The following is a 72,089-nucleotide window of genomic DNA, read 5'->3' as shown; positions in this document are numbered from 1 at the left end:
AGATATGCCCCATTTACTGTTCTCATCAATAGGTATGAACATAAGCACCACAAGTATTCCCAATACCCTGAAAAAGAAAAAGAAAAATTACAAAATCAAGATGAAAATCAAACTAAATTATCTTTTAAACACATTAAACAAAACTTACATGAAGTATTTATGAAGAGGGAGCAATAAGAAGGAAGCAACGTTGAGAAAAACGATAAGATGAACAGATCCTAGCCATATTATCATTGCAAAGAACGTATGAATTGGTGAAACCATTTTTGCTGTGAACTCCGCCGGCGCCGCCGACGGCGGCGGTGGTTTCAGGATTCCGTTCCTCTCCTCCATATCGGACATGGGGAAAATGGCGGGTGAACAGTCCCGAAAGCTTTGGGAGTTGTAAACGTGGTTAAAATATGAACTATGAAGCAAGCGAAAACAATATGAAGCAACTAAAACAAAAGTGTGATTTTGAAACATTTGCATGTTTAGTCCTTCTAGTTTATGAGTGTAGATCCTAATGGTACCTAAAGTTTCAACTCTTTAATATCTTATTCTATTCTTGTTTTTTATTTTAATTTTAATTTTGAGATAAGATAGATATTGTGAACTTCAAGGAAACTAGGGAACCCATGTTCATGCTGCAAACTAGATATTTCAGATTTGGGTTAACTTAACAAATCTTATATAATATTTATTTTGCAAAAACTTATAGATGATGATAGGGTAGCCACTGCCCACTATTAATAAGTGTAGTTTTAGTTTTTATTCCTATATCAAACTACTTTTAGAATCAAATTTTAAAATGAACTTCAACATTAAGTAAAATATTCAACTAACATTATAATGTAAGTTTATCAATATGTATATATATTTTTTACTTTTTACAAAAATAATCACTTGTTTTGCAACGATTCCATTAGAAATTGTTCCATAAAGAAAACTTGACAACGAAGAAATAAATTCGATGAAGAATTTATATATTTTGTAATAGTATGATAATTTCGTAATGATATGATTATATGAACATATTTGCTATGGCTTTTAACAATTTAACAATAATATAAACCATTTTATAATAATGTCATTAAAAAAAAAAAAAAAAAAAAAAAAAACAGCTTTTCTTGTGATGGGGGTCGGGGGATATGTTGCAATAACTTCACACAGACTCGTTATAAAGTAATACATTAGTTATTTTATTGAAATCCTGACTATTTTGGGGATCATGTCTTAAAAACTCGTTACTTAATTATAAATCTATAATATAGCAATAAAGAAAACTGATGATACATTTGGGAGTGTTTGAGATTTTGCTTATTACTTTTTTATTTAAACTAATGTTTTTTTCTTTTTTTCAAAAGTGTCTATTCAGTTATGCACTACGAACACATAGTTTTTTTGAAAAAATTATACTTACGGTAACAAAATGAATAAGTTAATAAGTTGTTAGTTATTTGTTTGAAAATTATATATATATATATATATATATATATATATATATATATATATATATATATATATATATATATATATATATAATATAACCAAAAACATATCCTTATATATTATTGACTTATTCATTTATTTTTAAATATAACAACCTATTTGTTATCATTTAGAATAATATTTTGTAACAACCTATTTGTTATCATTTAGAATAATATTTTGACATATAGGTATGTTGGTAACTTTTTATAAATATATAAATATGACGGAGAAGGGTCATCTTGTAAAATCGAAGCTAAACAAAATGTTTAATATGACTCTCGTAAGGATTTATTGCAAAACTAAAAACAATAATCCAGACTGTTGTTGGTGACTTTAGTGTCGCATGTCATTACATGTACCTGGAGTTACTACGAGTGTCAAACGAGGATTCAAACTATAATCTAATAAAAGTTATGTGGAACAAAGTTTGCATTGCATTTATATATAAGGTGACTTTGATACATAACACGATGAAAGGAGTCAAAGGGAAATATCCTAAAAGCTCTATAAGATCTTGGAGTTGGAATGTATTGGAAAAAAAATATTTTTGGTACAAAGTCGAATAAACATGCTAAGTTCAGAACAAAACAGTTTTATGATTGCACAAACTACAAAATTTGTTGTTCTTATCCAATTTTCAGATAAATGAGTATATATGCTCGTATTTTGCTAATTTGGAACACTCTTATGAACATTAACGCAATACATACTTATCCAAAACCATTGTGGTCTATTTTTGTGACTAAAACCTAGTGGAACCTGAGAGATTATCTCAAATTTTCATTTTAAATTGAAATTTTCAAATAATAATATGGTTCAATACATATTGATGAAAATATCAACACGAAAAAATACCAATATTTGGCTTCTTACCTCTATTCCTAACAACTACCACATATTATATATTCCTCAAACTTTAACATTGGCTCAAATGAATTTTCTAAATACTACTATTTTGTGTGTATATATGGTTAGACTTGAATCCTTGATATATGAAAAGTAATAGAAAACAAATAAAAGACATGTACCAAAACAACCACAATCATATTACAAATAATTAAATATAGCATAGGATTAATTAAAATAAGATCAATACGGTACAACCACAATCATGTTACAAATAATTAATCATATCATATAGAACTAACTAAAATAAGATCAATATGTTAAATTGGTTTAGATCAATTATAAGTTGTTTTAAATAAGTTAGAATTCCTTATAATTTAAGTCAATAAGGTCTTTTCATTTTATTTAAACAAGATATAGCTCCTTCCAACCACAATCCCAAACACTCTTTAAAAAGCTACATTATCAATTTTACTTTTTAGGACACCTGTCAATTTATTAAAAAAAAAAAAAAAAAAAAAAAAAAAAAAAAAAAAAAAAACTTAGAAATTTGAATCTAATCCAAGCAAATGTATTTTAACATAACTCTTTTCAAAAATCTTATCTTATAATTTTAGAGAGATTCAGAAATTATATAATTTTAGGTCGGAAGACCCAAGACCCGGTTGCAACCATATAAGTAAGCACATCCACCTCCACCAATTGTTGGCCGACAATGGCCACCATCGCCATGTAGAGCCATAATTAGGGCTCACTGGAGGCGGCGGGGTGGTAGAATGTGGTGAGACAACCACTGGAAAATCAGGTTTTTATGACCAAACTACCCTTTCTCCGACCACATTCAAACCCTACAATCATAACAATTGAATTAAAGAATTACCTGTCGAAATCGAGCTTCCAAGACCTTGAAACTCCCAAAATCAATCGAACGAAATTATTTTCTCTTGTGTGTTAAATTTGTTATCCCAAATCAAGAGTAATGGCAGTGAACAACTGGTGAAGTGCATTTATTCCTGGCTCCTTCCCGCCGCTAATAGACGCGTGGCGAGTGGTGATCTTGCACAGAAACTTTGCAAAGATATTTACATATTGAACCCTCCACTTACATGAAAAGCACGTTCGACCCCTCTTGCGACCAGATCCATAGCATTTAAGTCCACACAAGTAAATGCAAATAGGGCCCTTTTTTTTTTTAATCAAATACATTCAAGCCCATTTGGAATTTTGGACATTGTAAGTCTAAATAACAAATAATAAATAACAAAATTGCATCACTTTCTCCAATAAACTAAATTATTATTTACAAATTACAAACCAAACACATGCTACTTAAAGTTACTTACTTAAGGTAACAATAACACAAATAAATAATAATATTGAATGTCTTTACTCTTTAGAATAATCAAATAATTTCTGACTAATAAATTTTTTTTCTTTTTTGATGATGATGCATTAGGTCATATTATTTGTAGCTCAAGATTAGGATATCCAGCTCGTTCTTTATGCCTATCGAATAGACTTTGAAGTGCTTCCAAAAACTGACCATGTACTACCGAAACCTACAAAATTTATAAAAACCAAAATTAGAAAAATATTTTAATCAATAAAATTAGAGAGGGTTGATGATATATATATATATATATATATATATATATATATATATATATATATATATATATATATATATATATATATATATATATATATATATATATATTTAATAACTTGAATTTTAATACCTCTTCCATGGTAGGTGTAGTATTTTTCTTGAAATGGATTGGTTTTCCAATCACCATAAGCATTGGTCTCCGAAAGGGTACAAAAGACCTCCAAACAATAAAAAAGTGTGAGTGATGATGATGATGATGATGATGATGATGATGATGATGATGATGATGATGATGATGGATTGGGTTGATAATTACCAGAATGCCCCCCAGAAGATCATAGGCGTGAACTTAATGGCTCGAGAGAGTTTTAAGAAGAACTTCCCTTGTGGCTTCGCCCACTTGTAAACATACGACTGAATGAATTAAGACATGTTTTAGTTTTGGGAATGAAAAGTTGACAATATGGCTGAATCAATTAAGACATGTAAATAAATACCTGGCCAAAGGCAAAAACAGGAACCACAGGAGCATCGTTTTCCATTGCAAGGCGTATGAATCCTTTCCTTGTTTTTAGAAACGCAACCTATTTTTTATTATTTATTAATAAATAACTTAGACTTAATTAATCTATTCAATCATCTTTGTTTTTGTTCATCTTATGAACATTTAAATAACAAAAGGGAATATGCAAAGTGCAAACCTCATAATCATGTTTCATAAAAAACGTCTCTTGTACTCCACCTGGGATCACTATGCAACTACACCCATTTTTCAAAAGAGAGATGAAGTTTTTCTTTGTTACTGATGACACTTTCAGCCATGTCCATAAATGTCTTATCAAAGGGGTACGAAACACCTGATTCGTTTTTATCATAACTTCATAATAATATGAATATTTAAAGCATACAAAATTCAAACTTTAAAAGCATCAAGGGTAAAAAAGTCTTACAGCACTACTTGCAAGGATCTTGACTTTTTTAATAGGCATGAAAGAAGTAAGATTTGCTAGTATTCCAGCTCCCATAGGCCAAACTGAATGTGGCTCAAACCCAAAAACTGTATTAACAAATAACAAAGGACAATTATCTTAGTTTTAGATCGATTCTTGTTGATTAAAACCCGAGATTGCCAAAAAGAAAGCATTTTTACCATAAGCCCTATCAGGATCGAAAGCTTTGATATCCTCGACGTATATAGTGGCGGGAAAATAACCACCAACATGCTTGAATATGAACCTGAAATTGATGGGAAATTTGAATTGCATCGACTTTGAGTAGATGATAGTAATGGGGTTTTGGTTTTTTATGTCAATGGAATACGAATTGGGAGAAAGGGAAATAATCAACCTGGCTAAGGCTAAGCCCCATTTACAGTTGTCGTTAATGGGGATGAATGTAAGCACCAGAAGCATTGCAATTACCCTGAAAATTAAAAATTACAGAAGAAAAGATGGAAATTGAATGAGATTGTGGTTAAAACCTAAACCCATGATTGATGGAGACACGATTACAGGGAAAGAAAAAAGGAGAGGTGATTAACATGAGGAAATTGGAAAGAGGAAGCAATACGAAGGAAGCCACGACGAGAAAAGCGAGAAAATGAAGAGTGCCAAGCCACATCATGATTGCAATGAATTCGAGAAATGGTGGCCCTCTTTTTCCTGTGTACTCGGCGGGCGTTGGTTCCGCCGAAGACGACAGCGGTGGTCGCCGGAGTCCATTCGTCTCCTCCGTCATCGATATGAGAAAAATAACGGAACGATCCCAGAGGCTTTGGGGGTTCTTTGAACAGTGGTTTTCTTGACATAGGAACTTTTCAAAGATTCACGGGATGGAAATCCTCAAACTCAGAAGTTTCTGTAACTGAATGTTTCTTGAAATAGAAAACTAAAATTTGGTTTTTTTTTTCAAAGTGGGTGCCGTTTTAACAGTTTTTGGAATTAAATACTCACCTAAATTTTGAAACAAATTACACGAATGGTCCCTATGGTTTGGTGTTTGTTACGTGGCTAGTCCCTAACTCCATTTTCTAACCTTGCCGATCCTTAATTGTTTGATTTATTACACACCTGGTCTCTAATCTAACATGTTGTTTGATTTTAGAGTTAAAACCCCCACATGCCTTGCATGTTGGGGGTATTTTCATCCTTTTACTTATTCATCCCCTTCAAAAACCCTAGATCAGTCATAAGAAGCATCACATTTTCTTCATCTACATTCGTTTTCTCAGTTCATCTCCTCTTTCTTTAATCTCTTTCATACAAGTAAAAAATCAGCAATGGTGAAATGTAATTACGGGCAACCTAGTGTTATACTAACTTCGTAGACTAAAGACTACCCCGGAAGAAAGTTTTATGGATGCATAAAGAAGGTAAGGTCGTTTTGATTCTTTCTAACTCAAGCTTTTGTGTGATGGTGATCGTAAGTTGGTTGGATTTGAACTTTACAGGGACCTAAATGTAAGTTTATTAGATGGGTTAATGATGAAGGATGTAGACGATGTACTAAGATATTTCCAGGGTTGTTGAAGGCTAAGAACAAAGTTGAAGTTGAGAATCGGCTGCTAAAGATGATCATGTTTTTAAGTTGGGTGTTCATTGGAATAATTATTTACAAGTTGTAGTGTTTCAGAATATTCAACTAGTATGCTATGTAGGATGTTTATGTCTTTCTGGAATTTATTTTGACTTTGAAGTATTTCTAATGATCCATGTAGTTGGTTGTTGTCTGTGAATTTGAAGTGTTTTTGGAATGTATTTTGATTAAGTGTTTGTGAATTTAATAATATTTTGGTAATATATTGCTAATATTTGGTCAAAAAATTATGGTGAATTTGGTAACAAAATGTAACACCGTAAATTTTCAAACAAAATTTTCATTTTTAAAACACATAAAAACTCATAATATATTTCTCAAAAACATAATTGTTCAAGTGTCAACACAACTCCACACAAAAATTATCACTATCCCAAAATCCACATGATCTCGAAATCGGTGTGTACAATCGAGTCGGTGCCTTCCCGATATCCTGGAAAGTACCTGAAACACATATCACATAACACGGTAAGCAGGAAGCTTAGTGAGTTCCCCAAAATACCACACATAGCTCATTAGCCTCTCATGGCTATACTCAGATAAGACCCTCCGATCAATGTGTCTCAGTGGAACCCTCCGGTCCCACAACTCGGATGGACCCTCCGGTCCTAACTCAGTAAGCTTAGAATAATACACAACATAAAATCACGAAGACATAATGCAGGTTATCCCAGTGAAATGTGACCTAGACCAGTGCTGAGGTGGTATCATCTTAATCCACTCATAACAATCATTGTTCAGTTTCTTTAGCTCTTCCATGCCTTTGTTAAACTGTTGTACATGTGTTTTCGTTGCACATGTCCATAAGAGGTCTTAGAAAGGTTTATCTAACACCCCAATTTTTTCAAAACCTTTTTCATGCTATGGTTTTAAAAACATTCGGGTATTAACCCACATTTAACAAAAACCGATCCCACAAAACCTATATAAATTAAAACATGGTGTGTTACCATTAAGCATCAATAAATCCATAGCAAGAAAATAAGAATTACATCAATACAAAATAATAAGGAACTCATCAAGTTCCACTCCATTGTAACGACGTAAATTTTCAAACAATTTTTCTCATTTTTAAAACACAAAATATCTCATTTCATAATTCCCAAAATCACATATGTCTCAAATGTCAACAAAAGAAAACACAATCCCAGAATCATAAAAACAATCTCTCGCCAGTGTGTACAATCATGCTCGTGCCTTGCCGCGATCCTCAGAACTACATGAAACATATAACACATAACACGGTAAGCATAAAGCTTAGTGAGTTCCCCAAAATACCACATACAACAAATTTTCCACTCGAGGCTAAAACTCTGTAGGACCCTCCAGTCGATGTGTCTCAGTGGGACCCTCCAGTCCCACAACTCAGGTGGACCCTCTGGTCCCTCAACTCAGCAACTCAATATAATACATAGTAAGCATATCACAGAACAAATAACAGGATATCTCAATACATAGCACATACACATAAGACCCTCTGGTCACACATAAATTACCACTCAAGGTAAGTATAGTGAGAAGACTCACCTCATAAGCAAGCAATGAAAACCTCGCACTCAGAAATCTCGAACTCTACCCACCAGTCTAGCCTCCGCCCATCATATAATAATTATCCCTAATTAATTTGGTCCTCAAGAAGCTAGACTCACCCTTCTACACTCACAAAAGGGTAAAAGACCATTTTATCCCTCCATAGGCTCAATAGTTCACAACTTGACCAAACCCTAAAAATCAATGAAAGTCAAAGGCAGGGAGTATGTTGTGCATACTCGATCTCTACGCTACACGTACTTGGCTGCCATGCCGACATCGGGGATGCGCAACCCGTACGCCGCGTGTACTAGATTTACGCCCAACGTACTCTCTAGTTTCCTCATTCTCACTCATTTGGTCTTAAACAGTTAAGACCTTGGCTCATCTCATAGATCCACACTCTCTAATAGCTCCTAACGCATAAAGTCAATGACTTTAACCCTTTGCATGGCTGAAAAGGTCACCAACCTCAAAATATACACTCTTATGCCTCAAGGAAGCTCATAACTCATGCATGGAGTGATTTCAACATCCAATACTGGATTTTATGACATTACACTACTCATATGCTCAAAAGGGGTTGGTCCTAGTCTCTGGAGTTCAAGATCTCATCAAGTCTCCACCTTTCTGGGACAAAACCCTAAAATGCTCAATTAAGATGCTCATAACAAAATAGAGGCAAAGTATAAAGCTTTATACCTCAACAAGAAGCTCCTTACTCATATTTGCTCGGATCTAGAAGCTTGGAATCCAACTCCTTCTTCTTCAAGGCCTCCTATTCTCTTAAAAACCACACAAAAACTCTCAACGCTTAAACACACACACACACAAAAGCTCTAGAACGAGGTTAGGGCTCTCTTAGGGTTTTCTCTCTAGGAATGGTGGCTAGGAATGAGGCCATCATATCCATTATATAGGGGACTCACCCTAAATTAGGGTTTGCACTCTGGGCCTAGTACGCCCAGCGTACTAGGTGGTCTCCGCGCCACATGCACGATAACGAGTACGCTAAGCGTACACCTCAGGCACACCTCACGTACTCGTTTTTCACTCTTTTTTTATAATAAGGGCCAAAATAGACAATAGCTCAAAAAATCAAGGTTCACAAGATATACCTGGACTCGGGATGTTACATCCATTCTCTATAACTTGACTTTTAACTTCCATCTATCATCCTCTCTCCTTAAAGGTAATCTGAGATACATGACATTAAAAAGAGATACGTAAGACAATAATGTCTCGTGAGCTACGTGGGTTTGTGACCCAAAACATTTAACACATTTTCATCTTTGCGTACATAGTTTTAGACCACAAAACATTTTCAAGAGTTTTCAAGGAAAAATCATTTCATACATGTCATGTCATAATAATCATTTCTTATCTTATCATTTCATTAGCTTCTTTTCCATTTCCATTTTTCCATTAAGGGTAATTTCGGTATTAAACAGTTACCATTTTTATACTTAGGGCGTAGCAATATCCCCAAGTCTATACCAAGGTGGGAAGAACAAAACCAGTCCACCAAGGAATCATTTCCGTTAGGACATCTATCTTTCGAAGGGGAGGCGCCACCCCGATAGATTCCTTTATATCCCGTTACGGGAACATCATGGCTCGAGAAATATATTCTTTTTATTACTTTCCATTTCTTCCATTCTAATCATTACTTTACATTTGTTTCCATTTTTTTCATTACTTTCCATTTCTTTTCGTTCTATTCATTACGTTCCGTTTCTTTCCATTCTTTCCGTTTTTTTCATTACTTTCCATGATTTACATATTTCATACATTAGTATCAAAATACTCGTTTAAAAAGCAAAGCATCTATATTTCAAAACATTTAAAATACGTTAACAAAACCTTTGTTCTTCTAACACTTTCTTTCCTTTAAAAACATTCTTGCCTTCAAGGCGTTCTTTCAAAATAATTATTTCCAAAAACATTGAACACTTTGTTTTCAAAATTATTCATATATCAAAGATTGCATTTCGTTATCATAAAATCATTTTGCCATGTACCCCAAAGTGGGAAAAATGTCAACACATACTCACCTTAATCACACGTAGATTAGCTAATGCTCTTCTAGTTCCTTTCCCTAGATCAATCCTCTTCAAACACTACCTACACCATATATGGACATAAGTCACTAAAATGACCAAAATACCGCTCATAGCTTCCATTACTAAATTTTATTGTTTCAAATTATTCCTCATGCAAAAATATGAATGTTGGCAAAAACCATGCGTAAATCCGAGTCCGTATACAAAAGTTATGAAGAAAACAAGAAAACCTCTATCATGGATTTACGCGGGTCGTGTAAATTAAAGCATGCATTTACACGGTTCGTGTTCTCATGTCTACACACACAAACTTGATTTTTCTCAAAATAACATTGTACTTTTCATAGTTGTTGAAGACCCTTTTCCAAATCACTTTGTACCATTTGTTTAGTTCCTCACACATGATTAGGAGGTGTTTTATCATTCAAAAACACATCACTTTATCCATAAGTGCTCATTGAACTCCTTTTTAAAAACTCACAGGTTCTCAAATTCGATAGGAAGGGTTAAGTAGCCAATTGTTTGGTTGAACATTCAAAACTCATAAGGATTTTTTTCCTTAATTTATTGAACACTCATATTAAAGTTGTCATGCATATAAAACCACCATTAATCTCAATGAAAATGCCCAATCTAACCATGGAATCCTAAATTCCATTCCATGTTCCAAAATTGCCCTTGGGTTATAACAATAACTGGAGTTATATATTTTCTAACATTCCTTCATGTTTATATTTCAATTCCATATCTAAAGTGTCAATTCATATCCATGAATGTCATTCACCTCTTAGATGTCAATTAACATGTAGTTATCCCTAGATTTCCTAAAATGCCCTTGTGGCTAATTATTCCATAAATTCAACTATAGATCACTCGAGCCTTCATCTTCTTGCATTCAAATCAAATTCTTAGTATCAACTCATGTTTATGAGTATCATATACTCATCAAACGCTCACATTCCAATAATTTCATTGTTTTCATCTCAATTTCTCACATAACATCTAAAACCCATGTTTATACTTGATCCTACCATCATTGATTAATTTGAGCATTCTAATCGGATTTGTTACTATCAAATATCATATAGGACATAGAATCTAATCCCATTTCATTATCAATTGCCATATTCTCAATTTAGGTTTTCAAGGGTTCATGAGGGTTTTAACCCAAATCCTTAAATTCATCAATGGAATGATTAGATTGAGGTTAGGATCATCAAAACAACTCAAGGGAGGTTCGAAAACCAAACCCTAATCAAGGAATCATACTAATTTCAACATTGAGGGTTAGACCTACTTCACAATTTGAATTCTAAGCTAAAGGATGAGAAGATTTTTACCTTTCAAGCCTTGATTCATTCTCTTATTTGTTTGGTTGTTTCATTCTTCACTTGGATCGAACCCTAGATAGAAAGGAGAAGAAAATCTCCATTTGAAGCTCTCTAGCATGCTTAATATGTAACTGGAAGAGAAAGAAGGGAGTGTTCATCTTATTTCCCACTTGTTCACATTTGGCCCCTCAAGTTTACTTGTTTTGGCCAATACCCACCAAACTTCATTATTTATGATTTTAACTTAAATTTTGGCATACTAAGCTCTTCCCCCATCCATTATATAACCTTTTTAGTCCTTTCCAATAACTAAGTCAACTCACATTGCTAATTTGACACTTTTGCCCCTTTAACTTCTAAAATGTTATTATTTTCCTTTCTAAACTTCTAAACTTCATATCAACTAATAATATGATTATCACTTGATTATTTAACTATATAAATCATTTTTCATTTCTTTACTTTATTAATTTACGAACCTGGTCTTAAATTTTAGGATGTTATAATTATCTACCCCTTAAAAGGATTTCATCCCTAGAATCTCATCATGAACCTTCTCATTAGAATTTCATACCATCACTTTTCAATTTCTTTGATGGTCGTATCTCCTTGGTTGTTTGATCACAATTTCAATCCGTTTTAATAATTAATAATACATCATTAAGGTTTATTAACCCTCTTGGACACTTTTATCATTTTGTCCCTTTTTAAACTTTTGACAACATCATGCAATAAGGTTATCAAACCTTACATCAACATTTGTCTATTTCCTTATTTAGGTATTCCATATTGCCAAGGTATACCCTTTCATACCCAAGAACACCACTATTATTTCTTTATTTTCTATACTTATCATTCTCAATACATTACACTTAATTATGCCCTTAAGCATAAAACCATCCTTTAAACTTTCATGCAATTATGATTTATCATTTTAGCTCCTACTAATACCTCTACCTTTCTTCCTAAAGTCCTTATTTTAAAGTCATAAGATTGATACTTTACACTCAACCAGGAATGCAAGTCAATTTATACAGTCCATCAAAATAATTCAATCATGTATATCATTCATTGTGTACTACCTTTATACCAACATGTACTATACTATCCAAGTCTATATATATTTCCCATACAATGTCCCTATCCTTCTTCATTCACTTTAACTTACATTTAAAAAAAATATCTCATCATAAGTTAGCACATTTATTAGGTCCACAAGTCTAATCATACCATGCAAGAAGTTGTAAATCACTTGGCGTTGCTTCAACTCAACTCTCAAAAATTTTCTTGGTTCCAAATTGTCTCGTTGCTTGTAACTTGGTTCTTCCCAACTATCTACCCCTTAAAAGAAATGAGAGCACTTATTTTAAGGTTAAAACACAAGATGATCCTCATCATGTTGCAAGATATTTTGTATATTTCTTCATGGAAACTAGTTGCCTCACATATACTCCTTATGGACCTCGGATCCCACTTCTACCTTTCCCATTGATTGCATATAACTTTCATCATGATTTCATCATTCGTGTATCCTTCAACATTGCTGCTCAAGTACTCAACTCTTCCATTCGATACTTTGTCTGTTTAACTTCTCAAGTATCATCATGCTTTACTTTTTTCTATTTCATGTCCCTTTTTATGAATATACAATGCCAACTTTTATATCAACTGATTTTCGCATCCTTTGGTTATAGTTCGAGTGACCCATAGTGCTCCAAGGCAAAGTATTGTCTTGTATATTTACTCATAATAAAAGCTTCCATTATCATAAGTCTATCTACTCCTTGTCTGGTTGTCGATCCCAATTAATATCAATACTCAAACCTAGTACTAAACCGTACTTGAGTGTGCTTGGTCCACATCATTAGGTTGCAAAACGTGGTAGCTTTAAATCTTTTATCCTTGGTTTGTTTGTGTCACTTATAATTTCAAGCATCACACATTGTTCTTACTCAGCTTCCAAAGAGTTATGATCTCTTGAACATCGCATCATCACACTTTTGTATCCTTCTTACCATCTACCCCTTAAAAGAAATGAGTGAATTTCTTTTAAGGTCCAAATTACCCTATGATTCTTATGCGGCAGTAGTTCTTCTTTCTGACTCATTCATGGAAATTTCAAAAATGTCCTTTGCTCATTATTTTCTTCTTTATAGCCCCTTTCAACAAAATTCAAGTGTTTATTCTTGTCCGCACATTGTTAGTATTATAAAATTCTTGATGTTCTATTTTCCTTCTTCTATATTCCATCATGTGAAATCGCCTTCCTACTTTATCAATCATATAACACCTTCCAGATACTTCTCCTTCATCGTCAAGTTATCACACCTTAGAGCCTTATTTCTTCTGACGCCCTCATCCCATTCTCTACATAATCTTGACTTTCTATTACTAATCTTAGAACTTTTAAGTAAAGCTTACAAAGTTCCTCCTATTATGTTGTTCATCATGGTAGTCTAGTACCATAGGGTAAGGTACTATCATCGTCTTAACATTGTTACTTCTTAGTTTCCATTATTTTTATAATTCTAGATAGTCTTCATATTGTTTGTCTTCCTTCAGGCTCGAGAAATACCTTCAGGTATTTCAAACTATCCTTTTTTGTTTCCTTGTGTCAACTTCACTTACCAATCTATTGCATTAGTTTAATGCACCATTGATCACCTTTACTAGTGTCTAATTTCACAAGGACACCACCTCCACGACCACCATCACACTCGGCATCTAATATTGTTGTCATTTAGTCGCCAACTCCTTAGGATCCCAAAAGATCATATTGAGTCAATATTATCATGCTCATTCCCAAAGCTCTCTCGGTCGCGCTTTCGTGTAACATCCCACTTTCATCATCATATCACCCTTTCGCTAACTTAGCCATTGGCTCGCCTTCCCGTGTCAACAATCACATCAAATAATTATCTTTCATCAAGGATGGAATTTATGATTCCATTCCATTCCTTTCTCAACCAACTTGCTTGTAACTTGAATTTATCACTCTTATGTTGTAACATAAGCGCGTCCCTACTTACCATCTCCAACTAATTTTCTTAATCATAAATTTGGAGTTCCAGTTTTTTTCTCCCATTTTAGACTTTTGCTAAAAGTCAACTATGTCCCTTTTGAGTTAAATGTTTGTTAACAATTTAAAAAGCTCAATTCAATTCAGTCCTTGGCGTTTCTTACTCATTAAAATGATACTAAAAGGGCATAAAGTTAATTTTAGCCATATATCCAATGTATCCCAAACAATTTCTCATTTTCAAAGTAGTTGTTTGACTTTGATATAAACATCAAAGCTGTCAAAATTTTCCATTATACATCAACATGCATTAAATTCCTTCATGACTCTTATTTAATACAAGGCACACGTTCATTAAGACCCTAACTCACCCGAATCATTACCATATTTCACAAAACCCTTACATGTTTCCACCAAGTTCATGTATGTATCATGTGTGTATAATAGTACGGGCCCTATATTATTATACCCACATCATACATAACCAACCTTGACTTCCACTAAAAGGCTCTGATCCACTTTTTAGATTTTCCATACACTAATTTTACTTCCATTATTCACTATAACAACGCTCATTGTAACATTCTTTGACTTCATCTACTCATATTAAAAATGTCACAAGCATCTAACTATGGCAATTCTCATCATCATTCATTCTATGACTTTACTCTCTACACCCAACGTACTTGGTGAGTACGCCCCGCGTACTCGACCAAACTCCAATTCTTATGATCTTCAATTAGCCATAACTCATTCGTCTTAAGTCCATTTTCAATGAACTTTATATCAACGGAAATGTGACGAGAATCCCTACACTTCTATGCACTCACCTTCGCCTAAGAACTTCCCGAACAAAAACTCAAAATTCATAAAGGACCGAGTTATCAAATTACAATTAAACCCTTGGGCTCCGAAACACAAACACTCAGATCACTTAATTTATAACTCCCCCATCCAAAAAGGCCAACACCCTCCTACCTCAAGGCCCTAAACCTTATGATAATTGGGCCACGACCCCGAATAATGAAACGATTCGAAACTAAGTGTTACATGGGCTTTTGATTAGTTTAATCAAAAGCATGGCTTGTCTTAAAGGTATGAGAGACAAACTAGATTTAGGGACATAAGTGCTTAACTAGTTAAGGACTTGTGTGTAATAAATGTGCTTTTAAGAAAGGCTTTCATCCCTTTTTTTTCTCTAGCTAGAAAAAACGTAACATGCATTGTAGTATGCATTCTCTCTCAATTCTAGTCATTTCTTAAAGATATTACTTGCTTTCATACTCCCTTGAAGTTCATAATTTGGTTGTAATTTCTCCATCTTCTTCTTTGGTGCTGGTTTCTTTCCAAACTTTGCAAGAAGATCTTTGGTGGGTTATAAACTTGTTGTATGTTATTCAAATTATCAAGTCTTCCATTTCTAAATCTCTTGTTTTTCAAACTAATTTTTGAATAATAAACCAATAGTGAATGTTTTGTTGGAAATACTTTTTAAAGTTTTTGAAACTCTGGTTTTTTGTAGCATTTATGTAAACTCTTATATTATTCCCAATATTTTAAATATTAAATGTTTATAAAAAGTGTGGGTTGTTACATTATTTATGTGATTGACCTCTCATATAAGCTCTGGAGTGGTTGATGTGGTTCGCTTAAATGGTACAGTGTACCATATTTTTCACAATTACCCGTGTTTATTCAAGCCCTTCCTTTATATTTCATGTTCTATTACAATACTTAGTTATAATTCCATTTGAACATCCAACATGACATTACCACCCAATTATAATATAACAATATCATGCATCAAGTCACCATGAGACATAATCTTTATTTAATCATAACTTGTTAATGTAACGGATTTCCTTGCATTAGTTCTATAGTACATAAAGGGTGTTTCTTCTCCAATTAAGTATATCGATAAAAGAGAATATAAAAGTATATAGTTATACATATATGTTGGTTTTCACAACCTTTGTCATTGTGATTTTGGATATACGGTTGCATGTTTTTTAAGCTCAAGCTATATAAGGTATAAATATGTAAAACATGCCACACCCATATATTTAAGGATAAATTAAGAGTGTACTTTATGATTATCTGTATGATGTTTCAAAGAAGAATTAGAGGTTGGAAGGTTAATTACAAAGTGAAGAATGTTCATAAGGTTTTTTTCATAGTCGTAGAAGTTAGGAAGTACATAGAATAGTGAAAATCTTGAGCATCTAATTCAATTGATATTGATAAATAATCATCCAAACATGAAAGTTGTTGGTGATTTTGTATAACTAATATTATTTAAGTGTAATGTTGTTAATTTGTTAATCAATGTCACCTTGATAAAGATTAAACAAGTTAGGTGTAATGAACCAATTTTTACAAAGAACATTTTCATTTTTGAATAATTAAACACATTTTCCAATATCAAGAGATCCAATTATAATTGTTTTCAAAACATAAGTCAAATACAAATTTTATTCCAAACATCAGTGTCCCATAAAATTCTTGAGAGAGTGCACGCTGCACCATCACGCCTTGCCCTTACCTTTGGGCTCAAATGTACCTGAAACAAATCCACAGATTGTAAGCTAATGCTCAGTGAGTTCCCCAGAGCATACTCACACATAACCCACATACAACATTTCATACTAGCTAAAACAACTATACATATCACATAAGTCATGCATACAACATATAAGGATGTCGTGGGCTCGTCCCCAGGGTCTTACTCCAAGATGCCATGGGATCCCCACATGGTCTTACACCTAAGTGCCGTGAGCTCTCCCATGGTCTTTGATAGGAAAGCCATGGGCTCTCCTCATGGTCTTACAATCCAAGTGTCATGGGCTCTCCCATGGTCTTCCATACAAACATACCATACATACTACTAACATACTTCCTAGCTCATACCAACTATCATGCCAAATAATACAATTTCATCTAGGACACTAAATATCAAGAAATAGGTCGGCCTTGGTGCCTTAGACCCATTGGTATGGTGAGGAGACTCACCTCTAACCGAAGAATCCGAAACTGCTCTCCTAATTGTCTGTAACATCCCATGCTAAATAATAATATTAACCCATGTTAGGACATCACATAATCAAATGGGAAAATCCAAACCCCAAGTTCTTCCATGAAAAAATATCCTTTCTTTGCTAATGGGCCCAAAGTCCATGTCCAAAAATCATTAATGGGCCTCTTGCCCCAATAAGACCCAATCATAACACTAATGGCCCAAACATATAAAATGACCCATTATTCTCAAAATGTAACCAAGTCTAAAAACCAAATGAAGCCCAATAGTCCAAAAGCCCAAAATAGATCCAAGCCTATCTGTGATGTGTACGCTTAGCGTACCACCCTGGTACGCGCAGCGTACGAGGGCTCGGGGACTTATGCGCAACGTACACTGGTTTATGCCCAACGTACTAACAAATTAAGCACTTTTTCAATTAAGTGCTTAATACTTGATTCTTTTACGTCCAGAAGTCAGACCTAAGCCTATTAAGACGACCTAAGGCATAAAGTTGGCAACTTTATACCTTTGCATGTCCCATATGCTCCCAAAACCCGCATTAAGACCTTTTTAAAGCTCTTAACCCGTGAATGAGGTCAAAACACCCACCAAGCCTCTATTTTTATGTTGAAAAAGGACTAAGGACCTTAGGTCTGCCATTTCCATCCTCTGGAGCTGCTTAACTCACAAGAGGAGGTCCAAAATTAACCAAAGGGATAAAACTAGAAAACCCTAGCTAGATCTAGCGATTAAGATGGAAAGGTGCAAGATTTATACCTCCAGAAGCTCCTTAAGGTCGACAATATGCAGATTCTTGAAGCCAAATGACACTCCAAGCTTCCTTGACAACTTCTTTTTCTTGGATGAACACTAAAAGGACCAAAAATGCACTCTTCAAGCTCAAAATGAACTCACAAAAATTATTAGGGTTTTCAAAGGCGTTTGAAGGTGAATGAGGCTGTTAAGGGCGAGGCTCAAAGGAGTTAAGGGTGTTTATATAGGTCTCAAGTCCGGATTTTAGGGTTTGAACATCCTGGCACGTACGCCCAGCGTACGTGCTGCCCCTCCGTGATCCTCCTCGCTAAGTACGCTAAGCGTACTCATAAGTATGCCCAGCGTACTTAAGAGTCTCTTATGATATATGAAAAATACTTAAAGGGCTACAAGGTTATAGCTGATTTGGAGTGTTACATTAGGGGATGGTATGGAGTGCACATTTGTTTAAGTTTGTCTTGGTGAAAAGCACACTACTATTTAAGGACGAAAGCTCTAAAATGATGGGGGTCCTGGGGCAGCGCCCCTGGAGCGGGGTCCAAAGGGCAAAGCCCCTGGTTGGGTTCGAGCTGTCATATTAAAAATGCATCAGAAATATGATTTTTGGAAAATAAACCCGATTTTGTGATCCATATTCTAGATCCGTTTTAAGTTAGTTTATGATTGTTTATGGCAGTTTATGTGACAATTTTGGACAGGAAGTTACATTCTTGTAACTGTCATATTCTAGTTTTAAGATATGAAGTTGGTTTCCTATTATATGATCATTTTTTAAATCAGTTTGGTACACAAATTATCATATCATCTTCTGTATTCTCTCTTTTAAGAACAATGAGTTTTATCATATTAAATATTTTCGGATGTACCCTCGAAATGTTTTAATTTGAAAGTATTTCACAACTCTCATTGATCAAAGCATTTTATTACCCCTAAAGCTCTAACAAAGTGAAACAAAAGATCTTAAATGATATATATTTAGGATTTTTAAACTTGTGTTACTTGATTGTCAACAAAAGATCTACTACTACTTGGTGATGTTCCTCTCTTATACCTCTTTAAAATGTCGTTTATATTGGTAGGGCTACATACTTGTCATGTGTTTTAAAATTTGATTTTTTTTGGAAGAAAATTATAGGAGATAAACAATTAATTTTTTCATCTCCAATTTGTTGTTGAAAACGTGCAAAAGCTAAAAACTAGTTGTAATATGTGACTACACATGCAAATCACATTTCATCTGAATCCTTTTCATATTTGATTATATTTCATTGTCCTTCATTTTATTTTTAGATTCAATTAACTAAGCAAACTAAGCAGTGATTCTTATTCAACCCAAGATACCTTTAATAGCAACCATGAGTTTGTTAAATCGTGACTTGTGTTCACAGTTCACACACTACAAGAATAAAGGTGGATGTCGTCGCTAAAAGCGTTGCCACTAATGCCTATCGACCCTGATCCGCATCAAAATATGAGGTGAAACCTTATCCGTTGATTTTGTCTCTAATCCAAGGACTGTAAATCGATAACGTATATACCAATAGCAGCGACACCAATAGTGGCGACGGGTCACCGCTAATACTCGAAAATTTTGACCGCCAAAGTTTCCACTCTAAAGGTGTCGCCGATAATACTCAAAAATTTGACCATCAAAATTTCCCTTCAAAGGTGTCGCTGCTAATACTTTATCTGTCGCTGCTAAAAGTTGTCGCCGCTGATTCTCTTCGCAGATATAATCCCCTTCAGCTCATTCCTTCCTCTTCTATGAACTCGTTTCTCTTCACCACTCCGGCAACAACTCCTTCTTTTTTGTTTTTCTTAATCTTTTTCTTCTCACTATGTGACATACTTGTTGGTATTTGTGTGTTTGTGTTTGTGTTTGTATGTGTAGTATGTATGTATTTGTGTATTAGTATGTGTATCATGTATGTATATGTGTTTTTGTATATATATGTATATGTGTTTTGCATGTGTATTATTTATGTATTTGTGTACGTATGTATGTGTTTTTAGTTATATGTTTTTATAATGTCTTTATATTTTTATAGCAGTTTTTTATAATTTTATAACATTTGTTTTGTATATGGAAAGAATGTTTTTAAAAAACTAAAAAAATAGAAAACTACAATTAGCGGCGACACTTTTAGTGACGACGGATAGTATTAACCGTGACAGGGCATTAGTGGCAACGGTAAACATTAGCGGCGATAATTGGAACATTAGAGTCGAGCCAACAATGACGATCTATTAGCAACGACAGATCACCGCTAAAAGTATTAACGGCGACATTTGGGACCTTTAGCAGCAATGCCGGTCGCTACTAATACTTTGTCAATTTCTTAAATAGTTGATAAACATTGGTCAACTTCCAGCAAACACACTACTTATTTACTTTTAAATTTTTTTTTTTTTATCTCGAATAAGACTTAATCCTTAATACATGGTCGAAAGAAACTATTACTAACACTTGATATTAGTAGGTTACAAGCTTTTTTGTACGTTTGTCAACTTGTTTTATTTATCTTGGTAATATCTGTAGACATTCGATTATTAAAAAGTATTTATTATTAATTTTAATACAATCGATGGTTTATTAGTAAAAAGATATAGTAAAGTTTTGTTTTTGTTGAGAGTAATCTTTTGGGGTTTAGTGAGAAACATGTGATAAAGATTCTTATTACCAAAAAGGGACTCCATTTTTTGGGATGTTAAGAATGTCTGCCACTGAAAATGTGTTTTACCCGTTGTTGCATGCTTTCTTATCATTCCCTCCCAACGGTCAAATCCCACCTTTATATATATATATATATATATATATATATATATATATATATATATATATATATATATATATATATATATATATATATATATTATACATATATAAGCATTTGATGAAATGGTTGAAAGTATTAAAAAATATAAACTACAAACATAAGAATTAAAAGGTTTAAAAACTCTAAAAAAAACTCAAATTTAGATTTTAAATTATGAAGTTTTAAAAGTTTTAAAAAAATTGTTGCCAAAAACGCCCAATGTATCAAAATAGTTTAATATTTTTTTCACACAATATTTTTAATTTGTAAGATTGTGCCATATGTTTCATACATTAATAAGTATTAGGTAACAAATGATCTAGAAATTATTTACCAAATAAAAACTATAAAATAAAAGTAAATATCAACAATGTATTAAGTATTGCTTGATTTTATTTTTCAATGTGAACATGTAAAGTTCAATATAACTCCATGGAAACTTGAAATAAAGAAAAGCATAAAGGAATGGACACGATTTTTAAATAATTACTTCAAAACAGTTCAAATAAATTTTTTTTGCTACGAAGTCATAAAAAGATGAAATTAACTTAAATTAATGTACCGAGGTTATGAAAAAGTAGCAATAATTTTAAAAAAAGGAATTATGGGTGAGCTGAGGCCGAGCCCACGAAATTGATTAAATAATATTATCACATCTAAAATTTTTAATCGTAAAAAACAAAAGCTCGGTGAATTAGATATTAACATTAACATCTTTATAAACACATAAATTATATTATTATTATTTTATTTTTCATTTCAACCGAATTATAAAGACCGAGATGTTTAATCTTATTCCTTGTAAATTGTTCACATCCTCGTATCGTTTCAATATTGACAATTCATGTTGAATGGTTTTATTAAAATTAAATGAAGATGATCCGATTAATGTGGTTATAAAACTAAGGGATAATAATATTGTCGGTTAATGTTAGAAATTTTGCAATATTTTGAAATAACTTACGGTAATTATATCTTTTTTTTAAACAGAAAATAACAAGATACCGGGTTAAAATTTGAAAAAACTTTTTTTTTTTGCAGGTTTCACATATTTATTCGATATCTTCCATTAGCTCAAAATATTGAAACTATTAATTCAAGAAATTAATAAGTCGTAGCTTATTTGTTAATGATAGGGTAGTGTTAAAAAGATACAATATTTTGACCTGTTATTTTATTTATTTATTTTTGTAAAAAATATGAATTTTCCTTTAATTACACCAAAATGTTGGAATTTTCTAACAATAGTTCTTATATTATTGATAACTTTTGTTAAGGGACAAGTCTAGCACGAAGCCTTTAAAAGCTTTTTGAGAGATCTTTAAAAACCTTAACAAAAAAACTTCGTTTCACAACATAATCATTTAGCTTTTATTTTAAACAAAAAGTGTTAGAAACCATAAGCTAGTTCAAGTAACGTTTAGTTTTTTAACATTTATTTTTATCAAACAATTCTATATAAATAAAAGTTACAGCTTTCTATTATTTTTTCTAAACAAGCCCAACATAATTATGCCTTCTATAGTTTGGTTATATCAGTTGGTAATTATCATAATTTTTGTAAATGTAAATTTGAAAATTCACATCAAAATGATGCAACTCATATTGTTCACGGATTGTTGTTTTTCATAACTTTAATTACATAAAACACATGTTTGCTACATAAGGTGGTAATACACAAATGTCTTCTTAGTTAAATCAATTTGGTGCTTTTAGGTTGATTCCAACGTACATGTAATGTATAGAACTATCATTATCAATATATATATGTAGCCTTTAGCACATACAATAATATTATAATCAAAGTTTCTTATCCCCACATGATCTGGTTGAAATGACATTTCACAACAAAAATAAGGCAACCGATAGAAAACGAAATTCGTGAAATCTCAAGTAAAATCATAACTTTCAATAAACAACTAATTAATCTTAGAAGTTTCAAGACTCCTTTAATCGAGCAAAAATGCATAACAACGTAACAAACACACTTTAAATTAAAATGAAGCATGTGAATAATTGGATTTAAACACATGAAACTTCATTGAATGTGGATGTAATTAATATTCTGATTTCTGACATTTGTGATCACATCTCCTTAGTTGCCGGGTCAAGTAAAGTAAAAAGAACTAACCACACCCACGGGTTTGCTTAATTTCAGGATCCCTGAGTTGTGCTTGCATTAATTGTTTTTAGTTTTTATCCATTTATAATTTCCGTTTCAATAGCTTATATTTTACATTATAAAGTTTAATTTAAAATATATATATAATATAGTAATATAAAATAAATTCTTGCGAGATTTCTGTTTTATAAAATAAATTAAATAACACCCCAAACACATTAAACATTAAAGCTGTTATAAGCTTCTTCCCCACCGTTCCCATTACTTATACTGTGCCTATGTCCCACGGTATATATGTGACTAATCTCCCCCTCCCCCTCTCTCTCTCTCTCTCATAAATTCTTCCTGAAACTTCCCCTGTTTTAGTTTCACAAACAAAGAGAATTTCAGAAGACCTACTTTTTGACCTGAAACAAAATGGCATCTTCTTCTTCTTCTTGTAACACCATTTTTTTGGGTTTTTTCGTATATCTGTCTCTCGCACACCTTACAATCTTCATTTCTGCTAATAAGGTTATTTATTCACTCATATCACTTGTAATTTGTTTCCTACTTTTCTTCTTCTTTAATTTCATTTTGTTTCAGGTGTATGTCGTGTACATGGGTAGCTCCGACAACCAAGACCCGGAGCATATTTTGACCCGAAACCATCAAATCCTCACTTCTGTTCATAGCGAAAGGTATTTCTTTTTCTCTGTCTTTTTTTCCCGAATAGGGTTTTTGAAATAATTTCTGAGTTTTTGCTTTTTTTGATTTTTTTTTAGTGTTGAAGAAGCAAAAGCTGCTCATTTGTATAGTTATAAACATGGGTTTAAAGGGTTTGCGGCTAAGTTAAATGACGATCAAGCCCTTCAAATTTCGAGTAAGTTCAAGAAATGGCATTACACATTTACACTTCCCACTTCTATTTATTTGTTTATTTATTATATTTATAGCTACTTACTATGATTTTGTAGAGATGGAAGGAGTGGTATCGGTGTTTGAGAATAAAAAGAGGAAGCTACACACAACACATTCATGGGATTTCATTGGTCTTGGAGAAGAAGAAACCATGGAAATCCCGGGATTTTCCACAAAGGAGCAAGTTGATGTCATCATTGGTTTCATTGATACAGGTGGGATTTCCGATTTCGTATCTGTAGACTGTGGGTTTAAAATTAAATGATCGATTTTATTTATTTTGTAATTAAGATTAAGAGGTTGGATTTTATGATAGGAATTTGGCCGGAATCCCCAAGTTTTAGCGATTCCGACATGCCTCCGGTGCCACCGGAATGGAAAGGAATATGCCAATCTGGGGAAGCATTCAACGCTACAAATTGCAACAGGTTTTCTTCAATTAATTCCATATGGGGTTGCTTTAACTTTTAAGCGGATATAATCCCTAAATCAATGTTTTTGTCGAAATTCGTTTGATTTAATTAAACTATTTTTGCAGAAACATTTCATTTACTTTCCATTTCGCTTGATAAATAATCATTTCACAAAATACGAATTACTATTTGGCAAAATAGGAATAATTTTTGCAATACATGGATTCTTTTGGAAAAATAATAGTTTTTGTCTTTTCCACAAAATATGAATTGCTTTGGAAAATAATAATTTCCTTTTTCACAAAGTAGAATACAAATAATTGTTTCGCATATGAATAATTTTGCAAAAATAATAATTTGTTTTTTTTTCTTGCAAAATATGCATATAACTATTTCACAAAAAAAGAAGCAATTATTTCACGCGAAATATGAATAATGATGTCATAAAATGCTAATAGTTAATTAGTTATACCTCAAAATAAGAACCATTTCGTAAAATAATAGTTTGTTTCACAAATATGGTTAAAAAACTTATTTCAAAAGGATCATTTTACAATATATATGTGATTATATTTCATAAATTTTTCTAAAAAGTGATAAAACCCTCTCATTTTTTTTTTACTTGAAATAGGAAATTAATAGGAGCAAGATACTACCACATGGGCTACGAAGCCGAACAACAACAACAACAACAAAAACACGCCAAATTAAACCAAAAACATCTCGAAAACACAGACGACCCAAAAAAGAAACTATCATTCAGGTCACCAAGAGACAGCAACGGTCACGGAACCCACACCGCCTCCACCGCCGCTGGCCGCTACGTGGCTATGTCCTACAACGGCCTGGCCGGCGGCGGAGCCAGAGGCGGTGCGCCCATGGCCAGGATTGCTGTCTACAAAACATGTTGGGATTCCGGTTGCTACGATGCCGACATTTTAGCAGCTTTTGATGATGCAGTTAGAGATGGGGTCCACATCGTATCCTTGTCATTAGGCCCCGATGCACCTCAAGGGGATTATTTCAGTGATGCGATTTCCATCGGATCTTACCATGCGGTTAGCCGTGGGATTACGGTTGTTTCTTCTGTTGGGAATGAAGGGGGTAAAGGCTCGGCTACTAATTTAGCTCCTTGGTTAATTACTGTTGCTGCTAGCTCCACTGATAGAGAGTTCACTTCTAAATTACAAATGGGAAATGGTGTTACTTTAAAGGTATATAATTATTTCAATTTTTTATATAATAAAATATTGGAATTTTAATTTTTTAATTTTTGGATTAAATAGGGGGAGAGTCTTGGTGTGTATGAAATGAAGGCACCTGCGAGGATCATATCTGCTTCGATAGCAAATAGGGGTTTCTTCACCCCTTACCAATCCAGGTGAAAAACAGGTACTTTTGTTTTGTGTTTTATAAAAGGGTTAAACGCATTGATATTTCTTTGCATTTAGCCCTTTACAAACTAGACATTGTTTTAGTGTCAGTGTTGAATATTGTCTATTTTGTTTTAGCTATTGCTTAGAAAGCTCATTAAACCACACAAAGACTAAAGGAAAGGTGTTAGTATGTCGACACACGGAAAGGTCAACAGAGTCAAAGCTGGCGAAGGGCGAAGTGGTAAAAGCAGCGGGTGGGGTAGGAATGATCCTAATAGATGAAACTGACAAAGATGTTGCAATTCCATTTAACTTCCCAGCTGCTATTGTTGGAAAAAGAATGGGAAACAGAATTCTATCCTACATTAATAACACACGGTTTGTTACTTTTACTTAATTACTTATTATTAATCTTTTAATTATTATGTTCCAAATATAATTTTAACATTTTTCATCTACCAAAATAGCAAGGCGACAACAAGGATTTTCGCATCAAAGGCTAAAATAGGATCACAACCTGCCCCTCGTGTCGCATCTTTCTCTTCTAAAGGTCCTAACGCTCTAACCCCAGAAATTTTGAAGGTAACGTTTTATTATTATTATTATTATTATTTTTAATAAAAGTGGAACTGATTTATCATATATTATTATCTGTTTTGTATTGTAGCCTGATGTTACAGCTCCAGGGTTAAATATCCTAGCAGCATGGTCACCTGCAATTGGAAAAATGAAATTTAATATTTTATCGGGAACTTCCATGGCGTGTCCACATGTAACTGGAATTGTAGCTTTAATCAAAGCCGTTCATCCTTCATGGTCTCCATCCGCCATTAAATCTGCAATCATGACTACAGGTAACAGAAATTAAAAACTTTTATAATGAAATTAGAATCAAAGAATCTGATATAAAAAACAAAAAATTGCAGCGACAGTATTTGACAAGAAAGGAAACCCGATTAGAGTTGACCCGGATTCAAGAAGAGGGAACGCCTTTGACTATGGATCGGGTTTTATTGACCCGACAGCTGTCCTTGATCCTGGACTTGTATACGATTCAAATCCCACAGATTACAAATCGTTTCTTTGCTCGATTGGTTACAATCAAAAAATGCTTCACGCAATAACGAGAGACAACGCCACGTGTAAAAGTAAACCATTTTCAAATCACCCCTCGAGCTTCAATTACCCTGCAATTTTAGTACCCAATTTAAAGTCAACGTTTTCAGTGACAAGAACGTTGACCAATGTTAGAAACCTAAAACAGAAAATGAGTTACAGTTACAGAGCAGTGGTGTCGACACTACTTGGGATTGAAGTCGATGTGCAACCGAGAAGATTGGTATTCAATAGATATGGTCAGAAAATGAACTTCACTGTAACTTTTAGGAAAAATTCTGCACCTTCTCAAGGTTATGTGTTTGGTTATTTACAATGGAAGAATAGAAAGACACGTGTTACTACACCATTGGTTGTTCGAGTTGTGCCTTCTAACTTGGGGGTAGTTGTGTAATTAGGACTGAAAAAAGATTTAGGTTACAAGAGTTTTATGGTAGTGGGTAATGGGTATACGAATATGTTTTCTTTATTCTGTTTTGTTCTGTTTTGTGCAGTTTTTTTTTAGAACATATGGTTGGTTTTGGTTATGTATCTATTGACACTAAAAACATTGTAAATGCTGCATTATTTGGGGTTATATCGATTATCAAATACAAAAACAATGCCCGAATACCCATTACGCCATTTTTTACACTAAGATGATAAAAATGGTGTAATATTTGTCGCAAAAAGTACACCATTTTTAACATTAGAGAGAACCTTTATAATTACTAGTTTTTTACAACTTTGACTAGTTAAATGATATTGTACAAATAATAAACTAAAAATACATAAATTCAAAGTTAAATGAATCAAATTAAAAATAGTACAGACTATTTGGTGTTATAATATTCACAAACACCATTTTTGGTGTAACAACTTATGTAAAGAAGGCAAGATGTATGCATTTAAGAAAAAAAAATGCAGAGTTAACATATTTAACATCTTACCACAATAAAGCATAATTAGTGGTGCATGAAAAAAAAAAAACAGAATCGAGCAATAAAACTGAAAGTAAAGAGAAGCAAGGGTAACCATGTACGTTAAATGTGACGAAAATTGACACGACCTGGAACCCTGTACGAAATAGACACAAAATAAACGGGTTTGGGTAAAAGATTTCGACACGTATAATTAAAAGGGTTGATATGATACACCCTAAAAATTAAACAGATAAAGTTAAGGTTAAAATTTTCAACTCGAGATTGACTAGAATATAACCCCCTTACTTATATATAAGACTATAAGTTTGTATAAAACTTTAATACTTCATAAATATATATCATATATATTATTTTGTAGTGGATGGAGCTTTAAAAAAAAAGTATTAGGCTGACCTTGTTTGTATTAAAGCGGTATAGATAAAAATAAATAAATAATTTTTATTTTTGAAGTCCATCGATGCACACGACAAAGCCCAAACTGAAATAACTAAAAAGCCTGTAAGCCCAAAAGATGTAGGGTTGTAACTTAATCAAACGACGAGACTCATACGCTCAAAAGTCAAAACGCCTCTATAAACCAAGGTTACCGATATGGTTTCCAATCTCACAACGCACTGATTTCTACAAATCCTGTTGTTATTCGAAATCCAGCATCATATAGATCTAAGAGTAAGTATGTTCATCTGTTTGAATAATTCATCTGTTCGATCTAACATTCAACAATAAGCAAATTTACAGCTGCATTGTACCAAGAATGAGGTCGATTGATACCTTTGTCTTGATTGCCAAATCGGCTGTAGCTAAATTGATTCTGAAGTTTTACTGGCCGGTTGTCGTTAATCTCAATCGATAAATCTGCTTACCGAATTTCATATATTCTCTCAATCACCTGTTCATACTTGATTTATGAATCTTATTTCGTTTTTTTCATTTATTTTTAATGTTCATTTTGTGGTTTGTTTATTTTAAACAATTCTAACATATTTTGGAATTTTCAAACAAAGTTTATAAAGATAATTCATTTTATGATAAAATAATAAATAGTTCTAGATTATAATATATTTTCTTCAAGCAACAATTATTAATATACGCACAATAGGTTAGGTTTTAAAGTCTTTTCTAAAATGAAGAAATGCAGGAGTTAGCAAATGTTGATTATTCAAATATTGTTATTGACGAAAAATATGATTAAGTTATATACTCACATCAAACATAACTACTCGGATTATAATTAGATTGAACTTATACATTCTAAAATAAGGAATTAGCAATGTAACTATACACATATTGAACAAACGTGCAAGAAGCTGTCCCGCTAAACTTTTTTGTACGGTAAAATTAATTTTTTTGAAAACTATATTTATAGATCTAGGGGATATAACGTATTGATATGCATGATTTGTTGTGGTCTACTAAGAAGTTCCACCGCAACCGCGCTCAAGGAAACCAAATGTATCAAATGCAAAAGGTACGAACACATGTTGATTTTTCGCGCACAATTTTTCATGTTAGGTAATATTGCAAATAGCAGCTTTTAATGCTGTCCTGTGAAACCCCCGACACTCAGACTCAACATAAAATTTATGAAACTAGGAAACAACTATGAAATTTTAACATAGTTGAGGCTAAGAGGGATGTGGTGGTAGGAACTATGATACTCAACGAACAAAAAACTAAAATGAGTGAAAAAAGAGACGACTCTGGGGTGGATGCTTGGAGGGCAGCAATACTTGCTATGTTTTGCAGTGGAACAATGAGTGAAGAAGAAGGTGGAGTGTGTTTGTGGCTTTGTGTTTTTGGAGAAACTAGAAAGTGAACGAAATTAGGTTAAACATTGTTTAATATATTTCTTTTTTTAATAGCGTTTCAATACAAACAAATACAACCCAATATTTTTTTAGCCGATCCAATATAAAATTATATATGATATAGTCATTACCTAAATTTTCACATGAGAAAGAGCTTTTATATTTATTAGCATTTTACAACTTTGACTTTTTATAGTAACTTACAAAACAACATGAAAATTAAATAGATAAAATGATGGTTAAGATTTTCAACTCAAGAATAACTCGAATATAACCCGTTTATTTATATATAATTTTTTCTAAAATTTTAATATTTTAAAAATATATTATGTAGAATTTTATATCGGGTTGGGTTGGTGTTGTTTGTATTCAAGCGGTATAGGAAAAAAAGGAATATATTTGATCATGTTTGACCTAATTTCCTACACTTTTTAGTTTCCCCAAAGCCACAATCACACTCTGTCTTCTTTTCTACACATTTCGTCTTTCATTCCACTGCGAATCATAGTAAGATTTGCCGCTCGACATTGCCAGTTTACTTCTGTCTCCTCTCTATCACTCCATTTAGTTTTTTGTTCGTCGAGCATCATAGCTTATATCCCCGTATCCCTCTTAACTTTAGGTATGTTAATAACTTTATGGTTGCTTCCTTATTTCAAAAATTATATGTTCAATCTTAGCTATTATATGTTCAATATGTGTGTAGTTTCATGACTATTTCTTATTTCAAAATATATAAGTACAATCTAGTATAATCTAAAATAGTTATGTTCAATTTTAGTATATAATTTCATGGTTGTTTTGAATGATTACCTTGAACTTTTAATTTCTAATGCTTTTCGGCTTTTGGTTATTTGGGTTTTTGGCTTATGTTAAATTATATGGGTTACAAATATACATAGGTTAAAAGGATAATGTTTCAAAATAAATGGGTTATTTGGGTTGAGTCGGGTTACACGAGTTTAAACGTGTCGTGTTCATGTCAAGTCTTTCGGGCCCATTTATTAAACATATCGTGTTTGTGTCAAGCAATTCCAACCCGTTTAACTTTCGACCTGACAAGACACGTCCAATTTGCAACCTCTATATGGTGCCCCAATATTTCTTCAATAAAAAATGCGTTGTGTTTGTTTCTTTATGGACCGATGAATAAGGGAACAAAGGTCAAAAGGAGGAAAGCAAGAACCAAAGGAATAAAAGCCTAAATATTTAATTTTTTCCAAACTAGTTTCATGCAATATGGTATTGATCCGAACAGGTTTGTATAGGATTGAGTATTTCCTGGTTTTAGCCTAAACCAGATTTGACTTTGTCGACTTGATTCGATCCATTTAAGGATCTAATGCCAATAAAAAAAGGTGTTAGGAATTATAACCTCTTTGCTCATTGGCTTGACTTTTCGCTTCCTCTCTTCCTTCCTATCCTTGGACGATTCTATTTTGGATCCTCTATATCTAAGCAAGGTGACAAGTACAAGATAGCAAACCAGAAAGTCTCTAGCTACTTAATAAGTATGTCATTCTGTCTTTCTTAGTAGTTGCAGTAATAAGTTGAAACCAAGATTAGTAATAAGTTGAAACCAAGATTATTATAGGTTGCATGTGCACATATGAAATTTGTTTTTGTCTTCCGCAACCATATTTATGTATATTGTAAGCCTTATAACGTAACAAAGTTGCTAAAATAGTAAAAATAAGGACTCAAAATGAAACCAAAAAGGAAGCCATGATTTTATTATATATCTTTGTCATTCGCTCCTTGCTCGCGGAGCGGCATACCGAAAAAAAGATAGGATTTGAATCGATGACTTCAGCCCTTGTGCTATTCCCCCCTGATCGCATCGTAGATAGCAGTCAGTGTCAGTACGCTTTCTATTCTCTTTCGAAAGTGAGATCACCATCGGCTTGTTTTGTTGAAATCGGAGGTGACACCCACTAGTTTTGTCCAGATCAAACTCTCCCCAAAGCAGGTAGCTGAGAAGGGCTCGGCTCCATGCAGGTCTTTCACCAATGGCTGGCACTGAATTAGCGCGATGCGAAAGAGTTCGGGCTTAGTCGACGGGGATAAGATTCTATTCTCGGAGTTAGAACTACTCCTATGCAAGGCTGTCGTCTCCTCTCAAAGTAATAGAGAGATCCTTTTCTTTTTCCGGTATGTAGCTCCGCGAGCAAGGAGCGCATCATCAGAGCAGGGCGAAAACGAACATAGGATCATGGCCCTTTTCTTCTTTCTTTTGCTGCTGATCTCACATCGAGAGCAGCTCCTTCGTGTTCAGGATGATCGGATGAGAGATCTTCCTCCGACTTAGGTATTAGAGTCATTGGTTCATGATTACTTGCGTTACTATTCTAAATAGATTTGAATATTATTTGTTCAAATTAGGTTTTTATTTTTATTTATTTATTTATTTATTTTTAATTTTAGGTTTCAGGATGTGAGGATATTATTATCCTTTTTGATGGTTATTTTCGATTTTTCTTATACCCTGTTCTATGGTTAAATAACCATAAACCCTAAAAATGAAATTGGAAAAAGAAACCTGGAGATAAAGATCAAATGGATACAACGCTCCTTCTTTAGGGCATGACGCGCCCTATACAGATCGAGTCCTATGGAACCCTAACTTGCTCCTCGAGTTCACTAACTTTTTGAGCAAGAAACAAATCTGATATAATTTGAATTTTGGATATATTTTATTTAAGTATTATTTAGATAATGATTATTATTTGAATATTTAGTTGATTTAATTTTAATGTTTGTTTTTGTTTAATGACTTCGAAATAAGGTTGATTTATAATAATGAGTAATTATATAATTAAAAACTAAATTTTGTAAGTTTGGCAAATGATTAATTAAATAAAAGACATTATATAGATTTAAAAGGCTAAAGTAATAATAATATAATAATAAATAAAAATATTAATTATAATAATATTAATATTAAATAAATCAATTTATTTAATATAAATAGGCATTATAAGTTCAGGGGGCTATTGTGTAATTTCTTGTAATAAGTTTTGAAGAGGAATTAGGGGCGAATTATGCCAAATCGTAAATTGTTGTCTTGTCTTCTTCTTGATGTATAACGACACAGCTACTGATTGAGTTTCTTACTTTCTTTCACCATTTTAAGCAATGACAAACTCGAATCTTTGAAACCTAATTGACACTAACCTCAAATAGCTTTCCTCTTGACTTTTTAAACCAATCTTCACCCTCCTTGAGCTTCGAATACGAGAGAGGAAATAGAGTGAGTAAGATGTTAATGCGTCTTTCATCCAGTTTACTTGGATGCTCACGCTACATTTGTTCGTATTTTATTCCCCTGAAACCAAGCCCAATTGTGAGTGTGTGATTTTTTGTGAGTCCGTTTGTGCTTCACGTGAAGCTGAAGGGTAAAGCAGGAGAGAACAAAAGAGTTGCAGATGAGGATTCGGTATTGAAGGTTTGATGAATATTGTGCTGTCATTTTGATGCATCTATCTAATAGAGGTATACAACAATCTGAGCTGGACAAGTAATTAATTCGTAATGTGAGCATCGTAACTCACAACATAGTATGTTGCCGGTGAGTGTTTGGAGCTCGCCAACCGCGTCTTTGTGGCTGTTCCTCGCCTCCTCGGCTCCAAGAAGAAGACGAAGAACGTTCGTGTGAGTGTACATTGTTGGACCACCGGAAACTAGCATCGTCGGAGACGGAGGCTCGGCCGGAGATGGGAGCTCCGCTAAAGAGGGAGCATCGCCGGTGACATCGGCCGGATGTTGATTTACTTATGCGACGCTTGGATTGGAGGTATACTCTTTGAACTAATGGACCCTAGCACTTGTTAGAATGGGCTTAAGAATTGTTATTCAACTTTAAATGGTCTGAAGTGTCTTTTTGTAAGAACGTTGGGCTTATTATATATGGATAAGGTAAATATTGGATTTAATGTATATTAATATAGATGATTAACTAAATATGATGGAAAATATTTATAAAAATATGTTTTGGGTTTATTTATTTATAAGATGAGTTTATGGACTAATTATGGATTAAAATTATAAATATATGGAATTTTGTTATTTAAGACGTTGGTTAATTATAACTAATGTGCTTTATCTAGCAACTAGATTATTTGATGGTTAAGAGTGAGATATGATTAACTTGATGATTGAAATACATGATTAAGTGCGATTCTAGTATTATAAAAATAATATCAACGAATAAGAAAAAAATATTATGAAGTATTATTAAGTGATACTCGTGATACGAGCTGAGTAGAGTTATTGGTATGAGATGTAGGTGTCTAGAGAGGGAGAAGTTCCTCTAGCTCACAACAATAATGTTATCAGGAGTTTGTTTGCAAGAATCAAGTGAGTCTTCTCAACTATATTATGTAGAATGCTAGATTATTTTGTGACTCTTGCATAATAGACCATGTGAAGACCATGACACATATATGAAAGACCATGGGAGGATCATGACTAACACCCGTTCCAGGTATGAATCTTATTGAAAATGTTTAATGTTTGTTGGATGGCCATGCCGTGACAAATCTTTTTGGGCCGCGAGTTTTTGATGGACCACCACGACGTGGTAATAGGCGCCACGACATGGTAGCCGTTGTTGGAGAAAAGCCTTAATTTTTAGGGTTTGCACTTTATTTAAACATCATTAACACCTAAGACCTTGTACACTCATCAGCCTCCACTTCCCATTCCGTTCCTTTCAACCCCTAATCTCTATTGGTGGTGTTTTGAGCGTTTTGAGCTGATTTTGGTGATTGGTGTCCATTGTAGAGGAAAGGAAGCCATTGGAAAGCAAGAAGAGAGCTCTAAGCCTTGTAGATCTGAGTTGTACACTTCTAGAGCAACCCCCATGAGGTATAAAGTTCTGAACTTGATGATTATCTCTCTAGATCTTGCTAATGCTAGAAATTATGTGCTTTTACTCCCATATTTTTGGTCCATATGAGTATGGACTACTCGAGACCAAATGAGTTGCCTTTTTGGACGTTTCGGGGTGTTTAGAGTTATAAAAATTAGAATCTTGACCCTTTCCTTTCCTCCACGCATGCATTTGGTGACTTGTAACATTATGAAATGTTAGGGTTTATGATTTGGACACTTTATAGCCATGAAAAGTCATAAAGTTGGAAACGTTATGACTTAGAATGTTATTTGGGATCAAAACTAAGTTTTAGACGAAAGGACTTTAGGGATTAGGAGCTTAATGTTTTAGCAATGTTGAGTTTTTGCTATAGTATAATCTAAGTAGTTATGTTCAATTCGAGTATATAATATTATGGTTGTTTTGGATTATAACCTCAAACTTTGAATTTCTTATGTTTTTCAGCTTTTGGTTATTTGGGTTTTTGGCTTGTGTTAAATTATATGGGTTACAAACTTACACGGGTTAAAAGGATAATGTTTCAAAATAAATGGGTTATCTGGGTCGTGTCGGGTTACACGAGTTTAAACGTGTCGTGTTCATGTCAAGGCTTTCTGACCCGTTTATTAAACATGTTGTGTTCGTGTCAAGCAATTCCAACCCGTTTAACTTTCGACCTAACACAACATGACCCGTTTGCAACCTCTATTTAGTGCCCCAATATTTCTTCAAAAAGAAAAAACATGCCTTGTGTTTCTTTCGTTATGGTTTGATGAATAAGGGAACAAAATGTCAAAAGGAGGAAAACAAGAACCAAAGTGTAACATCTGGGTCATGGAGGTAATTATTTATTGATTTATAGCTTTTGGATGAGGCTCACGACATGAGACATGGTTGTCATGTCGTGAGTGACCATTGACTAATTGACCTGTGTTTTTGAGTCTCACGACGTGAGTCTATGGGTGCTCACGACGTGAGGACAGTTTGTTGACCAAAACACTAATATTTCGGGTATTTAATGGAATGAGAGGGCTAGGGTTGCCCATCCTTAGCCTTTCTCACTCTCTTGCCTCCTGAAAACCCTAATCTCAACCTACTTGGAGTCCTTAGCCATTTTTGCTTCATTGAAGTTCTCTTTGGTGGTTTTTGTCTCACTGAAGTGGAAGAAGTCCTTGGCGGAGCAACATCTCGGCTATCTAGCTTCTACCTCACCTTCTTCCAGAGCTTTTGGACCATTATAAGCCATAAAGCTCCGATCTTTTTATCTCTTGCATGCTAGATCTAAGTGTTAAGCTCCTTTTGCATGATTGTGAAGGGTTGCATGCATAGGATCCATAAAGTTGGCAACTTTATAGATCATCGAGGCATTCTCTGTAGTATAATCTTTGGATTTGAGTTTGAGTAGTTTTAGACTCCAAGCATGAGTGTTGACCTCATTTTCCCTCTTTGAACCTAGTGAGTGTTTGAGTCATGCATTGGACATGCATGGCTAAAAGCTATGATTTTTATCATTCTTTAGGCGAGGGAGGACCCTCTGAAATGCCCCAAGTAATGGTTGGATGGAATAAGAGCTTAATGCCCAAAGTTGGCCATGTAGCACTCACGACATGAGGAATAAGCTTGTCACATTGTGAAAACGTTTTCCTTTCCGACTGTTTTGTCTAGATGATGTCACGACGTGACTCTGGGGGTGGTCACGACGTGATGATGATTGGAATCGAGACTGGGTGAGTTGATTGACTGAGTTGGGACCGGGTCAAGCTGATGCTCACGATGTGACCATGAGCTGGTCATGACGTGAGGGTCAGTTGTTGGATTTTGGACCGTTGACTTGACACCATTTTGGAACTTTTGGGCCTTAGGTTTCTCTAGATGGGTCGGGCCATTAGTTGGCCTAGTTTGGACTTGGGCCATTATTGGGCCTCATGATTATAGGCTTAACCTTAGAAAGTATCTAGGGTTGGTATTGATTGGTTGTGAGATTTGCTATCTTCTGATTGAGGTGAGCTTTTCTCACTGTACTTGTGGGTTGAAGGCACCAATGACGACCTACTAGGTAATGTATCCTGGTATAAAGGATGTTGCTATGTTGTAGTGATCTATTAGATCTGCATATTTTTCGGTTGCCTGTCTATATGATTATCTGTTTGTTGGATATATGTTATTTATTTTGTATATATCGACTGATGATATATGGTCCATTAGCAAGGCCTAGACTGATCTAGAGCACCAGCCTGGCCTGGCGCGGTTCTTTGCCAACCGTTGTCGGCCCGACCGGATACTCCCTCGCCTGGCGCTCCCCCGCCAGCCTTGCCTGGGGCGCGCTTTTAGGCGTGTCAAACCCAACAAATAAAGGGGTACGATATACTCCAAATGAATCCCCACTATATTGCACTAAAAGGTAGTACAAGGTAAGTAGTATATACCTCTTTGCGCAAGGTACTATGGTCACCAACAGTAAAGAGGGGGGGGGGGGGGGGTTTAGAATGCAATGACTAAACAAACAAATTAAAAACACACGTAATCGGCTAAATGAGTGAATTAAGTTCAGATTTTGTAAGGATTCCAACTTCATGTATGACAATCCAGCAATGTGAATCAAAGATGACAAGACATTTGTTTCATTCTATCTAAGTTGGTAATTGAAAGTGTTAACAAGCTCTAACACTTTCCATTCACCACATTAATCAATCAAAATAAGCTCTTTGATTAATCCTAACCTTACTAACGTAATCTAAACAAGCTCTTAGGATTAGATTAAAAGATTGCATTAAGCTTATTGTGGATGTTCCCAACAACACCCAATACTCCTCACAAGCTTGGGAGCGTAAGAATGTGTGAAAAGATTTACACTAAATTCATTCATAAGAAATCAATTTAATGTTTGTTACTTAGTTCAATTCACAAAATAATTACGGATTTTGCAAAATAAATAACTTGAATGACCTAACCCTAATTAAAATGGCCAATAAGAATCATTATTAGAATCAAACATTCGATTGAAGTAAAATCAGTTTCACTAGATAGAAATTAAACACAAACATCAGGTCATATGATTTGATTCACAACCAAAAAGTCAAAACATGAAATTGGGGAAGTTAGGGTTCTAGCCACACATGGCTAGAACAAGATTAATATGTTTAAAAGATGAAATTAAGTGCTAAAGTGCTTACAAAGAAGAATTTAAAATGTTTCCAAATGATTAACGGACAAACCCTTGCTAAAACCTTCCAATTCTCCTCTCCAAAAGTGCTCTTCTATGCTCTGATATCCCCCAAAATGACCCAATTCTCGACACAAAGAAAATAGGAAACAATGCCATAAAGCAGTTTTTAAGTCGAACACGGTCCGTGTCGATATAGAGTAAATCAACACGAGTCGTGTTGAGTAAAAACACACCCTTCAATCCTCGATTCCAACTCTAAAGTATGATGCTCAAAAATGTTCATCTGGACCAACATGGCCCTTATCCAAATAGGCTAAAAGAACACGAGTCGTGTTCAGTGAAGTCAAAGTGCCTGGAATGGTCAAACACGCCCCGTGTTGGATTTCTAGGCCAAACCCACTGAACCACCAAATTGGGATCTTCCATTCGAGATCATGTGCGATGCTAGCGATACCGCGGTTGGGGCGGTTTTGGTACAAAAGGTTGATCGAGCTCATCATGTCATCTACTATGCATCCAAGACCTTGGATAGTGCACAAATCAACTACACCACAACGGAGAAAGAGTTGCTTGCTATTATCTTTGCTCTAGAGAAGTTGCGACAATACCTCCTTGGAACTAAAGTGATCATATATTCGGACCATGCAACCATAAAACACTTAATTACAAATAAAGATTCGAAGCCGAGGTTAATACGGTGGATGCTGCTTTTGCAAGAGTTCGATATTAAGATCAAGGACAAGAGTGGAAAGGAGAATTTAGTTGCGGATTATCTAAGCCGCATTGTATCACCGGAAGATGGTATACCAATCTGTGACACATTTCAAGACGAGCATCTATTTGTAGTCAAAGAAGCACCATGGTATGCAGATATCGTCAATTATTTGGTCACGAGTCAATTTCCCCTAGATTCATCTCGTTGGAAAAAAGATAAAATCAAGAAGGAGGCCAAGCGATACATATGGGACGAGTCGTACCTTTGGAAGTACTGCGCAGATCAAATGATCCGAATGTGTGTTGAGCGAAAAGAGGTAGAATCTATCCTTAATTTTTCTCATTCTTATGCTTGTGGTGGTCACTTTGAACCCCGAAGGACAGTTAGGAAAGTTTTAGATAATGAATTGTTTTGTTCTTCTATATTTCATGATTCTTATGTGTTTTGTGCACATTGCGAAAAGTGCCAAAAATCCGGGTCTTTAAGCTCTAGGAATCAAATGCCCCTTACTCCCATTTTAGTGTGTGAGATATTTGATGTATAAGGTATTGACTTTATGGGACCATTTCCGCCCTCTTTTGGTTGTTCATACATTTTATTGGTGGTGGACTATGTGTCCAAATGGGTGGAGGCTAAGGCCACCCGTACTAATGATTCCAAAGTTTTGGTAGATTTTATTAAGGTACAGATTTTCTCACGGTTTGGCACACCAAAGGCGCTCATAAGTGACAGCGGGACCCATTTCTGCAATAGGATGCTCGAAGCTGTTTTGAAGAAGTATGGGGTGACACACAAAGTCTCAACAGCTTATCATCCCCAAACCAATGGATAAGTCGAGATCTCAAACAGGCAAATCAAAAGTATCATGGAGAAAACGGTCAACCCAAACCGCAAAGATTGGATCATAAGGCTAGATGATGCCTTATGGGCATACCGTACTACCTTTAAAACCCGCATTGCTATGTCCCCATATAGGCTGTTGTTTGGAAAAGCATGTCATCTTCCGATTGAGCTTGAACATAAAGCTTTTTGGGCTGTAAAGAAATTCAATATAAATAAAGATGAGGTAGGAAACAAAAGGAAGCTAGACATTCAAGAGTTAGAGGAGATTCGGAATGATGCGTACGAAAGCAACATGATTTATAAACAGAAGACAAAAGTGTACCATGACAAAATGATCTCCCGGAAGACTTTTGTGCAAGGACAAAAGGTGCTTCTTTACCACTCAAGGTTCAAGTTAATTTCAGGGAAGTTAGGATCAAGATGGGTTGGTCCTTTTGTGGTCACAAGGGTATTTGACCATGGTGCGGTGGAAATCACGAGCAAGCAAACCGGTAAAACATTCAAAGTTAATGGTCATAGATTGAAGCTGTTTTATGAAGGATTCGATGTGAAGACTGAGGAGGTTGATGTGTTAGAGAACCCCACATACCAAGACTGAAGCACACTTGGTGGAAAAGTCGAGCCAACGACTTAAAACACGGGCAGCTAACCGAGAGGCAACCCGGGGGTATTTTCGTCATTTTTATTTAAAACATTTTGTTCTTTGCATTTTTATGGTTTTTAATGTTCCAAATGTGTTTTGTCATGTTTTCAAATAAAAAATAACGAACCGTGGGATGCAAAAGCATTTCATTTCAATGAGAGGAAATTTTTAAGTTCAAAAAGTGAGGAATAGCATCCAGAGCCCAACATGGGTCGTATCCCACTTGGCCTAAATTGAACACGGGCCGTGTTCATGAAAAATATACTATTTTTCATCCAGACACCAACACGGGTCGTGTTGGATTTTGGCCCATAGTGAACACGATTCGTGTTCATAAAAGATGACCTTGACCCATCGAGAGACCAACACGGGTCGTGTTGAGTTTTGCCTTATACTCAACATGGGTCATGTTCGTGCTTCAGTTAGCATAAAAACCCCCAACACGGGGCACGTCAATTTGGCCTGTGGGAACACGAGTCGTGTTCGTGCAGCAAGCCTGGTGGTTTTTAACGATAAAAATCGGGACTTTGACTCATTTACCCCCACAATCACTTCATAACAGCCCCTCTCTCCCAACAAAAAATCCTAGGTCTGATTTTCATCAAAACCTTTCAATTTCTACAAGATTTTGGCTTGCATTTCCAAAAAGGTTTGATTTTTATCATCTACACTTTATCTTCTTCATCCTAAACATCATTTTCTTGCATTCTAATGGTGAATTTGGGGGTTTTGACAAACCCTAGGTCCGAAAATCTCATGATTTTGGTGTTTTTGTGTCTTAATCTTCAAAAGGAAAAGCTTGGGGAGGTTGAAGAAGGTCTTTCCCATCAAGAACGACACAATCCCACGCACGATTCGGTAAATTTCTTCCAGTTCTTCACTTGTGAGATTTGTGTTCTTGAGTCAAATTGCTTGATATAGTGGTCAAATTGGACTTGATTCTCAATAGGAATTCATTCAAAACCAAATTTCCTGCGAAATTTTGGTGGTTGAATTCATGTTGACTGGACCCGTCAACAGTTGACATTTTTTACTTATTGACAGGTTGACTTTTAATTTGTCCCAAATTGACTATGGAAGGTGAACCTTCTAAAACGCCTAGACGCACCAAATCATCCGCCCGCCTTCGTAGGCCTAGGTCCCCATCCCCATCACCTCCACCTAGGACCCCATCACCTCCATCTAGGTCCCCATCACCTCAACCCAACCTGACTCATGGTGGTGTCGTGTGTTTTGACCAAATTCAAGAGGGAAAATTTGAATCATTCCTTCACCGGGGTCATACCATCCAAAAGTTTACGCATGTGTTATCCCTTAAAGAGTTGTGCATTTATAAACAAGTCCAAACCCTGTTTCGCAACATAGAATGGCACGGGTTGTTGAGGATCCACGAACTGAGTTACAAATTCCCAACAACTGAGTTTCTATCTTCAGTTTCTTTGGACCATGGGACCCTCGACTTCCATCTCATGAATCAAGATTATGATATTTCCTTGGATCAAATTAATGCCATTGTTAGGGCCCCAACTAAAAACACATTTGGCCCCACTGACCCAATTAAAGGATGCTTTGATTTGACATGGTGGACCCAACTCACCTATTTACACCCATACATCTCTAGCACAACTAAAACTTAATCACTTATCCATCCCGTGATGAAGGTGGCCCATAGAATCATTGATTCGCTCGTCACCCCTAGAGAGGAGAGAAGCACCATCAGCGAGCTAGAGCTCAAAATCCTTTATGCAATGGCTCATCCTGAGGACAACCTCGTTCCTCATTATGGTCAATTTTTGTTCCACAAACTCCTCTGCATGAGCACATCCCGACCGCGAAAGATTTATTGCGGGGGTATTGTCAGCGTGCTCGCCAAGAGCGCCCAAGCCCGAGCCCCATACCCTGGTCCCCACCATCCACTGCCGGGTGAGCCTTATCTCACCACTGCTGTCATTGAGTCCATGCGACTGTTCCGTTCGGCAACGGATGACACATACCACAAGAACGTAGGTCAAAATCATGATCCAAAGCTCCCCATCACACCAGAAAACAAAGGCATTCTTGATCTCCGAAACCCCATTCACATGACCGATTAGCAAATCATTCCATACATCTTCCCTCGGTCATACTCCACTGAGGTAGATGAACAAAGTGAAGAAAACATGAATGTGGTGATGATGATGATGAAGAGGAGGAGCCCCACCATACTCCTCCCACCGGTGGTGCCAGCTCATCCCATTATGTTGCGCCCCCGTCTTATCATCAACAGTATATGGATGAATTCTAGTCAATCCATACCCGCCTCGACACCTACCAGTAAGATATTGCAAGCCTTATTTAGAGTTCCTCTTCCTTCATTGGAATTCATCCATATACTGTTGATAAGATGGGGGCGCAACATAATGGGATGAGGGCACCACCGGTGGGAGGAGTATGGTGAGGCTCCTCCTCCTCCTCTTCATCATCATCATCACCACCTTCCTCGTTTTCTTCACTTTGTTCATCTACCTCAGTGGAGTATGACTGAGGGAATATGTATAGAATGATTTTCCAATCGGTCATGTGAATGGGGTTTTGGAGATCAAGAATGCCTTTGTTTTTTGGTGTGATGAGGATCTTTGGATCATGATTTTGACCTACGATCTAGTGGTGTGTGCCATCCGCTTCCGAACGGAATAGTCGCATGGACTCAAGGACAACAGTGGTGAGATAAGGCTCACCTGGCAGTGGCTGGTGGGGAGCAGGGTATGAGGCTCGGACTTGGGCGCTCTTGGTGAGCATCCTATCAATACCCTCACAATAAATCTTTCCCAATCGGGATGTGATGATCGGAGGAGTTCGTGGCCAAAAATTGACCATAATGCGGAACGAGGTTGTCCTCGGGATGAGCCATTGCATAAAGGATTTTGAGCTCTAGCGCGCTGATGGTGCTTCGCTCTTTTCTAGGGGCGATGAGTGAAGCAATGATTCTATGGGCCACCTTCATCACGAGATGGATAAGTGATGAGGCTTTAGCTGCGCTAGAGACGTATGGGTGTAAATGGATGAGTTGGGTCCACCATGTCTAATCAAAGTATCCTTTAATTGGGTCGATGGGGCCAAATGTGTTTTCATTTGGGGCCCCAACAATGGCATTAATTTGATCCAAGGAAGTCTCATAATCTTGATTCATGAGACGGAAGTGGAGGGTCCCATGGTCCAAATAAACTGAGGATAGAAACTCAGCTTGGGACTTTGTAACTCAGTTCGTGGATCCTCAACAATCCGTGCCATTCTATGTTGCGAAACAGGGTTTGTACTTGTTTATAAATGCGCAAATCTTTAAGGGATGACACATGCGCAAACTTTTGGATGGTATGACCCCGTTGAAGGAATGACTCAAATTTGCTCTCTTGAATTGGGCCAAGACACACGACACCACCATGAGCCGGGTTGGGTTATGGTGATGGGGACCTAGATGGAGGTGATGGGGTCCTAGGTGGAGGTGATGGGGATGGGGACCTAGGCCTACGATGGGGGGCAGATGATTTGGTGCGTCTAGGACTTTTAGAAGGTTCACCTTCCATAGTTAATTTAGGACAAATTAAAAGTCAACTTGTCAATAAGTAAAAAAAAAGTCAACTGTTGACGAGTCCAGTCAACACGAACTCAACCACCAAAATTTCGCGGGAAATTTTGTTTTGAATGATTTCTATTGAGAATCAAGTCCAATTTGACCAGTTTATCAAGCAATTTGACTCAACAACACAAATCTCACAAGTGAAGAATTGGAAGGAATTTACCGAATCGTGCGTAAGATTATGTCGTTCTTGATGGGAAAGACCTTTTTCAACCTCCCCGAGCTTGCCCTTTTGAAGATTAAGACACAAAAACACCAAAATCATGAGATTTTCGGACCTAGGGTTTGTCAAAACCCCCAAATCACCATTAGAATGCAAGAAAATGATGTTTAGGATGAAGAACATGAAGTGTAGATGATAAAAATCAAACCTTTTTGGAGATTCAAGCCAAAATCTTGTAGAAATTGAAAGGTTTTGATGAAAATCGGACCTAGGATTTTTTGTTGGGAGAGAGGGGCTGTTATGAAGTGATTGTGGGGGTAAATGAGGCAAAGTCCCAATTTTTATCGTTAAAAACCACCAGGCTTGCTGCACGAACACGGCCCGTGTTCCCATAGGCCAAATTGACACTCCCCGTGTTTCGGGTTTTTATGCTAACTGAAGCACGAACACGACCCGTGTTGAGTATAAGGTGAAACTCAACACGACCAGTGTTGGTCTCTCGATGGGTCAAGGTCATTTTTTATGAACACGAACCGTGTTCACTATGGGCCAAAATCCAACACGACCCGTGTTGGTCTCTGGATGAAAAATAGTATATTTTCATGAACACGACCCATGTTCAATTAAGGCCAAGTGGGATATGACCCGTGTTGGGCTTTGGATGCTATTCCTCACTTTTTGAACTTAAAAATTTCCTCTCATTGAAATGAAATGCTTTTGCATCCCACGGTCCGTTATTTTTTATTTGAAAACATGACAAAACACATTTGGAACATTAAAAACCATAAAAATGCAAAGAACAAAATGTATTAAATAAAAATGACGAAAATACCCCCGGGTTGCCTCTCGGTTAGCTGCCCTTGTTTTAAGTCATTGGCCCGACTTTTCCACCAAGTGTGCTTCAGTCTTGGTATGTGGGGTTCTCCAACACATCAACCTCATCAGTCTTCACATCGAATCCTTCATAAAACAGCTTCAATCTATGACCATTAACTTTGAATGTTTTACCGGTTTGCTTGCTCGTGATTTCCACCGCACCATGGTCAAATACCCTTGTGCCCACAAAAGGACCAACCCATCTTGATCCTAACTTCCCTGAAATTAACTTGAACCTTGAGTGGTAAAGAAGCACCTTTTGTCCTTGCACAAAAGTCTTCCGGGAGATCATTTTGTCATGGTTCACCTTTGTCTTCTGTTTATAAATCATGTTGCTTTCGTACGCATCATTCTGAATCTCCTCTAACTCTTGAATGTCTAGCTTCCTTTTGTTTCCTACCTCATCTTTATTTATATTGAATTTCTTTACAGCCCAAAAAGCTTTATGTTCAAGCTCAATCGGAAGATGACATGCTTTTCCAAACACCAGCCTATATGGGGACATACCAATGCGGGTTTTAAAGGTAGTACGGTATGCCCATAAGGCATCATCTAGCCTTATGATCCAATCTTTGCGGTTTGGGTTGACCGTTTTCTCCATGATACTTTTGATTTGCCTGTTTGAGATCTCGTCTTATCCATTGGTTTGGGGATGATAAGCTGTTGAGACTTTGTGTGTCACCCCATACTTCTTCAAAACAGCTTCGAGCATCCTATTGCAGAAATGGGTCCCGCGGTCACTTATGAGCGCCTTTGGTGTGCCAAACCGTGATAAAATCTGTACCTTAAGAAAATCTACCACAACTTTGGAATCATTAGTACGGGTGACCTTAGCCTCCACCCATTTGGACACATAGTCGACCACCAATAAAATGTATGAACAACCAAAAGAGGGCGGAAATGGTCCCATAAAGTCAATACCTCATACATCAAATATCTCACACACTAAAATGGGAGTAAGGGGCATTTGATTCCTAGAGCTTAAAGACCCGAATTTTTGGCACTTTTCGCAATGTGCACAAAACACATAAGAATCATGAAATATAGAAGGCCAAAACAATTCATTATCTAAAACTTTCCTAACTGTCCTTTGGGGTTCAAAGTGACCACCACAAGCATAAGAATGACAAAAATTAAGGATAGATTGTACCTCTTTTCACTCAACACACCTTCAGATCATTTGATCTGCACAGTACTTCCTAAGGTACGACTCGTCCCATATGTATCGCTTGGCCTCTTTCTTGATTTTATCTTTTTGCAAATGGAAGTGGTTTTTCCGTGTGGAAGCATTCAACTTCCTATAATCGATACAAATCCTCCAGCCGTTTTGCACACAGGTGGGTACTAATTCCCATTCAGAGTTTTTAACAACAGTGACTCCGGCCTTTTTCGGGACAACTTGCACGGGACTTACCCACTTACTATCAGAAATGGGATAGATTACACCTGCATTCAAGAGCTTCATGATCTCTTTTTTTCACTACCTCCATCATAGGTGGATTCAATCTCCTTTGGACTTCACGGGTTGCTTGAAGTCATCTTCCATCAGTATTTTGTGCATGTATAATGATGGACTCAACCCTTTTATGTCCGCAATGGTCCAACCAATAGCATCCTTGTACTTCTTCAAAATTCCAATCAACTCTTTTTCTTCTTCTCGTGCTAGCTTGGTTGAAATTATCACTGGTAATGTCTCTTCCTCTCCAAGATAGGCAACTTGAGATGGTCGGGAAGAGCATTCAACTCAAGAGTCATTGGTTGTACTATGGATGGGAGTAGTTTCAGATTGGAGATTTTTAGCTTCATGTGGGGTGGTTCAACTCTCATGAGTTGTGCTTTTTCCAAGGAATTGATTACTAAAATCAATTCGTCCTCCAACGTGTACTTGTCAGCCAAATTCTTAATCCCTGTCTCATCAAAGTGTTTGCTCAAGATGGTGGTTAGCACATCTTGGCTTAATATCTCAAAGTAATCATTAGTACATGCATCAATAACATCTATGAAGTTTAAAGAATGAATATCACTAGGATAACACATGACTTCAAAGATATTAAAGTTAATCACCTCACCAGCGAACTCCATAGAGAAAGTACCATTGGCTACATCTATTTTTGTTTTTGCGATACTCATAAAAGGTCTCCCCAAAAGGATGGAGTTTGATTGTGGGGTTTTTTCATCATCCATATCCAAAACATAAAAGTCAGTGGGAAATACAAGTTCATTAACTTGCACTAACACGTCCTCCAATACACCTTTCGGGTGTACCAAAGACCGGTCGGCAAGTTGAATGATAACTCCGGTTTTTGATAAAGGTCTAATTCCTATTGTCTTATAACTTGAATAGGGTAAGACATTAATTGATGCTCCAAGATCAAGAATGGCACATGGTACAAAAAGGTTACCCATTTTACAAGGAACCGTGAAAACACTCGGGTCCTTGCAATATTTTTGGTAGCCGTTTTTGTAACACGACTGAAACATTTTCACAAACTTTCACAGTTTGATTTCCTTTAAGCTTTTTCTTAGATGTGCAAAGTTCCATGAGGAACTTAGTATATCTAGGAATCTATGTAATAACATCTAAAAGAGGGATATTGATTTCAACCTTTTGAAACATGGCCATGATTTCATCATCTTCCCGTTCTCTTTTGTTGCTTTCCAACCTTGAAGGAAATAGAGTCAGTGTGACTTTCACTTCGGTCTCTATGCGCTCATCCTCCTCGTCTTTGATAGATTCTTCCACCTCTATCTCTTTTTCTTCCTTTTCTTCATCTGGCATCCTTGGACGTTCATAGCTTTTCCAACCTCTTAAAGTAATGGCACATGCATTGTGTTTCGGGTTCTTCTTCATTTGAGATGACAGCTTGCCTTGTGATTCCATCTTACTTACGGATTGAGCAAGTTGTGACACTTGTCCAAGCTTTTTATGCTTGCCTTGGTTTCTTGTTGGAAGCTTTGAGTGCTTGTGGCAAGGCTTTTGACAATATCTTCTAGTGACATGATTGAAGAATCTACTTGTGGAGGTGGTTGTTGTGGATGCATTGGCTGGTAATTTTGAGGTTGGAAGGGTGGTCTTTGTTGATTTTGAGGAAATGGTGGTCTTAGCTAGTATTGATGTGATTGATTTGACTAATAATTTCCTTGTTGATTTCCTCCCCAACCCTGATTATTGTTCCATCTTTGATCACCTCATGGTTGCTCATAACCTCTCAGATTTGACCCGGAATAGCCTCCCATGACTTTTGCTTCTTCATAAACTTCCTCTTGAGGTTGTGGGCACATATCGGTTGGATGCCCCACTTGAGTGCAAATACCGCATGGGCGGGGTGTGGGCTGCACACCTTTGTCTTTGGCCAACATCATTACTACTTTTGTGAGCTCAGACAATTGAGCTTCAATATGAGGAGTTTGAACTTCCTTTACACCTAGGGGTGCATCCGTGTACCATTCTTCATCATGGCTTGAATGTTTGGAATCTTAAGACATGTTCTTGATTAGATTGTGGATTTTGGTAGGAGTCTTATCAGGTAAAGATCCGCCACTAGAAGCATTGAGAAGTCTTCTTTCCATTGGGGTCATGCCTTCAATGAAGTACTGTAGGAGCTGATACTCGGTAATCCCGTGCTTTGGACAACGGGCACAAAGTTTCTTAAATCTTTCCCAATATGTGTGGAAGGATTCTCTTTTGTGTTGCTTGATTCCGATAATTTCCCTCCATAGGGCTGAAGCTTTCATTTCGAGAAAGTACTTATCCAAGAACAACCTTGCAAGGTCTACCCAAGTAGTCACCGTCCCTGGTGGGAGGTCATAGAGCCAGTCTTTGGCTGCGTCTTGCACTACGAAGGGGAATGCCCTAAGCTTGATCTGATCCTCCGTGACATTGTGTGGTTTCGTACCCACATACACTACATGGAACTCGGTGAGAAACTTGTGAGGATCTTCATTTTCCAGGCTCCTAAATGTTGGGAGTAAGTGAATGAGCCCGGATTTTAGTTCCAAATTGGTGGCGGCTGGGTATGTGATGCAAAGAGGTTGTTGAGTAACCTCTTGTCCTGACGATTGACGGAGAGTTTGTTCGGGTGGTTGATGTGTGTAAAACAAACTAATTTTAATCCTACTAACTTAGACATAAAATAAACACACGAAAGGCAGTGTACCTATCGATTACTAATATAGTTCAAGCAAGTAGGGTATCGAACATAGGGAACGGAAAATTAAACTAATAGCTAATTTTAACTAAGCAATTAATGAAAGTAAAAAGTTTTTCTTCTAGTTTTGCAAGACAAACTTAAGCACACCATAAAACACTCAATTAACTAAATAACTAAAGCAAACAACTACCAAATTTGATAAAGATGTTTCTATTTAGGTTCAACCAATTCACTCCTATGGTTATTTGTATTTATGATAGATTAATTGTTATTGGCTACCAATTATAGTGGTTAGGTTCATGTTCATTACTCCTAACCCTTAGACAATTAACTAATTTAAGCGGTGATCAAGTGTTTAAACTAATTAATTCCCTAGATTAACAATTTGGATTAAATAAGATTTGTAGTGGCCAATTAAGTTGTTAGTTCAATTAACCTCTTGTTTGATAGTTTCTCAAATAAGCTCACACATTAATCTTCGTATTGTCTTACTAATCTTAATTTCATAATCATTATTCCTAAGCATATGGTTAAGTGTTCACATAGACATATGAGGTTAACAACTAACAGATGTTCATGCAACTTAATTGTCTTCCAATTAACAGAAAATAGTTGTGATTAATGCATAAGGTTCTTTAACAAACTTAATTTAATAGATCACCAATAAACAATCAATCAAAAACTAAGAATTAAACTATAGGAGTTCCCTGGTATTCCCCAAACGGAAACAAAAACGTATTTAGCTCATAGTTGCAGTAAAAACAAACACAAAAACAAGTTTAACTAGATTAAACATACTCAATTCCTAAATCTAAGTGGAATGATTAACCTAGTTGCTTGAATTCTTCAAGAGATTGAAGATTAGAATTCCTCAGCGTCTTCAAGGGTTCTTAATCGTAGCTGGATCTTCAAAAACCGCCCGAAAGTTCGTCCCTTCAGATAAAGGCTTTATTTTTATAGATATCTCAAAACATGGCATACGCGGCGAGTAGCAGACCCAACTCGCCGAGTAGACTCGTAGTTATCCGTCTTAAATCAGGAGTCATGGCTATCTTCTGGAATATTCTGATGGACTCGTCGAGTAGGCTCGTGTACTCGCCGAGTAGATGAGCTTTTGTCCCTCAATCTTCATTCTTTGGTCTCCAATTGCTTTCCCTTGTTCCCTTTCACTCCCAAGCATGTCTTTTGGACTGAAAACAAAATTTAAACAATTTTAAGTACCTTTTGTGCACATTATTCACATAATTAGTTAAAAATGATTAAAAATGTATACTAAATAATTAACTAATTATGCACATATCAAAATACCCCACACTTGACTTTTGCTTGCCCCAAGCAAAACTAAAATTTAAATATATTAGAATCACATATGACAACTCCAATCTAACCCAGCCATTATGCAAAGACCGCAACGCATGAATTTGTGTCTAAAATTATTCCTAAGGACCCCCCATACTCCAATTACTCACAATCCTCATAAACATTCGCCCACTTACCCCGAACTATGCTCATTTTATGCAACCATCCGAATCCATCCGCAGAAAACCTCTTACCCTCAAGGTGTTTTTAGTTGAGGAACCCAAGCATACATAATCTAGAATTACAACTTATGATACCACATTGGAGCTCTTTTGAATTCTTCACTTCCTTTATAATTTGATCTTTGATTTCTTTGAATTCACCACCTTTATTGTTTATTTTATTTATTTTTTTTGGTATCTTCAACTTTTTGAATTTCTTGGAATTTTGATCTTTTGATCTTCACTTTATTTGCTCCAAAATTGTTACAACTTTTCTTGTAATTCTCTCTCTCTTTTTTTTTACATGTACCTCTCTTTTTTCACTCAAATCCCTACATGCTTAAGCAAGGGCGCTCAACCTCAACCTTTATTGGCTAACGATAACAATTTCCCTGGATACATTTCAGGTTTAGGCTGCTAAACATATTGCATCCCTCGGGCTGAGCGGGGTCATATTTTTGTCCCATGATTTCACTGGAATAAGGAAGCCACAAATGCACTAGAACGTATATAAGCTCAACTAAACATTTGGGTTTTCATGCAATCATCAACACAATTCTAACATGGAATCCTAATTTACTTTTACCAAAATTTTCTAAATTAAATCCTAAGTAATATTTTTGGCATGCAATTTTTTTTTTTAAAATTAGCCTAAATTAAGATTCTAAATTGTCTAATATGTGACCAACCCCCTACCCCACACTTATTTTATGCATTGCCCTCATTGCATATTATGCAAATAATAAAAATGCAAAATATAGAGAGAGAATTGGAACACACTCCCCTGGGGTAGCAGTCGATAGGTTGATACTCTCTTCTTCAGCTCCTTCTTTTCTTGATTTTAGCCATGGGAACAGCTCATCCATGGCTCGGGTGTCATGCGTCTCGTGTGGTTGATAGCTCGAAAATTTCACGGAACAAGCTTGTTAGAAAATCTCCAGTGGCAATTCCTCATAAAAAGTGGGTAAATGTTGCAGTGAAAGTGCTCAAAGCAGTTCTGGAAATCGAAAATTGGCAGTCTACTCGGCGAGTAGTAGCGTGGACTCGGCGAGTATCTCTTGACTTGGAACGATATCGTGTAATATCTCAGGTACTCGCCGAGTAGAGTTTGTGCACTCGGCGAGTAAGCGCTGTTTTTCCAAAACTGATCTAGTTGATGCTTCTTTCGACTATGGTTTTGAAATTGGAAATGCAAACTTACCCACACTCTAATTCCTTCAACAACAACACTCTCCATTACTCTCGACTCTCACGGACTCAATCCTAAGGATAAGACTCCATACTTTTTTTGAAAATCTCTCATTCCTTTCTTGACCCTCAAAAAATTAGTATGCTTCCTAATCTTCTATCCCTGAAAAATAAACAACTAAAAGTGACAATAATAATCAACCAAAAAAAATAAAAATCATCCAAGGGTTTGACAATTGTTCAAAACATAACAAAACATCATAAACATAAAAACATAAAAGAAAATTCTTCATTCTTCATCTTCCATGTCGGCTCCTCCCGCGCCACTTCCTCCTTCTCCATCTCTTCTCCTCATTCTCTCGTCCCAATTTATAATATATGGATAGCTGGGTCCGGGTCTTGGGGCAATATTCATCTGTTGGAAGAGGTATTCAAAATATTGATTATTATAATTCACCCCTTGTCCAACGTCATCCAAGTAGTGTCGGTACTCCAATTGGTTCCATCCATCATTGTCCTCCTCCACCGGAATAACCGGTGGGTCTTCCCGCACCCGCTCACTACGTTGTCGGACCCGCCTTCTCGGCTCCTCGGGAATTGCCGGCTCGTCTTCATGTGGAATGGTGAATGAGTCGCCAAACTTCTCGACTATCTGAGCCCTCCGATATAGTGCAGTGTTGAATGGTGGAGGGTGGATAACCGTGAGTGCCCGAGCTTGTGGAAAATCTAGAACCCCAAACGACTTGGCCAGCCGAGTGATAAATATGCCTCCATTGATTTTTGAGTTGACTTTTTCTTTAACCGCCCCTTCAGCAAGGAATTTTGCAACGCAGTAGGGGAGGTTGCAAAAAGCGTCGGGAGTAATGATACCCCATAGATAGAAGATATCAAGGTTTGGTACCTTGTCCCAATCCTTCCGCATGTTGATAGTGCTAGCCACAAAGCGGTGAATGAGGCGGTGGATTGGTGAGCGAATGTGGCCCTCTTGAGCGGTGGAAGGGATATAAACTCGGTTAGCGATCGTGTTCCACCATTTAGAGGCTACCACTGCCTCGGGAAGTTCCTTATGACAATTATCCAAAAAAGCTTCAAAGTCGTCAGTCATCATCATGCTCTGATCATAAATTCCTAATCTCCAAGAGAACTCAGCAATGTTGCATTGTCGCAGCTCCCCACCCAAAGAAAAAGAAATTGTGTTGAGGTTGTAATACTCACTACCACCTCGAAATGAGATGGTAGCGAAAAATTCCCAGTACAACTCGGCATATACAGGCTCTTGTATCTTGAATAGTTGTAACCAACCATCACATGTGATGGTTGTATACCCCACACTGCATTCCTTCACCAAGTAAGGTGTAAGCTCCTCCTCCAATCCCACACTTCCCAACCACCCCAAGTTAACTGCGTTTGGTAAATGAGTTTCCTTTTGTTTGAGTGCCTCCAATCTGTTTCTGGCCCTTGTTTGTGATGGCTTAGAAGTGATTTGTTGAAAAGAAAGCCATGGGATATCACTTTGGCTTCCCCCACGAGAAGACTGCCCCATTCTGGCCATAATACCTGCATACAAACATCAAAAAAAAAAAAAAACACAAACAAACAATACCCAGTAATTAAAAACAAAGAAATTGGGTCTGCATAGTCATCTACTCGCCGAGTATACGACCTACTCGGCGAGTAGGATGAACATCGGGACTGTTCGGTGGCGGACCTGTATAGATTGTCTAAAAATCCAAATTCTTCACATGGGTTTGTTGTAATGACTTATCTAACTATAAATCCTAAAGAAATTCCTCCTAACATTACCTAATTTATGGCTAAATTGAAACCCTAGAATTTGAGGAAACCCCCAAATCCGAAATCAAGCAAAATCGGGGCAAATCTATGATAAAGATCGAACCTTTCATTAGTTTATAGTGTAAAGATGTTACCTTTTTCTTTGAATGATGAAGATTGAGTGGAAGATTGAAGAGAATCGGACGAAATCGCACGAAATCGCTGGCTGCTTGAGAAATCGCTGTGCACGGCGAGTATGGGGGTTAAATGGTGAAAACCCTCTTTTTTTTTTTTTTTTTTTTTTTTTTTTTTTTTTTTTTTTTTTTTACAGATTTATATTTCACCCATTTAATTGGCTACTCGTCGAGTAGAAAGGTTCTACTCGCCGAGTATAAATGCCGTTACGTGTTTTATCGGGCTACTCGGGCAGGTACTCGCCGAGTATACGTGCCTACTCGGCGAGTAAACCTTGCAGATTGAAAAAATTGTGATAATTTTGAAAAATTAATGTATTTTCTCATGTTTTTAAGCCATCCACCTCACACTCTAGGCATTGCTTGTCCTCAAGCAGTTATGTTCTTAAAAGTAGATGAAGAAAAGGAAAAAAAATAATAATGAAAATAAAGAAAAGGAAAGAAAATGCAAACTTGAAACTCGGGTTGCCTCCCGAGAAGCGCTTCTTTTTAGGGAGTCATTAGCTGGACTCCTCCCATTCTACGTGGTTGCAATCCCTTCCAGCAGCAACAACTCTTCCATTCCTTCATTCCGGGGGACTCCTTCTTCATACTTTTTGACCCTATGACTATTGACCTTGAAAGGCGTGCCATCTCTTGATAATAGCTCTATAGCACCATGTGGAAACACCGTCTTCACTAGAAAAGGACCATCCCATCTTGACTTGAGTTTTACCGAGAAAATCTTTAGTCGTGAATTGAAGAGCAACACTTCTTGGCCTTCATGTATTTCTTTATCTTTAATCCTTTTGTCATGCCACATCTTGGTCTTCTCTTTATAAAGCCATGAACTAGAGTATGCATCATTCCTCGGCTCTTCAAGAGCATTCATTTGCATCAACCGATTGCTCTTTAGTTCTTCCATGTTGAAGTTACACCTCTTTAAAGCCCAAAACGCCTTATGCTCTAGCTCTACCGGTAAATGGCATTGCTTTCCATAAACTAACCTATATGGTGTAATACCAATAGGTGTTTTGAAAGCTGTACGAAAAGCCCATAGTGCATCGTCTAGCTTATCCGACCATTCCTTGCGGTTGCTCCCCATCGATTTCTCCAAAATTCGCTTTAAAGCTCGATTTGTCACTTCGGTTTGTCCACTAGTTTGTGGATGGTATGATGTTGAAAACTTATGGGTGACCCCATATTTCTTTAACACCTTTCCAATTGGTCATTGGCAAAATGTGTGCCTCGGTCTCTTATAAGGGCTTTCGGGACTCCAAAACGTGAAAATAATTTCTTTAAAACCCGCACCACTACTTGACCGTCATTTGTTGGTAACGCTTGTGCCTCCGCCCATTTGGATACATAATCAACCACCACTAATATGTATTTGTTTCCTTTGGACATGGGAAATGGTCTCGTGAAGTCAATTCCCCACACATCAAACACCTCACACATTTGGATACTATGTTGTGGCATTTCATTTCGAGATGAAATGTTTCCCACTCTTTGACAAGCATCACATTCTTTGACAAATTGGGCTGCATCTTTAAAAATTGTGGGCCAATAGAACCCAATGTCAAAGATCTTCGTTGCAGTGTAGTATGCTCCATGATGTCCACCCGTGGGCCCGCTATGATAATGCTCTAATATTTTCCGGCTTTCCTTCCCGAATACGCATCTTCGTATGATCCCATCCGCACAGCTCCGGAAGAGGTATGGCTCGTCCCAAAAGTAATATTTTAATTCAGCAAAGAATTTCTTCTTTTGTTGACTGCTAAAATCTTTCGGGATGTATTTTGTAGCTAAATAATTAGCTATGTCTGCGAACCATGGCTCTTCTCTCACTGTCACCATAATGTATTCGTCCGGGAAATCGTCTCCAACTTTATCTTCTTACAATTGCGGGTTCTCAAGCCTTGACAAGTGGTCAGCTACTACATTCTCCATTCCCTTCTTGTCTCGTATCTCTATGTCAAATTCTTGAAGAAGTGGCACCCATCGTATCAGTCTTGGCTTAGCATCCTGTTTGGAAAACAAATACTTGATAGCAGAGTGGTCAGTAAAAACAGTAGTTTTAGATAAAACCAAGTAAGGGCGGAATTTGTCAAAGGCATACACCACAACTAATACACCACAGCTAATTAGTTGTGGTGATAGCAGAGGGTTTTGACCATTTAACCCCCATACTCATCATGCACAGCGATTTCTCAAGCAGCCAGCGATTTCGTCCGATTCTCTTCAATTTTCCACTCAATCTTCATCAATCAAAGAAAATGGTATCATGGCCAGAAGGGGGCAGTCTTCTCGTGGGGGGAGCCAAAGTGATATCCCATGGCTTTCTTTTCAACAAATCACTTCTAAGTCATCACAAACAAGGGCCAGAAACAGATTGGAGGCACTCAAACAAAAGGAAATTCATTTACCAAACGCAATTGACTGGGGGTGGTTGGGAAGTGTGGGATTGGAGGAGGAGCTTACACCTTACTTGGTGAAGGAATGCAGTTTGGGGTATACAACCATCACATGTGATGGTTGGTTACAACTATTCAAGATACAAGAGCCTGTATATGCCGAGTTGTGCTGGGAATTTTTCGCTACCATCTCATTTCGGGGTGGTAGTGAGTATTACAACCCCAACACAATTTCTTTTTCTTTGGGTGGGGAGCTGCGACAATGCAACATTGCTGAGTTCTCTTGGAGATTAGGAATTTATGATCAGAGCATGATGATGACTGACGACTTTGAAGCTTTTTTGGATAACTGTCATAAGGAACTTCCCGAGGCAGTGGTAGCCTCTAAATGGTGGAACACGATCGCTAACCGAGTTTATATCCCTTCCACCGCTCAAGAGGGCCACATTCGCTCACCAATCCACCGCCTCATTCACCGCTTTGTGGCTAGCACTATCAACATGCGGAAGGATTGGGACAAGGTACCAACCCTTGATATCTTCTATCTATGGAGTATCATTACTCCCAACGCTTTTTGCAACCTCCCCTACTGCGTTGAAAAATTCCTTGCTGAAGGGGCGGTTAAAGAAAAAGTCAACTCAGAAATCAATGGAGGCATATTTATCACTCGGCTGGCCAAGTCGTTTGGGGTTCTAGATTTGCCACAAGCTCGGGCACTCACGGTTATCCACCCTCCACCATTGAACACTGCACTATATCGGAGGGCTCAGATAGTCGAGAAGTTTGGCGACTCATTCACCATTCCACATGAAGACGAGCCGACAATTCCCGAGGAGCCGGGAAGGCGGGTGCGGGAAGACCCACTGGTTATTCCGGTGGAGGAGGACAATGATGGATGGAACCGATTGGAGTATCGACACTACTTGGACGACATTAGACAAGGGTGAATTATAATAATCAATCTTTTGAATACCTCTTCCAACAGATGAACACTGCCCCAAGACCCGGACCCGTCTATCCATATATTATGAGTTGGGACGAGAGAATGAGGAGAAGAGATGGAGAAGGAGGAAGTGGCGCGGGAGGAGCCGACATGGAAGATGAAGAATGAAGAATTTTCTTTTATGTTTTTATGTTTATGATGTTTTGAACAATTGTCAAACACTTGGATGATTTTTATTTTTTTGGGTTGATTATTATTGTCACTTTTAGTTGTTTATTTTTCAGGGAAAGAAGATTAGGAAGCATACTAATTTGTTGAGGGTCAAGAAAGGAATGAGAGATTTTCAAGAAAAGTATGGAGTCTTGTCCTCAGGATTGAGTCAGTGAGAGTCGAGAGTAATGGAAAGTATTGCTGCTGAAGGAATTAGAGTGAGGGTCAGTTTGCATTTTTAATTTCAAAACCAGAGTCGAAAGAAGCATAAGCTAGATCAGTTTTGGAAAAACAACGCTTACTCGCCGAGTGTACAAACTCTACTCGGCGAGTACCTGAGATATTACACGATATTGTTCCAAGTCAAGAGATACTCGCCGAGTCCACGCTACTACTCGCCAAGTAGACTGCCAATTTTCGATTTCCAGAACTGCTTTGAGCACTTTCACTGCAACATTTACCCACTTTTTGTGAGGAATTGCCATTGAAGATTTTCTAACAAGCTTATTCCGTGAAATTTTCGAGCTGTCAACCACACGTGACGCATGACACTCGAGCCATGGATGAGCTGTTCCCATGGCTAAAGTCAAGAAAAGAAGGAGCTGAAGAAGAGAGTATCAACCTATCGACTGCTACCCCAGGGGAGTGTGTTCCAATTCTCTCTCTATATTTGCATTTTTATTATTTGCATAATATGCAATGAGGGTATTGCATAAAATAAGTGTGGGGTAGGGGGTTGGTCACATATTAGACAATTTAGAATCTTAATTTAGGCTAATTTAAAAAAAAAATTGCATGCCAAAAATATTACTTAGGATTTAATTTAGAAAATTTTGGTAAAAGTAAATTAGGATTCCATGTTAGAATTGTGTTGATGATTGCATGAAAACCCAAAGGTTTAGTTGAGCCTATATACATTCTAGTGCATTTGTGGCTTCCTTATTCCAGTAAAATAATGGGACAAAAACACGACCCCGCTCAGCCCGAGGGATGCAATATGTTTAGCAGCCTAAACCTGAAATGTATCCAGGAAAATTGTTATTGTTAGCCAATAAAGGTTGAGGTTGAGCGCCCCTGCTTAAGCATGTAGGGATTTGAGTGAAAAAAGAGAGGTACATGTAAAAAAAAGAGAGAATTATAAGAAAAGTTGTAAGAATTTTGGAGCAAATAAAGTGAAGATCAAAAGATCAAAATTCCAAGAAATTCAAAAAGTTGAAGATACCAAAAAAAAAAAATCAAACAATAAAGGTGGTGAATTCAAAGAAATCAAAGATCAAATTATCAAGGAAGTGAAGAATTCAAAAGAGATCCAATGTGGTATCATAAGTTGTAATTCTAGATTATGTATGCTTGGGTTGCTCAACTAAAAACACCTTGAGGGTAAGAGGTTTTCTGCGTATGGATTCAGAGGGTTGCATAAAATGAGCATAGTTCAGTGTGAGTGGGCGAATGTTTATGAGGATTGTGAGTAATTGGAGTATAGGGGGTCCTTAGGAAAAATTTTAGACAGAAATGCATGCGTTGCGGTCTTGGCATAATGGCTGGGTTAGATTGGAGTTGTCATATGTGATTCTAATATGTTTAAAATTTAGTTTTGCTTGTGGGCAAGCAAAAGTCAAGTGTGGGGTATTTTGATATGTGCATAATTAGTTAATTATTTAGTATACATTTTTAATAATTTTTAACTAATTATGTGAATATTGTGGACAAAAGGTACTTAAAACTGTTTAAATTTTGTTTTCAGTCCAAAAGACATGCTTGGGAGTGAAAGGGAACAAGGGAAAGCAATTGGAGACCAAAGAATGAAGATTAAGGGACACAAGCTCATCTACTCGACGAGTACACGAGCCTTCTCGGCGAGTCCATCAGAATATTCCAGAAGATAGCCACGACTCCTGATTTAAGACGGATAACTACGAGTCTACTCGACGAGTTGGGTCTGCTACTCATTGAGTACACCCTGTTTTGATATATCTATAAAAATCAAGCCTTTATCCGAAGGGACGAACTTTCGGGCGGTTTTTGAAGATCCAGCTGCGATTAAGACCCCTTGAAGACGCTGAGGAATTCTAATCTTCAATCTCTTGAAGAATTCAAGCAACTAGGTTAATCATTCCACTTAGATTTAGGAATTGAGTATGTTTAATCTAGTTAAACTTGTTTTTGTGTTTGTTTTTACTGCAACTATGAGCTAAATACGTTTTTGTTTCTGTTTGGGGAATACCAAGGAACTCCTATGGTTTAATTCTTAGTTTTTGATTGATTGTTTATTGGTGATCTATTAAATTAAGTTTGTTAAAGAACCTTATGCATTAATCACAACTATTTTCTTTTAACTGGAAGACAATTAAGTTGCATGAACATCTCTTAGTTGTTAACCTCATATGTCTATGTGAACACTTAACCATATGCTTAGGAATAATGATAATGAAACTAAGATTAATAAGACAATAGGAAGATTAATGTGTGAGCTTGTTTGAGAAACTATCAAACAAGAGGTTAATTGAACTAACAACTTAATTGACCACTACAAATCTTATTTAATCTAAATTATTAATCTAGGGAATTAATTAGTTTAAACACTTGATCACCTCTTAAATTAGTTAATTGTCTAAGGGTTAGGAGTAATGAACATGAACCTAACCATTATAATTGGTAGCCAATAACAATTAATCTATCATAAATAGAAATAACCATAGGAGTGAATTGGTTGAACCTAAATAGAAACATCTTTATCAAATTTGGTGAATTAGTTGTTTGCTTTAGTTATTTAGTTAATTGAGTGTTTTATGGTGTGCTTAAGTTTCTAGTCTTGCAAAACTAGAAGAAAAACTTTTTACTTTCATTAATTACTTAGTTAAAATTAGCTATTAGTTTAATTTTCCGTTCCCTGTGTTCGATACCCTACTTGCTTGAACAATATTACTAATCGATAGGTACACTGCCTTTCGTGTGTTTATTTTATGTCTAAGTTAGTAGGATTAAAACTAGTTTGTTTTACACACATCAAGTTTTTGAATATATATATATATATATATATATATATATATATATATATATATATATATATATTCTTTTTTTCTATTATTATTATTATTTTTTTTAATTTTTAATTTTTTTTAGCTTGACTCAAAACGAAGTTTTAACTAGTGTAACCAACCAACCCCCTACCCCACACTTAATTTATGCAATGTCCCCATTGCATATCATGCATGATAAAGAACAATAAAAATAAGGAGAGAATTGGAATAAACTCCCCTGGGATAGTAGTGGCGAGGTTGATATCTATTCTCTTCAGCTCCATCTTGAATTGACTTTAGACATGGGAACAACTCATCCATGTCTTGGGTGTCAAAATCTCGTGTGGTACAGTCTTTATAAAAGCTCCAAACATAAGGGAAAAACTCTTGGAAATGCTCGGAAAATGATCTTCAAAGAATAGAACCAATGCCCATATCAAATGTCATAAAATCTTCAGCTCAAAAGTAAGAAGAATGAGCGACTCATCGAGTAAACGTAAATGGCAGATGAATCGTGAATTTTCACATGGACTTGGCGAGTCCATAAGATGCACTCGGCGAGTAGACCGCTATGTGACAAAAATTGTATTTTGCCCAAGTCCGTTTCTGATGTATGGGGGTTATATAAACTAATAATTTCCCTCATTTTTCTTTAGGTAATAAACACTATATAACCCTTCTATCAATTGGACTCATAGCTTGACTCAAAACTTCGTTTCCTCTCTCGCCTAGACTCGATTTCTCGCTTCGTCAGCCTTGACTCTAGCCTCTCGCATGCAATCCTTACGCTCAACTGAAAAGATCAAAGCAACACACAAGTAATAGAAAAAGGAAAAAAAATCAAAATTAAATTCCTAAATTACCCTAATAAACTAGAAGTTTAAAAAGAAAAAGAAAAGCAAACTCTAATGACGGGCTGCCTCCCGCAAGCACTTCTTTTTGTGCGATTCTTGAGCTGGACTCCCAACTTAATAAACTTCCAATAAACTTAATGACAATCCATTCGTTGCATTGAATATTTTCTTTGGACCAAATTGTAAAATTTGGCTCTTTGCTTCAAAAATTGGCCAAACGAGTTTTAATTCATGTAACCCAAGAATCTTGACAAAGGTTGGAACCGGTTGGATACTAATCATAAATGGATCGTGATTTAGAACTTCCTCTAAATTTGGAATCGTCACCCCATGCTTCGAAACACAAACCGGAAGAACATGGGACCATGTCGTGGTAATGGTCAAACCACGGGTTGGTTCCTGCAATTCAGCTTGTTTTTGTTCTTCATCCGACCTCTCTGCTAGCAACCTTTCCAGCTCCTCCAAATCTATTTCTGAATTAAATTCTTCATCTTGTAACTTTACCTTTTGTGACTCAGATTGCTCTTGTTCGTTAGACAAGATGTTATCTAACCATCTATCAAATTTCTTCAAATCATCATCTGAGTCATAATCCTCATCTTTTTGCTCATTTACCTGCACTACTTCCTCAAGAAAAGCATCAAAAGCATCGAGATTTGGAAAATACATAATAAATAAAAATTAAACTATATAAAAAAAATTAATCAACAAATAAAAAATGATAAGAATTAGCAAATAAAATTAACTAGTTAGAACCGTTCCCCGGCAACGGCGCCAAAAACTTGATGTGTGTGAAACAAACTAGTTTTAATCCTACTAACTTAGACACAAAATAAACACACGAAAGACAGTGTACCTATCGATTAGTAATATAGCTCAAGCAAGTAGGGTATCGAACACAGGGAACGGTAAACAATTAAAATAAATGCTAATATTATCTAAATAAAACAAGTAAAAAAAAGTTTTCTCTAGTTTTGCAAGACTAGAAACTTTAATACTTTACTAACACACAAACTAAGCAACTAATAGCTAAGAAAACAAAGATCAACTAAATTCAATGATTAAAAAGGCCTTCTGTTTAGGTTCGAATCATTTGTTCCCATGGATGATTTTATGGTAAATATATCGGATTAATTCTTCATTGGTTACCGGCTAAAGTGATTAGATTCACATTCGCTATAGCTAATCCTTAGAAAACAACTTAATTCAAGCAATGGCCAGTTGTCTAAATTAATGAATTTCCTAGTTTGGTGATTTGGGTTTAGAAAGACTTGTAATTAGCTAATCAAATTGGTTATTCAATTAACCTCTTGTTGATGGTGTATCACACAAGCTCACACATTAACTTACCTATCTTCAAGTTAATTCTAGTTTCATATTCGTTATTCCTAGACATATAACTATGTGGTCACGTAAATCATATGAAATTAGCAACTAAGAGATGTTCATACAACTTAATTACTGATTTATTAACAGAAGAATAGTTATTGTTAACACATAAGGTTCTTTAACAAGCTTAATAAAACATTATCACCAATTAAAATTAATCCTAATCAAATAATCAATCCATGTTCACGAATTCATTTACCTAAACAGAAGTTATGAGTTTTTTGCTCATAATTACAACAGAAACAAGCTCAAAAACGAAATCAATTGGTAAAAACATAGTTCAAACAAGAGATTAGGTAAGAGTAAACTTGATTTTGCCTTGTTTCGCCTTAAATCTGAATGTAGGGTTGATTCCCTTGCTTCCCATGCTCCAGCAGCACCTTTAGTCGACAATTAGCCTCTAAGGGTTCATCTATATGCTAGGGTATCGATCTGAAAGTCCCTTTATATAGATTTTCACAAAATAAGGGCTACTCGGCGATTCCAGTGACCTACTCGGCGAGTCCGTCACTTAAAACCCGTGTACGGCAAGTCAGCACGTCCAGAATCATGAAACTTCTGACCAACTCGTCGAGTTGATGGCCTAATCTCCGATTCCATTTGGAATCAACATTTTCATAAAACACGAAAGTTGTTCGAAATTTTGTCTAGTTTTCAAAACATTTTGCATCTTGTCAATCGGAGTTACGGTTCATGAGATATGGCCAAAACACTGACAAGGGGTCAAGCTGTCCAACAACATCCTTCTTTCTTCAAAATCCAAGATCCAAGCGTCCAATCGCTAGTTCCGCTTCCTTTTCCATCTGAGCATGTCATCATTGCTGAAAAATGAAATTCTAAACTAATTAAGCACCTTTTGTTCTTTACATGAGACAAAAACAACATAAAGTATTAAGATAATGCATGGATTTTATAGCTAAATATGCCCTATGGTTGATATTATGGTAATAGTGTAATGGATTAATTCTTTTATTGGCTACCGATTCAAGTGATTAGATTCACGTTCGCTGCACTAATCCTTATAGAACAAACTAACTCAAACAGTGGCCAGTGGTCTAATTTAATTCAATTCACTAGGTTTTTATTTTATTTTATTTTATTTTATTTTATTTGTTTTATTTTTATTGTTTTTTATCATGCATGATATGCGATGGGGACATTACATAAATTAAGTGTGGGGTAGTTTGTTTCCTCCCCGGCAACGGCGCCAAAAACTTGATGTCGGTGATGCTCCATGCTATGGCTCGTTTCCGCTTCTTCAACACTTGCATGTGCTCTTCCTTTTCAGAATTGGACAGGTCAGAGGCTATAATTACTGGCTTTTGGTTGCCTTCTTCAAGAAAAGCATACTCCAAATGTTCTGGTAAAGTTTTGAGCTCCGTTTTTTTGTTCTGACTGCTGGACTCGCCGAGTGCAGGTAGGGTACTCGGTGAGTTTGTGGTTGTATTCACGATTTCTGCCTTTTCTTCAGAGGAACTCGGCGAGTAGATCGGTCCTACTCGGCGAGTAGGACTGTCAGTTTGTTTCACCAATTCTTCATAATCTGCCTCTTCCAGCAGTCTTTCAATTTCCATTAAGTCTTTTTCTGGATCAAATGCTTCATCATAAGCTGTGAACTTGTTGGAATCTTCACTTATGCATTCCTCCAATAATTCGTCAAGCATATCGATTGAGAATGTCGTGTCATCACTGTTTCTTTGAATACTATATAGCTTGGTCTACCCCGAATGTGACTGAATATTCTCCTACCCGCAAGGTGAGCTTTGAGTCCCTCATGTCTACTATAGCGCTTGCCGTGTTGAGGAAGGGCCTTCCAAGGATGATTGGAACTTGTGGATCCGCCTCCATGTCTAGAATGATGAAATCAATGGGAAAGACGAATTTGTCCACCTTGACTAGTAAGTCTTCGCATATGCCTCTTGGAAAGGTGAATGTCTTGTTTGCCAAGTGTGTTATCATGCGAATTGGCCTTGGCTCTGGGAGATCTAGCTTCTTAAAGAATGAGTATGGGATTAGGTTCACACTTGCTCCCGAATCAGCTAAGGCATGAATAGCAGCCAAGTTGCAAAATTGGCAAGGTAAAGTCAAACTCCCCGGATCACCTTTCTTCTTTGGTAGCTTATTTAGCATGGCAGCAGAGCAGTTTTCATTGAGTACTACCTTCTTCACTTCTTCCATCTTCCTTCTATTAGTGAGAAGTTCCTTAAGGAACTTTGCATATTTGGGCATTTGCATGAAGGCTTCAATGAAGGGTATGTTGATTTGAAGAGTCTTGATATGATCTAGAAACTTCTGATACTCCTCTTCCTGCTTCTCCTTCTTAGCTCGGGCTGGGTATGGAATTGGAGGCTGGTAAAGCTTTTCAGGGACCTGCTCATTGGTATTTGATGGTGTACTCGCTGAGTCCATACGAGGTACTCAGCGAGTAGGGCTGTCAGAATGTATGTTTTGGTTTTCTAATTGCTTTTCTGCCTCCTCCTTCTGTGATTCCTTGGATGCCTCAGTCTGAATAGGTGCCAGGGGAGTGATTATCTTCCCACTTCTTGTTGTGACTATGTTTATGTGCACGCCTCGTGGGTTATTTTCAGTTTTGCTAGGAAGTTCGCCCGGTGACCTTTGGTTAATTTGTTGAGCAAGTTGCCCAAGCTGCGTTTCTATATTATGGATAGATGCTTGCTGGTTCCTAAGCATGGTTCTTGTTTCTTGAATTGCAGCATCATGGTTACTATATCTTTTTTCTGAGGCAGCTACAAATTTGGTGAGCATTTCTTCCAAGCTTGGCTTCCTCTCTTGCACCGACTCCTCCTTTTGGTAGAACCCTCTCCCTTTTTGCCTAAACCTTTCCTCCTTGGCTTTCTTGTACTCTTCATAAGGGAGCCACTCTTTCTGTTGTTTGCGCCAGTCTTCATCATATCGGTCTCCACTTGAGTAACACACTTGCGCCTTCTTGTTGCCATTCTCATCTAAATTGCAGTCTCTAGTGAGGTGAGGCCCATTGCAGTTTTCACAACCCACCCGAATAGAATGGACCGTTTGATCCATTTTATCCATTCTCCTATCCATGGTTTTTAGCATAGCCATGACCGCGGATAAGTCTTCATTAGCTGCATAAGCGATTCCCCTAGTGACATCATGTCTAGGGTTGTGGTATTCTCTAGAGTGTTTAGAGAATTCTTCAATCAATTCTTTGATCACCGGGGGCGGCTTCTTTGTGAGCGGGCCTTGCGAGTCTAGTAACTGCCTGGTTGTGACATTGACTCCGTCATAGAAGATGGAGACTTCTTGTTGGCTGTTTAGGTCATGGTGTGGGCAGTTTCTTAGTAAGCTCTTGTACCTCTCCCATGCTTCATATAGCGACTCTCCGACTTGTTGTTCAAAGTTAGCAATGCCCTTCTTCAACTTGGCTATCTTGGAAGGTGGGCAAAAGCGATCAATGAATTCTTCTTTCATCTTGGACCAAGTGGTGATTGATCCGGGGGGAAGTGACTTGAGCCAGTCTTTTGCAGCACCTTTGAATGTCACCGGAAGCATACGAAGTAGTTGAGTCTCGCGGGGCACATTTGGAACATTGAAGTAATCAGCTACATCATTGACTTCATCCAAATGCTTATAGGCATCTTCATGATCTTTTCCATAAAAAGGTATTTCTTTAATTGAAGCTAGGATATGACCCTTTAGCTCGAAGGTACCAATCGCGGGAATTGCGGGTTGCCCAAGTCCCGGGCCAGTGTCGCCATGCATCCTCTTCTTCCATTCTCCCATGGGGATTTCATCAATGTTAGCCATTGTGATAGCTAACTCTTCCTCGGACTCGGTTTCATGCTCGTATGTAGGATCCGCTTCTTCCTCGGTCTCGTACTCGATATCTTCTTGAATTGGGTCTTCGATTGTCAAAGAGGCACTAGATTCTCCTGATTTGCTGCTCTTCTTTTTCCCAAAAATAGTCTTCAAATTGGACAAAGGTGACTTCTTTGGTGTACTTGAGCTCTCCACGTCCTTTCCTTTGTTCCTTTTCAATGCGGATTCAGGATCTTCAAACGGGGGTACCAGCGGGGTGTTTGATCCTCTGGTCATGAAAGTCCTGAAATAAACAGAATAAAAACGTAAAAAGAACAAAAAAATGTACTAAAAAATCGAAAATTAAACTGCTAAATACGCTTGTACTCGCCGAGTAGGTGCGACTGCACTCAGCGAGTATCAGTGTGATTTTGATAAAAATTTAAACTTAATATTAAAACGAAAACAGATGCTAAAACCTAATTACTAACTACTAAATTGCAATAAATGAACTCTATGCAAGTAAACTCACACAAAGGATCGAAAAAATTAGGAATTAGATTAATTATTTAGAATCGTTCCCTGGCAATGGCGCCAAAAACTTGATGTGTGTAAAACAAACTAGTTTTAATCCTACTAACTTAGACATAAAATAAACACACGAAAGGCAATGTACCTATCGATTAGTAATATAGTTCAAGCAAGTAGGGTATCGAACATAGGGAACGGAAAATTAAACTAATAACTAATTTTAACTAAGCAATTAATAAAAGTAAAATGTTTTTCTTCTAGTTTTGCAAGACTAGAAACTTAAGCACACCATAAAACACTCAATTATCTAAATAACTAAAGCAAACAACTAATTCACCAAATTTGATAAAGATGTTTCTATTTAGGTTCAACCAATTCACTCCTATGGTTATTTGTATTTATGATAGATTAATTGTTATTGGCTACCAATTATAGTGGTTAGGTTCATGTTCATTACTCCTAACCCTTAGACAATTAACTAATTTAAGCGGTGATCAAGTGTTTAAACTAATTAATTCCCTAGATTAATAATTTGGATTAAATAAGATTTGTAGTGGTCAATTAAGTTGTTAGTTCAATTAACCTCTTGTTTGATAGTTTCTCAAACAAGCTCACACATTAATCTTCCTATTGTCTTATTAATCTTAGTTTCATAATCATTATTCCTAAGCATATGGTTAAGTGTTCACATAGACATATGGGTTAAAAACTAAGAGATGTTCATGCAGCTTAATTGTCTTCCAATTAATAGAAAATAGTTGTGATTAATGAATAAGGTTCTTTACCAAACTTAATTTAATAGATCACCAATAAACAATCAATCAAAAACTAAGAATTAAACCATAGGAGTTCCTTGGTATTCCCCAAACAGAAACAAAAACGTATTTAGCTCATAGTTGCAGTAAAAACAAACACAAAAACAAGTTTAACTACATTAAACATACTCAATTCCTAAATCTAAGTGGAATGATTAACCTAGTTGCTTGAATTCTTCAAGAGATTGAAGATTAGAATTCCTCAGCGTCTTCAAGGGTTCTTAATCGCAACTGGATCTTCAAAAACCGCCTAAAATTTCATCCCTTTGGATAAAGGCTTGATTTTTATAGATATCTCAAAATAGGGTGTACTCACGCGAGTAGCAGACCCAACTCGCCGAGTAGACTCGTAGTTATCTGTCTTAAATCAGGAGTTGTGGCTATCTTCTGGAATATTCTGATGGACTCGCCGAGTAGGTTCGTGTACTCGCCGAGTAGATGAGCTTTTGTCCCTTAATCTTCATTCTTTGGTCTCTAATTGCTTTCCCTTGTTCCCTTTCACTCCCAAGCATGTCTTTTGGACTGAAAACAAAATTTAAACAGTTTTAAGTACCTTTTGTCCACATTATTCACAAAATTAGTTAAAAATGATTAAAAATGTATACTAAATAATTAACTAATTATGCACATATCAGTGGTGGGATTGGAAGACCTTGATTCCCTCCAGGGTTGTCTACCGTGGCTTGAGAAGTGGGTGATGTTTTTATTGGTGAAGTGTTTAGGATATTATGAACATGTGAAGAGGGTGGAGCGGTATTTATGGGTGAGGATGGCTATGGTGAGAGTGATGGGCTTTCTGTTTCTAAGGCTAATACACTTGAGAGGGGTATGTCCTCCCAAAATGTTGATGACTGGGGGAGTAGATGATGAAGAAGTATCGAAAATTGGTTGCCTCTTACGAAGCTTGGCTTGCTTTCTAAACTTCTTTGCAGTCCTTTATATCTCCGAGTCAATTTGCAATGGTGTACCTGTACAAGAAGATCTAGGCATAAACAATTAGTAACACCATGTCCCCGGCAACGGCGCCAATTTGTTAGGCGTGTCAAACCCAACAAACAAAGGGGTACAATATACTCCAAAAGAATCCTACTATATTGCACTAAAAGGTAGTAGAAGGCAAGTAGGGTCGATCTACAGAGACACGTGATAATTATTATATACCTCTTTGTGCAAGGTACTATGGTCACCAACAATAAAGAGGGGGGTTTAGAATGCAATGACTAAGCAAACAAATTAAAAACACACGTAATCGGCTAAATGAGTGAATTAAGTTCAGATTTTGTAAGGATTCCAACTTCATGTATGACAATCCAGCAATGTGAATCAAAGATGAAAAGACATTTGTTTCATTCTATCTAAGTTGGTAATTGAAAGTGTTAACAAGCTCTAACACTTTCCATTCACCACATTAATCAATCAAAATAAGCTCTTTGATTAATCCTAACCTTACTAACGTAATCTAAACAAGCTCTTAGGATTAGATTAAAAGATTGCATTAAGCTTATTGTGGATGTTCCCAACAACACCCAATACTCCTCACAAGCTTGGGAGCGTAAGAATGTGTGAAAAGATTTACACTAAATTCATTCATAAGAAATCAATTTAATGTTTGTTACTTAGTTCAATTCACAAAACAATTATGGATTTTGCAAAATGAATAACATGAATGACCTAACCCTAATTCAAATGGCCAATAAGAATCATTATTAGAATCAAACATTCAATTGAAGTAAAATCAGTTTCACTAGATAGAAATTAAACATAAACATCAGGTCATATGATTTGATTCACAACTAAAAAGTCAAAACATGAAATTGGAAAAGTTAGGGTTCTAGCCACACATGGCTAGAACATGATTAAAAAGTTTAAAAGATGAAATTAAGTGCTAAAGTGCTTACAAAGAAGAATTTAAAATGTTTCCAAATGATTAACGGAAAAACCCTTGCTAAAACCTTCCAATTCTCCTTTCTAAAAGTGCTCTTCTGTGCTCTAATTGTTGGATTAGTGTCTAAGTCCATAACTATTTTGGTATGTACTTGACCCGATGGTGCATGGTCCTTTTGGGTTGCCTTCACCAAAGCAACTTGATAGGATGAATTATGGAGAAAAAGGATTAAATATGATTTATTAATATATTATGGGATAATATATTAAAGGAGAAATCATATTGGTTAATTAATATTAGTCAAGAATTAATAAGAATTAAGTTTGTGACTAAAAGAGATTAATTAAACTTAAGGGACTAGAATTGTAATTATAAGATAATTGCAATTGGGCCATGGATTGCCTTGTATTATAAGGTTGGACGAATTCTATGGGGAAACCCATAAGAAATCTTCCAAGGCCTTAAGGAAAGGAGTCCATGGGTAGCTTAGGGCTTAAGCATCCAGATTAGGGTTTCCTTGTTAGATAACCCTAATAGCCTTACTATATATAGAACCCTTAAGCCCCCAAAACGTGGTGAACTAGTTCTCTAGGGTTTCCACACGTTTTGGGCAGCCTCCTTCTCTTCGCTTCTTCATCCTCTTGCTCTTGGTGTTTGTGAACCATTAGAGGAGCGACATTTGTGACTCTAAGCTTTCTAAAGTCAATACAAGGAGGAATTATGATTGTTATTGCTACATAACAATCAAGGTAATAGCTTAAACCCATTAATATGTTAATATCGATTATCATATGCTAGAATTAGGGTTTATAGTCTTCGATAACTTGCATGTACAATAGAGAAACCTAGATCCAAGCATTAGGGTTTGTATGAGCACATAGGATGTTCTTATGATCAAAACCCATCAGTGGTATCAGAGCCTAGTTTGGTTTCTATTGTATTGATGCATTATGTAACTGAAAATCATTTTCTGGCCTTCTGTTCGACCTGACTCGGCGAGTCACTACCTGGACTCGACGAGTCACTACCTGGACTCGACGAGTCAGCCCTACTCGGCGAGTTCCAAAGTGTGACTCGGCGAGTCGGTGCGTCAGACAGAAGAAATTTTGGATTCTGTTGCTATTTTGCTTAAAGATTATTACCATATTCGTTTTAAACCTATAAAATACGAATTTTATTGTTTCTTATTGAATATCCTTTCCAAAACACAAGATAATTACCAATTGATTAGATAATAACTTCCTTATATGATAAAGATTGAATTATTTGTATTAATTGGGTAACTTATTTTGCAAGAAATTGAAATTAGGTCAAATATAGATAATGATGAAATTAATTGTTTAATTTATATTATTTGTTATTTGATCCTTGTATTATGAAAAGTTTCAATTTTCCCCTTTAGGTTTTATAGTTTAAATTTAAACTCAAAAATTTAGTTTTGAAATTTAAATAGTTAAAACCAAAATGTTTTGAATAGTTTCAAAACTTGCCCTCAAGTTTTTGGAATTTAAAAGTTGATTAAAAGTTTAATTTAGAAATGTTAAATTCTAAAAGCCTAGTATTGTTTTTTGAAAAGTTCAAATCACACCGTTATGGTTTTATTAATTAATTAAGGCATATAATTAAAAGAAGTTTAATAAATCCATAAAAGTTTTGGTTTACATTTAATAGAATTAAAAGTATAATCATTAAATTTGACCACCTAGTATTTTAAAAGTGTAAAATACACCCTATACTATATATAACATTAAAAGTCTAACATTATATATATGTATGAGTAAAAGTCAGTCTTACCGTTAGTAGGCCTCATTCACGAAGCTGGTCTATAAGGGGTGTTTAAGGAAATTGCCTATAAAATGGCGATTGAATGGGTATCCACTCTTACCCACCGCACTCTTGACTAGTGGAGGGTTGTTATCCGAACGGGTAGGATAGGACAAAACCTTCCATTATAAGTATAATAAAGTAGAAAAGTAACTAAATGTTTTTCTAATTCCCAATCTTAGTTACTTAGGCAAAAGTGAATTGATGCAATTCCATGAAATTACACTTTCTGCCCTTACGAAGATGTTAGTGGAGCGTGTGTGGTTTACCAGCACACTAAATGGTTCTAAGCAAAGGTTGCAAAGGGTGACTCAATGTTTGTCATAGTTCGGTGGAGCGTGTGTGGTTTACCGGCACATCGAATAGGTGACCGTAACATGTGAGGGCACCATGTAAGTTTTCATAGTTATTCACACTCGCTTTGTGATCCTCGGCATCCTAGTCACAAACAAGAGGGGCATATCGAAATTTAAAGATGCCATTGAAAAGTTCAATGAATCTCAAAGGATCTAGGAGTTTTCATATATTTAAAACGTAAATTTCTTTTTCGTGGTGGAAATTAGTGAATCGTCATTCATTTACCTTCAAATATTCTGCAACTAGATTACGGCATCCCTTTTCTAGGTTGTAGCATATTGTGTTGGGTCCTAGCCTTAGTATCTCATTTGGGTGATTTAATAAGGACTCAATCAATCAACTAACTTGAATTTATGTTTTCTCCCGTTTTGTAGATGTCAAAGTACGACAACTATGGTCTTCCCAAATCCCGTGGAACAAGCTTTCCACATGAAGATGATATTCCACGATTCGATCGAGGAACAAGAAATCATGCTTCACTTCCGCCTCCTCCTCCCGTTGTTCTCCTTAACCCACAACATCGAAGAATTGAAAGGTTCAATGTCACTAAAGCCCTATTGGAAATTAAACATGAAGATGGTAAACCCGTGTGTGCCCACATTCTTGGAATGAAATCACACATTGATAGGTTGAAAATGTT

At 36.2% G+C, this 72,089-nt stretch overlaps 4 protein-coding genes and 2 non-coding genes across 14 annotated transcripts in view; 4 read left to right on the top strand and 2 right to left on the bottom strand.

Annotated features, from left to right (window-relative positions):
* Positions 1-3,354, bottom strand: part of LOC145031748 (diacylglycerol O-acyltransferase 2D-like) — a 6,260-nt gene extending 2,906 nt beyond the window's left edge. Inside the window, exons 1-3 of one of the 2 annotated variants that reach the window (XM_078980360.1) lie at positions 3,200-3,354; positions 149-373; positions 1-67 (exon numbers count right to left, since the gene is read on the bottom strand). The exon at positions 1-67 is cut by the window's left edge and continues 8 nt beyond it. In XM_078980360.1, the coding sequence (XP_078836486.1) occupies positions 1-67; positions 149-342 (261 nt within the window). In that variant the 5' untranslated portion in view covers positions 343-373; positions 3,200-3,354. Of the gene's footprint in view, positions 68-148; positions 407-3,199 lie in introns of both variants that reach the window. The other variant, XM_078980361.1, reaches the window with a different exon arrangement.
* Positions 3,355-3,594: 240 nt separating this feature from the next.
* Positions 3,595-5,826, bottom strand: LOC145029115 (diacylglycerol O-acyltransferase 2D-like). The gene is made up of 9 exons (XM_078977736.1): positions 5,469-5,826; positions 5,276-5,350; positions 5,079-5,164; positions 4,879-4,985; positions 4,630-4,785; positions 4,426-4,512; positions 4,245-4,342; positions 4,059-4,146; positions 3,595-3,878 (listed from the first exon to the last, which is right to left on the bottom strand). The coding sequence occupies exons 1-9, from the start codon at positions 5,663-5,665 to the stop codon at positions 3,777-3,779; spliced, it is 996 nt and encodes a 331-aa protein (XP_078833862.1). The 5' UTR covers positions 5,666-5,826; the 3' UTR covers positions 3,595-3,776.
* A 17,622-nt stretch (positions 5,827-23,448) lies between these two features.
* Positions 23,449-27,618, top strand: LOC145031747 (subtilisin-like serine-protease S). Its single transcript, XM_078980359.1, has 11 exons — positions 23,449-23,707; positions 23,780-23,874; positions 23,959-24,056; positions 24,151-24,309; positions 24,411-24,522; positions 25,139-25,721; positions 25,794-25,888; positions 26,019-26,261; positions 26,351-26,465; positions 26,551-26,737; positions 26,810-27,618. The coding sequence occupies exons 1-11, from the start codon at positions 23,612-23,614 to the stop codon at positions 27,391-27,393; spliced, it is 2,367 nt and encodes a 788-aa protein (XP_078836485.1). The 5' UTR covers positions 23,449-23,611; the 3' UTR covers positions 27,394-27,618.
* Positions 27,619-28,453: 835 nt separating this feature from the next.
* LOC145031746 (uncharacterized) lies at positions 28,454-59,297 on the top strand. Of its 8 annotated transcripts, none has more exons than XR_013677009.1 (6): positions 28,454-28,591; positions 29,289-29,390; positions 29,516-33,523; positions 34,016-34,213; positions 34,513-34,596; positions 58,742-59,297. XR_013677009.1 is itself a non-coding variant. In XM_078980356.1 (6 exons), exons 2-6 carry the CDS (start codon positions 29,313-29,315, stop codon positions 58,881-58,883), a joined length of 441 nt encoding a protein of 146 aa, XP_078836482.1. In that variant the 5' UTR covers positions 28,454-28,591; positions 29,289-29,312; the 3' UTR covers positions 58,884-59,297. The 8 variants fall into 8 exon arrangements, 3 of the variants coding, with proteins under 3 accessions (XP_078836482.1, XP_078836484.1, XP_078836483.1); XR_013677011.1 differs by having other exon boundaries at positions 29,289-33,523; positions 34,016-34,086; positions 34,148-34,213; XM_078980356.1 differs by lacking the exon at positions 29,516-33,523 and having other exon boundaries at positions 34,016-34,086; positions 34,148-34,213.
* LOC145033264 (small nucleolar RNA snoR109) lies at positions 28,714-28,801 on the top strand. The gene has a single exon (XR_013677496.1). It is a non-coding gene; the product is annotated as a small nucleolar RNA snoR109 (small nucleolar RNA).
* A 6,258-nt stretch (positions 59,298-65,555) lies between the features above and the next one.
* LOC145033152 (small nucleolar RNA R71) lies at positions 65,556-65,662 on the top strand. Its single transcript, XR_013677391.1, has one exon. It is a non-coding gene; the product is annotated as a small nucleolar RNA R71 (small nucleolar RNA).
* The last annotated feature ends 6,427 nt before the right edge of the window (positions 65,663-72,089 follow it).

The sequence above is a fragment of the Lactuca saligna genome, chromosome 2 (genome assembly GCF_052625555.1).
Source record: "Lactuca saligna cultivar CGN05327 chromosome 2, ASM5262555v1, whole genome shotgun sequence".
Lineage (NCBI taxonomy): Eukaryota > Viridiplantae > Streptophyta > Magnoliopsida > Asterales > Asteraceae > Lactuca > Lactuca saligna.
Note: the sequence above shows the minus strand (reverse complement) of the source record. Positions and strands in the feature narration are given on the sequence as shown.

What these genes read in the sequence shown, in the direction of transcription:
- LOC145029115 (XM_078977736.1), bottom strand. Translation starts at nt 5,665, where the DNA reads ATGACGGAGGAGACGAATGGACTCCGGCGACCACCGCTGTCGTCTTCG. An exon ending in CGATCCTGATAGGGCTTATG is followed by an intron (nt 4,986 to 5,078) that starts GTAAAAATGCTT and finishes TTGTTAATACAG; the next exon opens with TTTTTGGGTTTGAGCCACAT. An exon ending in CTACACCTACCATGGAAGAG is followed by an intron (nt 3,879 to 4,058) that starts GTATTAAAATTC and finishes TAAATTTTGTAG; the next exon opens with GTTTCGGTAGTACATGGTCA.
- LOC145031747 (XM_078980359.1), top strand. Translation starts at nt 23,612, where the DNA reads ATGGCATCTTCTTCTTCTTCTTGTAACACCATTTTTTTGGGTTTTTTC. An exon ending in TCTTCATTTCTGCTAATAAG is followed by an intron (nt 23,708 to 23,779) that starts GTTATTTATTCA and finishes ATTTTGTTTCAG; the next exon opens with GTGTATGTCGTGTACATGGG. An exon ending in ATCTGCAATCATGACTACAG is followed by an intron (nt 26,738 to 26,809) that starts GTAACAGAAATT and finishes AAAAAATTGCAG; the next exon opens with CGACAGTATTTGACAAGAAA.
- LOC145031746 (XM_078980356.1), top strand. Translation starts at nt 29,313, where the DNA reads ATGCATGATTTGTTGTGGTCTACTAAGAAGTTCCACCGCAACCGCGCT. An exon ending in AGTTTGTTTGCAAGAATCAA is followed by an intron (nt 34,087 to 34,147) that starts GTGAGTCTTCTC and finishes CTTGCATAATAG; the next exon opens with ACCATGTGAAGACCATGACA. An exon ending in ATGACTAACACCCGTTCCAG is followed by an intron (nt 34,214 to 34,512) that starts GTATGAATCTTA and finishes TGTCCATTGTAG; the next exon opens with AGGAAAGGAAGCCATTGGAA.